At 46.6% G+C, this 56,366-nt stretch overlaps 1 protein-coding gene and 1 long non-coding RNA gene across 2 annotated transcripts; one reads left to right on the forward strand and one right to left on the reverse strand.

Moving 5' to 3' along the window:
* The first annotated feature begins 38 nt into the window (after positions 1-38).
* Positions 39-1,284, forward strand: LOC119454149 (uncharacterized). The gene is made up of 2 exons (XM_037716147.1): positions 39-351; positions 431-1,284. The coding sequence occupies exons 1-2, from the start codon at positions 39-41 to the stop codon at positions 1,282-1,284; spliced, it is 1,167 nt and encodes a 388-aa protein (XP_037572075.1).
* Positions 1,285-8,748: 7,464 nt separating this feature from the next.
* Positions 8,749-54,923, reverse strand: LOC125945839 (uncharacterized). The gene is made up of 5 exons (XR_007467147.1): positions 54,882-54,923; positions 45,897-45,985; positions 40,189-40,371; positions 28,108-28,265; positions 8,749-8,896 (listed from the first exon to the last, which is right to left on the reverse strand). It is a non-coding gene; the product is annotated as an uncharacterized LOC125945839 (long non-coding RNA).
* Positions 54,924-56,366: the final 1,443 nt, after the last annotated feature.

Consider the following 56,366-nt stretch of genomic DNA (forward strand, 5'->3'; position numbering starts at 1 on the left):
TCGCCGTCTGCTTTTCACCAGACGACGGGAAGCGCATCATGACCACCGCTTCCGCTAGTATCCCGCTTCCGAAAGAACCATCTGATGGCCGCCTGCTCCCTTATGCTTGTGCTGCCCCTACATTCCCGAGCATCAGCTCTGGCTGGTCGTCGTCGAAGATCACGACCGAGAACCAAAGGTTCGACAGCAGCGGCGGTGGGTCCAGACCTCAGCCGCCACCGCATCGGTCACAGGCCTCCCGCTCGAACTGCTCCACGTCGGCGTCCTCCGCCATCCATGGTGGGCCCGGGGGCGAGGCCTACAAGACAGCAGATGAAGCTGCATCCGCAGCGGCATCGGAAGTAGAAGCATGTGGGGACAATGCGGGAAATGCGCCGTGCTGCGACTCTTGGGACACGCACCCATTCGCCGTGGATCTGATGCTGCTGAGGGCCCATCGAGCAGCACAACAAAAGCCCCACTCCGGTACACGCCACCACTGCCGCAAAGGGGGCGCTGTCCACCAACGAGATGGCCCGCCAACCCGTCTACGAGACGACGTTAGGCCCACGTGTCAAGCAGCGAGAACCTGACCAGGGCCCGGACCGACCGGCCCAGAGTCCCGCAATCACCCTCCCCGGGCCGCAGCAGCAGCCGCGCGCAGGTCCATTCCACCCGGTGCCGCCATCGCCCTCGCCCCCGGGAGTGTCAGCCACGCCAGGCCACAAGGGAGGCACCACAAGACAGCCCCCACCGCAGGACACCCGCCGCCTGAATCCACCAACGCACCAGGGGAGCAGCCACAGCACCCCGGTATCCTCCAGCACCCGGCAGCTACCAGTCCCAACACCCCATGGCTCCAGCAGCAGTGGCGGTGGCAATCCCTCAACCCCGACTCCCGCCAGCAGAGATCACGATCCGGTGTTCAGGCAAGCGTCAGCGGCCATTGACCAGAGCCGTCCACCACCCACCTCCAGGAACGCCCCCACCGCACCCGCCGGGGCCGTCGCCGTCAAGCGCAGCATCCACGCAGGCGTCAAGGCGCTCTTCCCAGGGTCAGCGCGGCTACCAAGGCACAGCGGCCACCGAAACGGAGCACCCTTCAAGGGAATCTCCCCAACGCCGCCCGAAACCGACAACGCTCAGCGGCAGGACAATCGGCGGCAAGACCCGCGACCAGAGCGCAAGAGTCAATGCCAACCACCCGAGGAACTGGTTGCGCGCTGGATGGTCTTGACGACGACTACTTCCGACGACGACTATACAATGATTTTCGAGCATCAGCGCGCATTCACAACCGCCTGAGCTATCTTCAGTAGCGTGGCCGAGTGTAAAGATGAAGACATGCACTTGGGCTCGGGCGCTCGAACACCGGGCGCTAGGGGGCGAACGAGGAGAGGAGGAGGACGAAGCAGAATATAGAACAGCCGGCCGAAGAACGGGTGCTGTCTCTGTGTTTTTTCTCATTACAACATATATATATATATATATATATATATATATATATATAAGTACTCGCGCGCTCAATGGAGAGCAAGACCGCATTATCTAAAATTTATCGAGCGGGCTGTATCGGAGACGCAGCTGTGGTGCGGTACGTGAAACGATGGTGTGTGCTGTAGATGGTAAATGGGCCCTAAGGTGTTATAAATGACTTAACTAAAACAGCACTTACATTGATTGATGAATTACAAAGCTTTCATATTTTACGGGGCAATTTGGAAATCATGCTCGCTCCCTATTCGTAATGAGCTCGATTGTTTACAGCAGGCGTTTTGGCAAAACGTACTACATCGACTTCACCGCAACCTAATATGATTGGTGGTCCTGCACTTGGCTCAGTCTAATTTGCTAGCTCTTCCTATGGAGAAAGACAGGTCCTGCCGAGGTCAAATGAGTTATATATTACTCTGTGTTGCCGTGCGATCTATTCCCGTCTTTGAAGGGTCCTATGTGTCGAAAAAATAGCCGCACATGTCTGAAGGTCCTGCAACAAATTTGAGATTTGTAGGACTTATGAATACTTATTGCCACCGTATTGAGCTCGATGGACTCGATGCCTACTTCAGCTGAGTCACTTTTCTCAAGCGTAACCAGTGCCGCTGAGATTGAGAAATGTGCTGTCGAGCTGCGGCTCGCTGAGCACCGCGTGCAAGGCTACATTTTGCCCCGATTTCCTTATGCTTGCGTACCAACAGCGTTATGTGTGGAAATTTGCGGCGCGACACACATACACACAACGGCGTTTGTGTCGGTATATGTTCTATATGTGTGTGCCATAGCGTCTTATCAAAAATGTGCCACCGAGCAGTTTTGCATACTGACAATTTCAAAAATGGTATTATTAGGATAGAGAGAAGTTACATTCGTCAGTTTGACTATTGCTCAAAAAATACCCGCCTTAGGTTTTTGGACAATAATTACTAGTCCATTCAACCAAGCCCACTCATTTGGATTCTGTGATATATGATTCCTTCACTGAACTTAGTGAATGATAGTTTTGTGAGCAAACATTTCACTCGTATTTTAGTATAAATCACACATTTTGCTCAAGTATTAACGGTTACAAAATAATTCAAGTCTAATTTGAAAATAAAAGTGCCTGAAATACTGACTTGAGGAACAGCACGAAATTCGGGCTTAAGCAGTCGAAGTAAAGTTGTTTATAGACCCCTTTCGCGGCGCGCCACCGAAAGCGCCATATCGTTCCTTCTAAAGTAAACTGCGAGAAGGGTCTATACATACATATTGGACCAACTATATTGCCGCGGGTATGTGCCAGTGTTGACAAGGTTGAAGTAGTGCGGGTTTTTGGGTTAAGCGTGGAGATGAAGAAGACGTTGTTGGTTTTTCTTGGCGACTGATAAAGTGTCTTTGTTGGTGCTTCTCCGCGTCCTCGTCACCGACGTCTTTACAATATTGTTTCGTTCCACTAAGATCCGAGCGAAAAATCTCTAAGGCCTCACCGCGTATAAGATACCTATCTAACTATTGCAGTTCTAACTCTTGATTTAGAGAATCATGAGCCGTCATGAAATTTACAGACACCAAACACACTTTTTTCAATGCTATTCAGAATATAAACTTCGTGGTCATGTAGTGCAACCTGAGTGAATCAGTTTTTCCGAAAGCCATACTGTGAGTTACATAATAGAACGCGTTTGCTAATAAATTCTGGTAATTTTGATTGAAGTTTTCTCTAACATTTTACAAAATGCAGGCAATATTCATATAGGTCCGTAGTTAGCTGGAATGTTCATATCTCCCTTTTTGTACAGTATGCAAACATCACCTGTTTGTAATATTGAAGGAAAGCTTCTGTTGATATACAGAGGTTAATAAGATCACAAAATAGTTGTTCAATTATTTCGGCAACATATTTTCGTGGTTTATTTAAAAATCAAAAATAATCACTGCAATTGCTATTCTTAATCACATATTCTTCCTTTAAACCCCGTTTATGGAGGTAGGTCTTAAGAATGTAGTGCTTTGGCATGTGTTTTTGACGCATGAGGTAGCGTCATGAGTTCTTACAGCAACAAATAGGTTTAAAAATTAAAAAACCAAAGTTAGGGGTTTTACGTGTCAAAACCGCGATCTCATTATGAGAAACGCCATAGACAGGGAATACGCATTAACTTTGACTACCTGGGGTTCTTGACCTATCCCCCACTTGCACGGTACAAGGGCGTTTTCGCATTTCGCCCCATTGAAATGCGACCGCCGCGACCTGGATTCGATCTCGCGATCTCGTGTTTAGCAGCAAAACGCCAAAACCACTAAGCAACCACGGGGGGCTAAATAGGTTTACAGGTTATCTCTAAACGCATTTTAATAGAAGTCCTTTTATATTAAAATTTTAAGGCCCTAGGACATTTTTTATTATTTTATGAATAGTCTGCTATTGCCCAGATGCCCCGGGTGTCGAAAACGCATTAGGCAGGCCAAGTCCCAATTTGACCTGGCGTAGGGAGCCTACATGCAAGCGCTGTTTTTAAAACAGCGCTTGCATGTAGGCTCCCAACCTGCCGAGGATGCGAGCGTCATTTGGATAAGATTTTCACAAGCAGTATACCCGAGCGCGCCCCTGTTGGAAATGCTGGCAAAAAGGGGGTGTGTTTAGGTTTTCCTGTAACAGAATTATGTTTTCTCGTACATTCAAATAACAGTCCGACGCCACCTTGTCCGTAGGTTGTGTTTAAATCGTACCTTACCATTTTTCTGACGGATTTCACTGTCAGAAATTAAATTTTTGTTCACTAACACCTTGCACCACGCGGAGCGCCTGCGCGGTCGGAGTGGTTCGGGATGATTTTCTCCACCACGGACGCCCACATCGCACGCCGACGCCGGATTTTCTGCGACAAGGGGCCATTCGCGTTAAAATCACTTGCCATGGAGTCTTGGGTGTTCAAAACAACGTGAGACACCAACGATGGCAGAACATTGCGCTGATGCTGGTAATGGCTGCCGCTTGGTCGCTTCGAGCGCGCACTCCGAAGACCCGTGCTCACGTCGTTTCGATGGTTTCGGCTTTGCCGCGGCATTCTCACTAGAGCACTGCACGGGCCGATTTTTGCGGCCCGGGCCCGGCCCGGGCCCGTTTTCACATTGGGCGGCCCGCCCGAGCCCGATCAAAACATTTATGGCGAGACCCGGGCCCGGCCCGGGCCCGGAAATAATCTACGTTACCCGCCAGGCCCGGCCCGCCACCCCTTTACCTTAAGCCCGAGCCCGGCCCGAGCCCGACTCGAAACCGGCCCGAACCCGGCCCGAGACCAAAAAATACATGTTTTTCAGAGTTGAGAAGCCCGAGAATAACTCGCAGAAAGCCCGAGCCCGGCCCGGGCCCGCGTCAAAAAACCGGAGCCCGGCCCGGGCCCGGGTCAAGAAGCACACGCCATGCCCGAGCCCGGCCCGAGCCCGTGAAAAAACTCCTCTACCCGGCCCGGCCCGGCCCACGGGCCGGGCCGGGCCCGGGCTTTCGGGTAAGCCCGAGCCCGTGCAGTGCTCTAATTCTCACTAGCGCCTGTAGCGTTAGCGCGGCTACTCCAAACAAACAAAAACAGCGCGAACGCACATTGCGCGGGATATTTCGATTCTGAGTGCAGAGATAATTTTACTGAAATTGTCGCTCGTTGTTATAGCCATGTTGGTCATGGCAGGCGGCTGAATTGCTTCTTTAGCTGTTTGGCTCGGGTCAGATATGGCCGTATTTCAACACTCCCTATCTACCCGACGCCAGTTACTTTTTGAAACACCCCATTTTACTACCGCAATGTCCCCTTAATGTTCCGCTGAATGAGGTCGGGAATAAAATAATGGTTCTAGCTTATTTTACTCCTTCTCGTGGTAGCACCTATTTTGAGCTTGGGAGGAAAAATGGCATGTAGGTGTTCAACGCCCAATGGGCTAATTTGTGTTTACAGTGTAGGGTGATCAGTGCTTCCACGCTTCCGTTATTACGATCAGCCGGCCGCCGACACATCGGGGCTCAAACGTGGTCTGCCCGCAAGCGACAACACGGTCAACAGTTGATATCATTGGCAAGAAAGAGAATTAAAGTAACCACATGCGAATCTTCATGTTCTGACATGCCTCGACATAACATTTGAAGTGGTAGCCAAGAACGTTGCGCACTTGTGTGATACCTTCTTGTTTGAGCGAAGCGTTCAATTAGTTGTTTATAGACAATACGCTTCATCTTATTTAGGTACACATGCGAAATGTCAAGCGCGAGCAACCACTTCTATTGTGACCCAAGGTGATGCAGTAACTGAGGCCAAACGCTACTACAACCCCTCTTGCCAGTGCCAAAAAGCAACAGGCGAAAAACCGCAATTTTCAACGAGCACTCTTTGTGACATTCACCGGAAACGCAATAAGCGTATCTTCGAGTGTGAGCTCTATGCATCTCATATTTTTTTTTTTTTTGTTCCTGCAATTGTGAAGCCTCAATCGCGCTGACTATATACGTATTTAGCCTGTGTGCTCCTGCTACATCAATGCTTGCGATGTTAAAGGTTCAGGCATCACTTATTTTCCGCTTGTTTAGAACTTTGATAATGAAACCAATCTTTTATATGAGATATCAAAACTCCATCATCCTTTTAAGGATTGTTATCTTGCCTAAAATAAAGTAATTACGTACTTTATTATCATTTTTTCCGTTCCTGACCTGAAATAAAAACAGGTAATTTGTTATTCAATTTATCCGTTTTCTACAAGAAACCCGTATTTCATAAGAAAACCAGAAGCAGACCTTTTATGGGTTGTAACACGCAGAGAACTGCCTTATGAAATGATTGGTGAGAACGATAATTATGATGATGATAGTGGTGGTGATCATGATGACGCTTAATATTTCTATCGGCATTACGTTGAAAACCGGGCGGCGACAAGTAGTTGTGCTTGGCAGGTATATTACACATGCAGAGCACTGTAGCCCTACGTGTCTCTCTCCTTCATGTTTTCTCCCGTTAATAGAACTTCTATGTCTACATCGTGTTGTTACCTATGTCTTTAATGAATCAGGTTATGTCAAAGGTTTTTCCACTATTCTTCCACCAATATTCTAAACATTTCTTGCTTATCTAGAATGTTCACCAGCTGGCGCTGCCATCTGCTTTATCTGAAAATAAAGGGGAAGCGGAATGCAGCAATAATGAAACACAGAGCACTATGGGGCCACAATAAGTATGAGGTGGTGCGTGGAATCTGGAAAGGAGTAATGGTGCGAGCGCTAACATTTGCAAATGCCATTATATGCTTAAAATCGGATATATTGGCGGGTTTGGAAGTTAACCAAAGATCAGTAGGCCGGTTGGCTTTGGGAGCACACGGTAATACGACAAATGAGGCAGTGCAGGGTGACATGGGTTGGGCCTCTTTTGAAGTCAGAGAAGCACAGAGCAAAATTAGTTTTGAAGAAAGGCTCAGGAACATGGATGAAAATAAATGGGCGGCTAAAGTTCCCAAGTATCTCTACATGAAAAGCGCGGACACAGACTGGAGGAAGAGGTCAAGGAAGTTGGCGACCAAGTACAGGATAATCGAAACTGTAAATAGACAACCAGGGGTCATCAGAAAGAAAGTGAGAGAAATAGAGACCGTGAATTGGATGCAAAGAATGGAAACAAAAAGGACAATGGAGATTTACAAGAATGAGAAGAAAGAAACTAGAAGGGAAAATTTGTACGATAACACAAAGGGCAGTGCCTTGCTATTTGATGCTCGAGCCGGTTGCCTAAGGACGAAAACATATCGGAACAAATATTCGGAACTAGATGAGACATGTGTATGCTGCAATAAAGATCCAGAGACCACTCAGCACATCCTAATGAAATGCGACGGGATCCACCCAGCGAGAACCGTAGGTAACGTGCAACTCCCAGAAGCGCTTGGGTTTAAAGTGGAAGGAAAAATAAACAGATCAGCCGTAGAGATCAGCAAGAGACGATTAGAGTACTGGTGGAAAAAAAGCAGGGATAAGATGGATACGACCTGATCTCTTAAAATCATAGGCAGCGGTACAAGGTAAATTTTTGAAAAATAAAAATAATGAGAGGTATACAAAAATGCTAGATAAAGAACATGTGTAATATACCTGAATAAATCAAGCAGGCTAGGTGACTATTTGTCGCCGCCCCGTTTCAAAGGGCATGCCAATAAATCATCATCATCATCATCATGGTTCACTGCTTCTCGAAGGTAACCCTTTCCTACAGGTCCTGCTGTGTGAATATTGTCGCATTCGAATTGCAATGTGCTGAGTCATTTGAGAACATTTGCTGCAGGAGACGCATGCGTCATAATGATGTGAGTATATTGTCACTCATAGTTATTTACCTTTTTTATTGACTGTCTTATCCGGTTAACAAATGATTCAATTATCGCTCAGTACCAGACACGCCTTTTAGTATCGGAAGTTCCTGGAATGTAATTGCGGGTTTTATCGCTTGCCTATGTTTGTCATCGAATCTTGTGTAAACATTGTGTGCGCAACGTGAATAGTAGCGTACATTTTCGAATTTACGTGATCCCGAGTGCTTAAGCTGGAAGCTCCATTCATCATCATCATCAGCAGTAGCCTATACTTATGTCCACTGCAGGACGAAGGCCTCTCCCTGCTATCTCCAATTAGCCCTGTCTTGTGATAGCTGATTCCAACTTGCGCCTGCAAATTTCGTAACTTCATCACCCCACCTAGTTGTCTGCCATCTTCGACTGCGCTTCCCTTCTCTTGTTATCCAATCTGTAAGTCTAATCGGTAACTCGCTCGAGCCGCACGCGGCTCTCGCTCTCGTGTCCGCCCGTTTCATCTTCCTCACGTCACGGCCACACAATCCAACTCATGGCAGGGTTCATGCCCTGTCATATCGATAATCGATCAATAATACCAAAACTCCGGAAAATGTTGTGGATGACTTGGTAGTGCTTAGCCTAGCCCAACACCCAGGACTAGCTAGGTGCCCATCAGCTCTTCTGTGTCTTTAGCATTGCGCCTCCAGTGCAAATTACGCAAATTTTTTAAATCTTTCCCTTATGCGAAACATACCTCGGGAGCATTATTGATGCCCTCATAACGCAAATACCTTTCTCTTGCTTTCGTATTTTGTACAATTTATTAAAATGAAAGCATTAGGACTGCTTCATTTTTCTGTGTAAAAGTTGTGTTACCCATAACTGTTACGTTTTTTGTTGTAACACCCCAGATATTTACACCATCGTTTCCATTAGAAAAAACTGTAGGAAGATATACTCACACTGTCCACACGTACGTGTAGCACTCCAAAGTGCGCTCACATCCGTTATTATGTGCGGCTAGAAATGCAGACTTTACGCATAAGCAGCTATTGTTGTTCCATTCATGCTCACTCATCATTTGAAGGTAAAGGGGATCGTTGTTGTGAAGAAACTGCGTTAAAAGAGCAGCGTGTCACTAAACATAGAAAGTGAACTCAAAAACATTTACTGGCGATTAGGATACTCCGTAATGCAAAATTTGAGCGTAGCTCTATACATGTTTTCATTTCGTGGTATATTGATTGGCGCGGACAATCTGTCTCGTAAGCAGCGCGTTGGTTCAGGAGTGTCGCCACAGACAGACCTTGCAGACGACGCGCGCTACTCTGGCGCCATCTCGTGGCATCGTCGCGTCAATGCCATACCCTCGTCCTCCGCTTTCTTCCTCGTGCGCTCTTCGCTTTCGCCGCTCTTTTTATCCCCTGCAGGACTCCGCGCTCATTTCTTCATCCGCTGCGCTCGTTCGCTCGGTTACGCCCGGAACGCCGACCAGTGTTGCGGAGTTGCCACTCCGGAATTGGAATGACTCCGCAATCATTCCACATTTTCGCGACCCCGGAATGGAATGTGGATTGAATGGCGGCTTGGAGGAATGGAATGGGAATGGAATTAAGCTAATTTTGCCGGGAATGGAATGGGAATGGAATTACCTGTTTTTCCGAAAATAGAGCGCTTTTTGTCTACGCGCTGTTTTTTTTTAATCAAAACATGCCGAAGAGCCAACCAGCGCACGTTCAAACATTCGTAAGTCAGAGCCTCGAATTTAACTATAGAGCACTATTTTTAAAATGGCTTCGCTGATTATAAGTGTGGTACATTTAGAAGCAACGCCCGTACACAATTCCGGCCTTATAGACTGAATTGCCCCGCACCCCGAAGTGTGTCTTGATTCTTCGCGTCCCGGCGACTCTAGTCATTGGTATCCGTTGTGCGGATCGGCGGCGGCGGCATATTCCCCCTCCCCCTTACGTCTTGTGATGTTTTTTACCTCGGCGTCGTCTTCGCCCAGGTCACCTGCTGTCTCCCCCATTCACTCCCCCTCTTCATTTCTTCTTTTTTGCTTTTGTCGCCGTCTGCGACTATTCGATGCATATTCGAAGAAGCGCATCTCCAAGTTGTGATGCGTATGGACGCTGGTACGATGCTTGTATTCACTGCAAGCATTCTCATACCAGCTTGCGCGCCGTCTCACCTCGCACTCCTCCTCTCCCCCTCACCCTTTCGCAATACTGTATCCCCAGTCTAGACAACAGACGCCTTTGCCCAAAACTCTGTCGACGAAGTCTGGAGGTCGGCGCAGCCCACAGTCATACACGATGAACTGTGCGCCCTCTCCCTCCATACAGAGAGAGAGAATAAACTTTTGAAAGCATTGGTTCCTCAAACCAGCCGAAGCAGGAGAGCCCACGAAACTGTGGCCATGGCAGCGCCTCCGCGATCCCCGACGCGACAAGTCGCATCGAACAAAACCCACTTTCGATCTGTTGTAGGGAGCTCTGTTCTAGGGTGGGGGAAGGGTTGGGGCTAGAAGGGAGAGGGATGGTCCGTTGGCGCCGCCGCCGCGCTGGCGCCTGTTGGCGGCTAGAGAAGCCCAATGATACATTTAGTAGTTCGCTCATGCTGTGAATGCTAGACAATGCTTCGAAGCATCCCCTTCGGCTTACTGTGCTACCACCCCCAACCTCCTTTTCAGGCTTCTATTGCAAATAAAAACGCTTCCATAACGCACTGCCGCGCTGGCTCCTGCTCCCAGTGGCTCACGCACGCAGTAAGTCCGCCAACTTGGCACATTGGAAACAATCTTTTGAAAGTACCCGTGAAGAAAACAAACAAGCTACACGCTGCAAGTTTTCTCCGAGACTATACACGCTGCAGTCAGTGTTTCACCTAATTTTATTCGACACCTAAAAAAAAGTCGGCATATTGTGCGGAGAGCCTACAAAGTTAACGAAACGATCATGAGAGCACCAAGACGTAGGCGGCTGTTTCATGACCTACAACACACGCACATCATGACATTCATGTCATGAGTTCTCAGGAGTCCCTTTAGCTATGCCCAAGAAACCTTAAGGCAAAAGCCTTAGTCACGCTCATGACTATGACTACGACCATTAACCTTTAGCCTTTTCCTTCACTTGCTACCACATTCGAACCCATTCCATTGGTTTTTGAGTCATCTTTTTCCGCCGAGTTCTTGTTATTTTGCTGAGTCATGCTCATGACTATGACTTCTACCATCATCCTTTAATGTTTCATTCACTTAGTACCTACATCAGAACACATTTCAGTGGTTTTTGAGTGTTAATCTCTTTTCGCTAAGTCATTGTCATTTCTGATGAATCATGCTCATGACTATGGCTTCCACCACCATCCTTTAGGATTGCTTTCACTTAGTACCCACGTTCGAACCCATTTCAGTGGTTTTTGAGTGTTAATCGTTTTTTTGCTGAGTCATGCTCATGACTATGACTTCTACCATCATCCTTTATTGTTTACTTCACTTAGTATCCACGTCAGAACCCATTTCAGTGGTTTTTGACTGTTAATCTTTTTTTCGCTGAGCCATTGTCATTTTTGCTGAGTCATGCTCATGACTATAGCTTCTACCACCATCCTTTAGTGTTTCCTTCACTTAGTACCCGCGTGCACGTCAGAACCCATTTCAGTAGTTTTAGAGTGTTTATGTTGTCTCGCTGGTTCATTGTGATTTTAGACGGCTGTTTTATGACCTACATGACACGCATGTCATGACACTCATGTCATGACCTATCATATATGTTCGCCACATCCTGTTGTCATACTATGCCAATTTCGGTACCTACCAAGTTAACGGAACGACCATGAGAGCATCAAGACGTGGGGAGGTGTTTCATGACTTACATGATGCACATGTCATGATATTCATGTCATGCCCTATCATTTATGTTCGTGATGCACTGTTACCATATTATGTCAATTTTGGTAAATACCACGTTAACGATGCGACCATGAGAGCACCAAGATGTAGGCGCCTAGATAGATAGATAGATAGATAGATAGATAGATAGATAGATACATACATACATACATACATACATACATACATACATACATACATACATACATACATACATACATACATACATACATACATACATACATACATACATACATACATACATACATACGTAGATACTGTCAAAGTGCCAAATGTTCGCCAAGAAATGCTTTGCATCTAAAAGACAGCACGAACGTGAGTACACACATCAAGAGAAAGGGCTGGCAAGCCAGCCGAAGATAACGTGTGCCTTCATCGCTGGGTGCAGCTCTGTGCCTGTTCATCGAAAGGATGCTTATGGCGACGCCATAATATAAGGTCTTCTTGAACACTACGTTTCTCAGCATAAAAATACGCTATGTTGTCAGTTTAGCATGAATACATTGAAGCTTAAACAATAGAACACATCACAAGCCGTTAAAACATGCTGACCATGCAAATACCATAGGTAGCGGGAGAACTGCCCCCATGGGAATTAGTAGGGTGGTTGTAATGTACCAGGTAATGTCACCAAGCTACTTTCCCTCGACCTTGGTAATGTGTTTTACGTATTCTTGCAGTTCTTAACGCGTCTCATGACATCAGCTTGATGGTGCGTTCATCGGTAACTCGATAAAACTAAGAAAATGTATTTCCTACGTTGAGGATTTACAGGAATGGAATTGAACTGCATGGCCATTCCCGGAGTTGGAATGGGCTAAGTTTTTTCATTCCGAGTAATTGAAAGGAATGGAATTGCGGCACGTTCTAATTCCCCGGAATGGAATTGGAATGGGGCGCCCATTCCGCAACACTGACGCCGACGCGCGACGCATGAACGGGCGCCTAGGACCTGCGCTCCATAAAATGTAGTGTTCACAAACATACCACAACCTGTGTTTGTATTCTGATCATAGCCAAAACAAATATATAAACTTAGAAAGGCCCATTGTTCTGTTTATACTACTTATTGCGTAATGTTTTTTTTTCTTTCAAATAAGGCGGTGGTGGTTTGAATGCATTTAATGAGAGATACTAAGGGACAAAGTGGAGAAAGAACAAACTATGGTGCCACTTGCGGCTGTGTGCTTATCGGCGGTATTCAAGTAGGCGAGACACAAAAGACGCGAAAGTTTCATCGTTAATGCCTTTTAATATCAATCATTGCCTATTTCTCCCCCGTTTGCGGGTGCTGCCTCGTGGCTGCTGCTTTGTGTCACCATTCAAGGGGATCTTGGCAGTCTCGTGAATGTTGTCTTGCCCTATATATCTCACTGGTACATTTCCTGGAGTCGACAGTGGATACACAAACGCAGTTTCAGGCACAAAGAGAAGCTTTATTGGGGCAACACGTTAATAACGATAAATAAAACACATAGGTTCCAACGTAAATACACTTACCATATAAAATATTCGCCGACGGTTACGATATTCCCTAATGCGATATTGGAACCTAGCTCTCTGCGTGTTTTCATTTCCCGGTATAGTGGCTAGCGCGGGCAATCTGTCTCGTGCGGCACGTTGTGAACGGAGCGAAGTGTGGCGCGACTGCCTCCATAATCTGGAGATCACGAGCGGCAGTAGGTGGGTGACGCGTGGGTGACGCATGGGCTGACGCGCGGGTGCGATTCACAACAGCCGCCGCGGACAGACCTCCCATACGACGCGCACTACTCTGCCGCCATCTCGTAGTCATCGTCAACGCACTACGCTTTTCTTCTCACGCTTTCGCCATACCCTCCTCCTCCAATTTCCTCCTCGCGTCTTTCATCCTTCGCTGCGTTACACCGACGCAAACACTCGCCACAGGAACGGGCGGCTAAGAGCTGCGCTCTAAAACCTCCCTTAGTCGCGTTGCCAGTATTGGCTGTTCTGCACTCTCTCTGATTCAACGTCGTGACATGTTGCCCTAACCTTAAAAATTGGTGTGGTTTAGCCTTGGTTAAGCCTGGTTGATAGCGAAAGCTTCACTGTCCTGGCTAGGCCCATTGTCGAGCTGTGGCCGAGGTGTGGTTTCGCAATGATATGCAGACATGTTTGCAATGAAGACAGTGTTTATTCATCATTTTGTTTATGCCGATGAAAACACTGCGGGGATCAGTAAAGTAGTGAGACTTGGTTGCAACTCGCAGCCGGGACCAACTCTACTCGGGCAACGGCGGCAATGCCTCCTTTCAGGGCTCCGTAAAGGCCTAAATATAGTCCGACATAACGTGAACGCGCGCATACGTTATGTTACGTTGGCGAGTACAGCGGCTGTAGTTCGACCGATGGCTTGACGTACTGGCGCCGCCAACGTAACCGGACGCGCGGCCAATGCGCTCCGACGCGTACGGCGTCGGATGACGCTCGGTCATTCCAGCGACGCAGGCGGCGCCACGCGGCTCTCCTCCGAAGCCGTCAGCCGGTGATAGAAATCTGCGACGCAGTTCGGCGGTTCGGTTTCGCGATAGTCATGGACGCGCCGAAGATGATAAAAGCGAATAGTAATCGCATTTGCAGCCAATGATGCAGCGTCTGCTCGAGATGCACACGCTTGCGAGGTCACCTTATCACCGTCTCGGCAGCCATTTTGACCTACCGTTGCGCCGCCTATAGTCGCTGGAATGACCGACTCAGTGCTCTCTTGTGGTTTGACCTCTGGCTCTCAAGGTGGAAACTGTTGAGTCACCGACGGCTGCTCGAGGTAGCGTAATGAACCTTTCGCTTCAAAACTCGCTACTACCCCTGCATTGCGCTTACACATCTGATGCATCGAACAGGATCTTCGTCGATGGTATTGTCTGTTGTCCGGCGTCATTGCTATCAGGGCTTTGCGTAGCAATTGATGACGTACGTGTCGAAGACGACTTCACTAGGAGGCTTTTGCATTACAGCAAATGAGCAATTGTGCCGACTGGTGCTTCTGCCACGCGCTGGAACAGCTCTAGCCTGCCGGACAAGGATGAGATTTGCTAAAGCCAGCATCAGTGCATCCATGGCCAGTGTCGCAAGCGCTGTTCATTCCCAAGCCGAACATCAGCGTCCCGCAGAGCTTGATCCATGGAAGGGGCTTCCATCGCTCACCTAGGTAATGGGACTGCACCCAGACCACCTCGCTTCTCGATGTGCGCGTCGCTAAGTTTCGCTGCAAGGATTGCTTCTGCGCCGCGTTTTTCCTTCTGTGCACCACTTGATTTTTTCTTCCTGTTTCTCGCCTGCTCTGTTTTCTCCATTCGGTCGCTCGTATTCTTCTCAAGCGTCTCTTCAAATACTACCTATCACTCCTGTAAGTGTCCCGCCACTTTTTCTGTTCCTGCTCCGCCAAAATTTCACTTCCTCCCCACATAACTTCACTGCTTCACCATTGACACCACACTAACTCGCACACTGTGTAAGCTCCCGATAAATCCCTGCAACATACCATAGGCGTAAACATTATATAAGCGTTGAGCGCGAGCGCGCCTTCAGCACTTATCTTGGAGGTAGTCTGCGCTGGGTTCGAAGGCTAGCTGGCTCGAGATAGCTGATGGCTTCGTGTTTGCTGTGTTCTAGGGCGCCTAGCTTGCGTTGAAGCCAGAGGCAGTACGAGGGGCAATTCACGCGTCGCGGCTGTCGCTCTTCACCATGCCAGCGTTCTGACAGTGAGTGTCCGCGGTCACCGAGTGAGATGTGCTCATGTTTGCCTATGCGTGCGGGACACCACGCCTGTTAAAATATTTATCAAGCGCATGTTTACAGCGTAATATACAGCTAACAAAACTACTAACATTACTGTATATAGCTGTCTACTAATTTGCTATCGCAATCAGTGCTTCGCCTTTCGGACGAAACAGCACCTTTTTTTAGGTCGGCCACCGTTACAGGCAGGGCTGTGTCTTAGGGGTTACTACCGGAGCAACCCTTTCATCCTAGTGCTTCGTACCTTTCTCTCCCCATAATATTATTGCTTATTTTTCTTTTAAACGTACACGTTTCTTCACAGTCTTCAGTGCTTTCGATGATGTTAGGCTTTCTCCAAGCTTGCTTACTCTGCCATGGGTAATTCGACTCTTCCGACACCTGGCACATTCCGAAAAATCACATCATAAAGTGACTGTTGAAGCACCGCACTTCAATCCCTCCGTAGTATTAAGGAGTCAGTAGGAATACTCGTCCTGTCGGCATTTGTCTCGTGGTACCACCCGTCAATGTAACTGATGCTTCTGGGCCTGTTGGCTATGCTATCGATAACAGAGGTCACCTTATCCACGGCATAGTCGAGCCAGTATCTCAGAGTACCGGCAGCTTCTTGTCGATGCACAATTCCTACTACAACCGGCAGCAATGTTTCCGCGGCTGCCAACTGCAATGCATGCATGTTATGATTGCACCTTCCCAAGACTCAGCCGATTTTTTTTTTGTTTAACATTTTTTTTCACATGGTCAACATCTTGTCATTACGCTATGCTAGCCGTTCTATTTTATGACTTAGCTCTCCAGTCATATATCGTATGGCTGCCTCGTCCGCGCCCACCGCACTTACGCAACGAACAAGTAGCATTAGCTAGGTCATGCTAGAATGGGCCACTTAGCACTGTGACCCATTCTTCCGCGCCGTATACATTTTATAACGCTTTGAGACTCTATCGTGATTTCTCCTGTCTACTCTGGTGTCTTCGTATCTCTCTTAACTTTTCTCAAAAAAATCACCGCCGAAGCACTTTGTACGGATGGTTAACCAGCGAAGCTGAATCGTATGGCCCCAGTGTTGGAGACTGGGTTAATCCCAATGGTTCATTAAAGTATTTCTCAATTATTCTTCACGTCTTTGTGTTTATTAATGCGGTTACACACACGTTCGGCTGCGACGTAGAGAACGACGTCACTGACGGTATGCCCGCGGTCCGCCGTTGTCGCTTGCGTTCGAAGTCTCGAGTTTGCTCGGCGGCGTCGTTAGTGGCATTCGCCCACCATTGCCGCTTGCGATTCTTCGAATATAAATTGCTTCCAAATTAAATCTGTCCGTTACGTAAGACAATGACTGGCTCATACCCCCTTAATAATGGCTCATACGGTCTCTCCATTACGCGGCCTCTCCATTACGACGACAGAAGACAAGCGAAATTCTACGCTGGAATGATGAGCAGCAACGGAACCAGCTGTGGTAGAAGACGACGACGAACTCTGGAGCAGTGACAAGAGCACGTGCCGAGCACGAGTACGAGCGCAACCCCAGGGGGCGCCAATGAGCCAGCTGCGAAAGACGGCGACGACGCTCGAGCCAATGCTGAATATGATAGTTTTCTGTACACAGACGACGGACATACGCTTTTTTTTGTTTCCGCTAGCCATATAAAGCTTAGCTTTAAAAAATTATTTTGTCCTTGAGCTTACTAATACCATAGTCCCTCAATACTTTTCTGGTCAAGAAACTCTGCCGTCACCCTATCAAGCGGCAGCTTGATTTGTCGCATGAAGCCGCTGCGCTGCGGCGCCACAGCAGCTGCGAGGCCACCTTTCTCCGTGTTAAACCCGCAGAGACTGCAGATGCGGCCGGCGTGGACTGAAAGTTTGCACGCATAGTTTGCATTTCTGATTGATTTTTAGGCAAGATCCGAATTTTGGCATTCTACAATTGAAGTGGCACGTTCGCTTGATGATTCCGTTCAGGTGTTGTGTGCCGGAGGGCCGTTCCGGCTACAAAGGCACTGCCAAAAAGGTATAGCTATTTTGCATGCCGAGTGTTGGTGAGCACTTTCGAGAATTGGAAGCGAGCCAAGCTTTACAATATTTGTTTCATTTATATATTGCGCATAAAATCGGTGCCTATTAGTACCTCCATGAGAACATAAGCACATATAAAAAGTTTCTTCTGGTTTAAACAATAAAATATTTATTACCTGCAACCATGATTGCACTGTCTGTGTGTTGATATTTATAGACGGCAAATTATTCGCATAACCACTTAGTTTGAGTTCTTGCCTATGGATTTCGCATGCTGATAGCAAGAGCTATTGACGATTCTAACATTTGCTTAAGGTTGCTACCTCAGCGCTGCGCGGCTTACAAAAGGGCCATTCCACAGAATTAATTTTGTTTCCTGAAACAAAGTAGGCCTCCAGTCGTGATAAATGGGACATTGGGAACTTACTGCAAAAGGAAAAAACAAGATGTCAGTTTTCTGTCTCAATAGAACTTTCAGATCGTTTTTGAGCTCTACACTACAGCAGTGCTGAGTGAAAGCGAAAATTAAATGTCATTTCTCATAAGAATTTTTGCGAGTTAGAACGGCTACATTTGCTTCAAAGAAAGTTCGCGATTCAAATACTATTACGCGTCGCAGTTCACCAAGGAGGTATGGTACTGAGTGCAACGGACCGTCAATACTCGCCACTCTGCTTGTGCGAGCTAGAGATTAATAATCCGTTTGGGTTTTCATAGGGTATATTGACAACGAAAATCGAGTTTGAAAACTTTGCCGCACATTTTGAATAATACGCTCGAAAACTAGCAAAGCTTGTGATACATGAAAATGACAACACTTCCCTTCAAGCAAGCGTTTCATTCACGGCTGCGATCTGCCGATGTCCCTGTTTCAAACTAATTCTGACGTCATAGAACATGTTATGTTACGTGCGATTAGAATCTGTCACCATCGCCTGAACGGCTCGAGTGCAATCGGAATTTGGTAAGAGCACATGACCTTGAGCTCAGGTTGTCGTTTACTGGCAACGCCACGCCGCTAACGTCTTAATCTTTGTACAGTGCATAAAAGTCGCTTAAAAGTTTTTACTCGAAGCCGGTTGGGCTAACTAACGACAGATTTCCCACTAAGAAGAACTCTATGCGCCTCGGCTGCTGACACATGGAGCCGCCAGCTGACTTTGAGATTACTTACTTTTTATACGCGCCTTGAATTCGGTTAGACAACACTCTCAGATGTTCAAGTTTGGATACTGTAACTGCTACGCCAAAATATAATGTAAATAAAATCGAAAAGAAGCTGGGCTTTTGGCTGCGACGCCACCAGAGCAGAAAAAATAACGCCGCCGGCGGCGGCGACCGCTCGATCGGGTAGGTGGCCTTTCTTAGGGTTACTCGATGCGTGCGCCCCCCTTCGCCGCCGTGGAGGGTGGAAACAACCGCGTCGTCTGCTACGGTGTCCGCCATTACGATGCCCTCTCCGCAGGCAGCCTATAGCCAGGATAGGCAGCAAGCGGTACTTAGCGCAGCTGCACGTAGAGTTCGGTATGTAAAACGTGTGGTACTTTAACGATATGACGAGAACACAAAGTTTTCGCATCGGCAGCCTGAAGGTCTCCGATTTACGTTCTGTAATATTTATCTTTAGAGCGGAATTTGCAGCCGGTCTCGCTGGCAGCGGAAGGCTAGCATCCAAGCCAGCTGCGTAAACACCTTAAGATAGCGTCTTGTTGGACTATATATTGGTTAAACGTGCGAAACACATACACACACACACGAGTCCCATCGCATTTCGTTGTGTCTGTGTTCTGTGCCTTCAACAAAATTGTAAAAAACATTCGTGTTTTCGAATCAGTCATCAGCTACCCCATTTACGGACTGCATGCTGCAACGCAGGGTATTCTGCATTTTTTTGTTTCGTTTACCGTCCTGTAAAGGTGCAGATGGGGTAAAAATTGTTGAATACATGTCAGATGACTTGGTGCTCTACATATGGCTTTTGTGGCATTAAATCATGGCTGTCATGCAGACATTGATTATGAAACCTTGTTGAGCATGCTTTCCGCAGCAATATTGCTTAAACCTGTAATTGTTATAAAGCGGCCCGTCATGGATATCTTTAAAATAAAGCGGCCACAGGGCGTCTCAACGTAGAGGAAACAAAATGCATTCCATACATAGCGATTTATCATGTCGTAGATTGTTTATTTCGTTGAGAATTTTTTTCAAGAACAAGCGCTACAACTCTCTGCAAACTAACTGCAACGCATGTCTTGCTTCCACTCCCGCTGATTCTCGCGGCTTCGAGCTGACGCAGGTGAATCCGTAGCCTTACTCGTGAACAACTTGATATCAGCATGTTTTCCAGAGAACCCTTATGTCGCTGGCTCGTCTGTAGACCTCACTTCGCCCTCTTGAATAAATATTCTGTGACATCTTTTAGGGGGGACTTCAGGGTGAACAGGTTTTCTGTCCAGGATGTTATCCCCTTGAAGTGTTCTTCACAGGATATGAGCGAGCTCAGTAACCTCACCTCTTGGGTAACACGAGTTACTACCATCTTCAGCTTACTCTTTTAATGCAGTTAAATATGCATTCTCATGGCTCGCGAAGCCCTGCAATGCAGCCTTGCACTGCTCGCAGTCCGTTATTTTCAAAATTCCTTTCACAACAAATCCACCAATATGGTGCAGAACGCTGCACTCAATTGAAGTCAGCGTTTCAATAAAAAGAATTTCTGAATCATCGATTTCCTCTTCAACACCTCCGCCACACTCTCGTTTTTCTTGTGAAATCATGTCAGTCAGATACTCAGAATCATCTGTCCCATAACTCGAGGTCACTGGCGTGTGCAAAATTGACTGACACACACTAACTGTAAAGCGCATTTCAAGTCGTATGCGTTTGGAACGGGTTTCCTTTGGTGCACAACAGAAAAAAGTTTCTCCAGGCATTCCTGCAGAAGTCTCCCAGCTAGGAAGAACTTGTAATCATCCGTTTTAAGCAAAATAACTTGCAAACGAAGGACCACTGTCATTGCAATCATGAGGCCTGCTTGTGAGGGCTTCCACTGTGACGTGCTGCCCATCTGCATGCTTTGTATTGTTTCCAATGCCAAGCGCAACGTGTGCAGGGCTGCGTGGTACTTTGCCATGTCTCGACAACTAAGTGCGACAGACGGATGTCGTGAGGACATCAGTTTGTACCATTTGGCGATGAGCTCCAGGAACCATGCTGTAGTTTCAGCTTCTGGTTCGAGCACTTTCTCTCTAATCAGGCAACGAATGGCAGCTGGAGATTCTTTGAAAAATTGCACCGCTATGCCGACCTTCATTTTGGTGAAGTGGCCTTTGCTGATGTGAATTTTCAGCTCTTTTTCGTAGTCATGCTCTACGACAGCACGCACGTGCTCCAGTTTCAGTTTGCTTGAGGGTAAACCATGGTGCCAGACAGTTGCATAGGTCAGTGTAAAATCAATAGAGTTCAAAAGCTGACTTTGAATCTTTTTTATCACGTGTGCGGCATCTGAAGTGAAAAAGAGTTCATTTCCCTCAAGTACAGGATGAAGGACTGAGCACACCGTGTTAGAGTTCCTGTGACTAGAAACGCCAAACTCGTGCCACATCGCTTTGTTGGAAGCTCCCTTGTCGGAGGTCACCACAAACACTTTCAGAGAAATATCTGCGCAAATCTTCACGATTTCTAGTACAAAATTCTTCAGCAGACAGCCGTCGACACAGCTCCCAGTGAAATGGTATGCAGTAACCTGTTTCCACCTTGAGTTCAATCCTCCGACCATAAAAACCAAGCAGTGACAGGCAGGTTCATCAGGTTCTGCTGGGAGTGTTTTTCCTCCAAACACGACGTCTTCAGCACGGCCGCATGTATTTACACTACTGCTTGATATTACGAGTTATTCGTGATACATTCTTGGAATACGCAAATGATGTAGTTGGCAGGTGAGCTGTGTAAATGGCAGCCCGTGTTCAGGAGACTGTTGCAAAATAAGAAGCACAAGGCATAATTGGTGTAGTCACATTGTGTAGCGAGGCTGCGTGAGGGCAGATGCATGCTCCCCAGTTTCCATTGCGGCAAAGACGCCGAAAATAAGTAGAAACAATTATAGCATTTCACTTACCGCACTTGAAATCTTCGCTTCACATAGATTCTAAAATTTGCACTTGATCTGCATAATTTATTCTACCCACAATTACGAAGTGCATAAATGTTTGGAGATTCTAGAACTGGCAAGGCAGGTTCCACTCAAAGAACATTTTGCGGTAGTATTGTATACACCATAAGTTAAATAATGATTAAAATATATATCTATTGACTGATTGAATGATTGATAGGAGCTTCATAGGGCTTTGAAGGAATTGCTGCCACTTATTTTTCTGCAATCTCCCCTTACGTGGGTTTCCTTTGCAAGCGTTGAGTTCCCGCATTCACCGACCTCCACACCAGAAGCTCTCATGAAACGTGATAATCTGTGCATAAGGCTTCAGATTCAAACCGAAACTACGCAAGATGACACCAAGTTTGTTTTTATTTCGCGGTCTCCGGTCACAGTTCCTTCTATGTTTTCCCACGGCCGTTGGATAACAAAAAAGGTGCGGCCTGCTGCGTCGCGTTGCCGTCAATAGGCGAGCACGTCTCGGCTAAGTTGACAGTTGCGGCCGCTGTTTTTGGTGAGGGCGCCACTGCTACAGTACGCAAGGCAGACGCCGGTTCGTGCTACAATGCTGTTGCTTCAGGATTTATGCGTGTTGATGTGCTTTTTCGTGCGCATTCTCGGGTGCTTTTTTGTGTGTGTGATCGTGTGTGTGAGCAGCTTGCCTCATGTTTCTTGTGCTTGAGTACGGTTCTCTGGTGTGCGCGTCTGTGGCAGACGGTTTTTTCTAGCGGTGTGATGCCGCGAAGCTGTTGTGTGCCGCTGTGCAACTCGAACGAGAGAAGAGACGCTACTTTGAAGTACCACGAATTCCCCTGCGATCTACAGCGTCGGGAAGTGTGTCTGATGAATAGTTCTCGCCAAGGGCCGTCAGGGAAAGGAAGCAAGTGGCAGCCAAGCGACAGGTCGCTGGTATGTTCATTGCATTTTACTGAGAAGGACTATAAAAAGAACCGGAAGATTACGCTTTTGCTTCCGACTGCGGTCCCGACGGTGTTGCCCGGTTATCCACCGTACATGCAAAAAAGAAAGAGAACGCGCAGCCCAGGAAACTTTTTTTTCGAGCCCAGGAAAAACAGCGGCCGCAACTGTCAACTCAGCCGAGACGCACTCGCCAACTGGCGGCGACGTGGTGCAGCAGGCCGCACCTTCTTTTTATGTAAGAAGAAGCCACGAATGGATTGATGAACTCCGGGCTGTCCAGAAGGCCCACGATGCGGCGGTGAGGCTTGGCCTTCCCGTCCCAACATGGGAGCGGCCCGCAGTCTTGCCTCTATAAATACGGGGGGAAGATTCCATCGACTACCTACCTACCTACCTAGTGGCCGTGCCACTCCCAGCGCAGAGAGAATATTGAAACCTGCGAGCGAAGTTCGGTTGAAGACAAGAACGAAGCTGGGCTGGATGGGGTGCGGCGCCGTGGACTGTTTTTCACTGAGCGATACCTTCGCATTCGTCATCTTGTAAATAAACACGATCCATCGTTTTGAAGTCGTCTTGAAGAAACACGTAAATCCACTCGCGATTATTCGTAATAGATCACTTCTTTTAATTTCATATGAGTCGAGCGGGCAACCTTCATGGAGAGCATTGAGGCTCACTCTACAAAAGATTGACACTCCTAGGGCAGACTTTTCACATGTGTGGTGTAATCGGCACTTCTAATAAGGACTTTAATATTCAACCCGTAATGTGCAACTATAAAAGGCGTTATTTACGGCCTGATTAGAGTCACTGTCGCGCTTACAAACGCGGCTGTGGAAACGCTTCTCCGTGAATGGCTGTACCAGAGCAGTGGTGCCAGAGTGGACGCGAGGAGAACTAGGCCCGAGACGTCGTTTCGGCGCCAAGCAATGAGCCGCACCTTGTTTTTTAAAGACGATAGTCTTTCTAGGGGAACTTAAACGCTGAAAATTTGGTCTGTCTGTCTGTCTGTCTGTCTGTCTGTCTGTCTGTCTGTCTGTCTGTCTGTCTGTCTGTCTGTCTGTCTGTGTGTCTGTGTGTCTGTCACCCGATTCAGCCACCCGGCGAAAGTTGGACCACTTGCTTACCGCCCACACTACTTAAACTGGTACGGCTGTTCATACTTGTGAACGTTATCGATCACAAAGTAAATATTACGCATATCTGAGGCGCAACATCACTAGGTAAGTATTAGGACGTGTGTTCCTTTAATAGAAAATACATAGATACGTAACTCGAAAGACCCTAGTTTCTTAAGCTGCGCTGAAAATGCCATGCTATGCGCGCCGACGAACGACGTTCCCCGACTGCGCGCCGACGAGCGCCCTCTGCCATGGAGGAAGGAAACCCTCTGCACAAGCTCATGTTTCCCGATGTATTGCCAGATGGCGTCCATGTCTCACGCAGCGCCTCCTCAGTTTTATCAATGCCAGCCAGATGCGGCCGATTCAACATAAAGGAAGCGCTGTCTGAGGCAGGGCAAAACATAAATGGCCGCTTGATGAAATAATGCGGTAAAATGAAATCTGTTCAAACAAACCTCCATTGCATTTATCATGCCAGGACGGAAATGGTACGAGAACAGCATCACGGGTGGCCGCGGATCAGACCAGCACTCATGTAGTACGGCCGGCAGAAGACTATCGTCTTTCGACGACATTTGCAGTGAAGCACGCAGATACGCGGCAATTTTCTTTCTTGGTAGTTTCCTGCTACGCACCACAAATAACGGCTGCCTTAAACAGATTCGCCGTTAACAGACACGCCATGCGCAATACAAGCACTCCTAACCAGTCGAATAACATATGGCGCGCCTTACCTTGAGCTGAGGAATGCGAAGCTAGAAAAACTCAACATTCTATACGCAAGGCCATCGAAATTGCCAGGGGCTCGCATCCTCGGCTTCGACCACGAGACTTCTCAGCATGGGCGTACACAACACCTGGTAAGAACTAGCGGAAGCTCACAAAGCCAGTCAATTAGAACGGCTGAAGCTCACGCCCCCCAGAAGATCAGTGCTCCAATGGTTAAGCTACGACGAAGCCTACCTTTGCATAGCACCAATCCCACGCAGCATGCACCCCACGTACCGCAAGGAAAGAAGACAGGCGCGAGATGATACCCTGCGTTGAAGACATAGGCAAGATTCGGACGCCAGATGCACTGACGCAGCCAAATACCCACAAAGAAACGCTTACGCCTTGAGCGTAGTATATTCCCAGGGCGGAGAGCTAGCGTCAGTCACACGCACAAAACCCTGAAGCTGCAGAAGAAGTGGCGATCGCCCTAGCAACTACAACGTGCATGGACGCAGCTGTCGTCTTTTTAATCCAGCGGCCGTGGTTTTTTATCCTTTTTTGTTTTACAGCAGACGGTTTGGTAAACTGCATAAGTTAGTAATTATTTGAGAATCATCATCATATCATCATCATCATCAGGCTACATTTATGTCCACCGCAGGACGAATATTTCTCCCTGCGATCTCCAATTACCTCTGTCTTGTGCTAGCTGATTCCGACATGCACCTGCGAATTTCTTAACTTTATCATCCCGCCTCTTTTACTGCCATCCTCGACTGTGCTTCCCTTCTCTTGATATCCATTCTGTAACTCTAATGGCCCACCGGTTATCCTTCCTACGCATTACATGGACTGCCCAGCTCCATTTTTTTTCTCTTAATGTCAGCTACATTATTGGCTCCGTTTGCTCTCTGATCCACAATGCTCAAGGATAAAAGTAATCGCAGGTGAGCGTTAACTTGTTTGCGTGTTTGATGTCAGTGATTTCCTGCTCTACGACATCATGCCCGGCCATCGCGGTTCTTCTTAGCTACTCAAACACCTTGGCTGCTGTATTCTGTGGTCATGTGCGACTGATCGAACAATTACTACTTCCTATCATCGCCATACTAACCGCCTAACGGGACCGACATGCAATCCGTGTACGTTTCCGACAATCACAGCGATTGCGCCACTGCTCTTCAATTCTTCATTATTGCCCAATATTTATCACGTCATAAAACTGCCAGCTACTACCCCTTTAATTTTTGGAGCGCCGGAACCCCTTTCGTCGTTTCACACCCTGCCTTCTTCTGATCCAGCGTCAAGCAAGTGTTACGAGTTAGGTGCAATCACGTATGTGGCATCGCAGGCATGGTAGACCGCGACTAGCCCTCTTGATCGCAGGGTCGCAAAAAAGTATCTCGGCAGAGGAATACCTATATTACTCTAGGCTCTATTACCCTGCCCCGCATCCCAACTCGTCGTGTCGGTGTTGGCGAGGAGCTTCTGTAACTTTATGCAGCCGCTTCTTTCGTCTTGCCCCAGCAACTTCGATTACCTAGAAAAGATCTTACCTGACACCCAATTCACTGACTACCACATCACGAAGTGAAAGGTTACCCGTTACCTGTTTCCCGCTTAACACTTTACAGCTGTGATGCGCCACCTCTACCACAGCAACAATCAAGGCGGGGGCAAGGATGTCGATGTGACTGAGTGTGTGAGCCATTCTGAACCCTGGGTCCAAACCAGCTATCGCTCTTAAAGGCTCTACTATGAAAATAGTTAGGGCGATCATTTATTCGCATATCTTCAGAAAAATTTCGCTCCCTTCTATAGACTCAAAACTGCAGTTGTGATAAGCTTTGTTAAGGACTAAATCGCCTAAATATAAAATCCCATAAGCAGAATACGTTTTTTTTTATTTTTTTTTTGCGGTAGACTCCCCAATAATTGTTAAAGGGTCACTGAAACGGCTTGGACAAATTTTGTACACGCGTAGGGTACAGCTACAGTAAAACATTCGCGTCACAATTTAAGTGAAGCGTCTCATATTAAGAGAGCTACGGACGATTACAAGTTACCCTCTTCTATAGCCATGCATTTCCTCCTCAACTTGTTCACCCAGTCATCGGGGCTAAGCTCCGCCTTCGCTGGCTCTACGTCATGTTGTGACGCGTTGTCTTCTATTTCCAGTTGTCTTGGAGCCAGCGCACGAAGGCTCTCCCACCTCTCCACTAATCTCCCGGCCGTCGATCCCCAGCGAGAGCGATCAAGCAGCGTGCGTTGCGAGCGTTCTGTCGCATCGCCGAGCGTGTCCAGTATTCCAGTAACCACAGGCGAGCTGGGTGTTTTGGCGGATAGCCCGAGGCGTAAACTAAAGCCCCTCCATACCACTGTGGAGGTTGATAAAGGAGCTTCGTAGACGTGCGTGAGTGGCCTGATCGGCATGCACGGTCCAGCCATCTGGTGGCGCAGAGCTTAACCAGCCAAATACATAGCTAGTATTCCTGTAACCAAGTGTAAACATTTTAAACATATGAAAAGGCAACGTGTTCAAGATTACACTCCTGCCAAAAACTTGAGTCAGCAGCAAAGTAGAAAAAACTTGGTTACTTCTACATTAGCTGTGTGTTTGGTTGAGCTTTGTGCCGCCAGGTGGCTACACTGTGCAAGAATTTCACGTTTTCGCCTCCATTCATCCCGTAAAACATGGTAAAACGGCCAGTACACTGGCGCTTGCGTTTACCTGAATACCGGACAAGCTAAACTCTACTGTGGCAATTCTTCGATGTGAAGTGGTGGCTGCAAACGCGTAGATGCTGGCGCCGTTTGAAAACCGACAATCCGATACGCTGCAGCCACATCGCTCGTCTGCTGCCTTGCAGCGGGGGCAAGATGTCGCAGCTTGACATGTCACCGATCGCTACGTTTGCAGCCCACAAAGAAACAAGGGCGAACCATGGTGCTCGCGGAAAGAAAGAGCAAGACCAACACTGACCGCGCAGCTCTCGTCAACACGGAGTGCGTTTTAACACAAGCAGACAACATTTGCTGTGGGCCGGAAGTGCGTTTAGTGTAGTGATACATGTCCTTGTGTACTCTCTTTCTGTTACTTTCTGTTTATAGCAACAATTAAATTAACTAACATCTAAACTATTACGAACAACATTTGTTCACCATAATGTTAAACAATTATCGATGACGCGCCCAGGGCAGCCAATCAGATAGCTGGCCCAGTGACGTGTTATCATCAAATCGCGTCACTTGGACACAAAGCTCAGCCAATTGGCGTGCTGCGATCGGTAGCGATATACCTTTTTAAAACCATATAATAAATTACACGCTTTGCGTGGAGCGCTTAGATGCGTCAATTAATGATCAGAAGGACCTACTTTAACGAATCAGTACATTTGTACAAAATGGTCAAAATCGATTCGCGGTCCCTTTAAACACAAGAAATCAACAGAAAAATTAAAATTATTTATAGCTATTCTATTGTCACGGTAAAGACTGTTCAAATGAAGTTTAAACGTAAGACCACCATCTACAAAGCAGTACTTGTGAAATGCCCATGTCAATGTAGAGGTTCTGGCTTCGAGTACCACTGGTTAAAAAATTTCGTCTCCATCCTATATTAGTACCCCATAACATAGATAAATCTACAATGGGAGGAGATGACATTTCCGAACCAACATAAGTGGTAGCTATATGAAGACATTGCTCACCTCCAAAGCTTTCTGACCAAGATCTGTAAGGTTCCTGTCTGTTGTTGTTGTTGTTGTTGTTGTTGCCTCTGTTCCTCGGCCAGCCGAGCCTTTTTGTTCACTTTCTGTAACTCCTTCTTTGAAATAAAATGGGAGTGAATGCTGGTTCGGTCCATATTCTGCAGTAAAATACAATGTTGGCATTTGATGGACGAGCTTTGTGCACGGGCAAAACGCGAACAATAAAACGTTTTTGTTGGTGCGTTTCGCTTCTGAGTACGCAGTTTGTAACCTAATGCCTTCAACCAGCACTGAATAATAGACACCAAGCGTCATTTCTTCTTACAGAGAAGAAACATAGTATTACGAAGTTGTTTCGACAATTTATCATTATCTTGATTGCGATGACAATTATATGAACACTCCAGCCGCATTTCTGCCATCGCCGTCGCGGTGAGTTTCCGTATAAAGTCAAATGGCGGTAAAATCATTGCCGCGCGCCGTATGCTTTATGTGCGAGAGAAAGCGTGCCATAGTAAGCCGGCGATCGCGGCTTAATCTCGCGCAGGTACGGAAAGGAAGCGGAAAGGAAGCGCGGAGTGAGGGGGGCGGACGCGCTCTCTCGCCCGGGCTGCTGTACCTTGAAAGCCATCTGTGCCGGGTCACAGTCCGCCGCGCGCTATGTGTTGGCGGCTTAGTTCGCGTAGATGCCACCGCCAGAACGAAGGTTCATTCGCTCGCTGCTAGTGCCGAGCTTCTCACTCCAGCGTTTTTACGGCTCATGACAGTTCATGTTTGTTTGTGCATGCGTGACGCCATGCTTTTTATTTACTTAGTATGCCTATGTTTACAAGTTTCAGAGCACCATGCAGAGCACCGCAGCCGGATCGCCAGCGCTACGCAAGTGGTGCTCGGGCTAGACATTGTTCCTGCTGGGACTGGCTAAGCCTACGCTATTGCGTCTTCCAGTTGGCGCCAGTCGTGTCGTCCACAGCCGTGTCGCACTTCTTTGCCATAGGCCGATAAAACTACTATGCTTACTTCCTATAGCTGTCTACTCATTCGCTATCGCAATCGATGCTTCGCCACTTCGCCTCTTCACCACTTTTTTAAGCGAAGCTTGTTATAAGGTGCAGATTTCGGTAGCGCGCGTGTACGCAGAAAATATCACAGCATATCCCCGGGGTGAATGATGATGAGTGGGCGAAGCTCCGGAGGGAATCATCGGATCTCCCGCTTAAGGGGACGCTAGCACAAACGCGTTAGAAACGTGCAGTACTCTCTAGTAAGGGGGAGCGGCCACAGCGTCTTACGCAGCCATTTACACATGCCGGAACGTGCACCGCGTTTGCCGACGCCATCACATGACTGCTGAGAGAGTATAACTCCCGTATTCATAAACGCTCCTCGACTTGAACTTGACTTGCCACCGCTTTGGGCAGCGCGTTCGAAACGCGTTGAAGGTAAGGCGGAGAGGCCACAGCGTCTTACACCAGCTTCTTACACGGGCCGTAACGCGCTAGCACAAACGCGTTAGAAACGCGCTAGAAACGCGGCCTTTCGTTAATGTTGGGTATTTATTGCCATCGTGGTGCGTGTGTCCATGTCCGCTTCGTGACGTAGAGGGCTAACGCCGCGCGCTCGGAAGCGAGGGTCCCCAACTTCGGAATTTTTTTTTCTCATTTTTCTCAGACTGGTTACACACTACTACTACTACGACGACGACGGGGACGAACGGGTGCCGCTATAAGGAGCTTCGCCCCTAAAACTGTGGCTCCAATCCACGCTGTGAAGGTGGTTGGAAAGCTGTAAACGACACTCACAACGATTACCCATTGTGACGTCACTTGAATTCACACACATGGCTCGGCAAACTTGGAGATTTACTAAGAATCCCAAGAAGAATTAAGGGCCTCACAAAGAACGATGGAACAAAAAATATTCGGCCTAACGTTAAGAGACAGCAAGTGAACAGTGTCGATCACAGAGCAAGCGGGGATAGCCGATATTCAAATTGAATTGTCTGGGCAGGCCATGTAATGCGCAGTAGGGATAACCGGTGGACCATTAGAGTTACAGAATGCGTGCCAAAAGAAGAGAAGTGCAGTAGAGTACGGCAGAAAACTAGGTGGGGTGATGAGGTTAGGAAATTTGCAGGAGCTTGAATTCACACACGTGGCTCTACAAAGAGTGAAACCAGAGACAAGTGAAATGTACTTAACCACACCCTTATTACTTCACAACAAGATTATATTCACGCTGTCCTTCTGGCGTCTTTACTTTCCGTGGTGTACCCATGGTAGCCTGGAATGAACTACAGGAGATCCTAGACCGCGGGGACGTGATTTCTATGCTGCTGGGTAGTTTTCCACTCAGAGTAGCTTACGCAACCGTATTCTTTACCGGGAAACACACGCGGGAGAAGGAACGCTGTAAACGACACCCACAACGATTACCCATTCTGACGTCACTAGAATTTACACACGTGGCTCTTCAAAGAGTGAAACCTGAGACACACTGGTTTCACGTGGGTTTTGAATGACGTCAAAACCCTCGTTTGGACTAGGGTTTTGAAGTCAGGAGCTGCAAACCTAATCTTTACCGGAACGCGCCGGAGGGTGTTCCCGTTGTTCACACGCGCCTTATCATCCATTTGATGCTTGTTTTGTGGTTTTTCTTTTGAAAATGAGTGCTGAGCTGTATGCTGTATGCCTGATTTCAAAGGTGATAGGCTGTTTGCATTCAATTTTTAGCCTGGCGTTCTTTGTTTGCTACTACACGAAAATTTCCTTGGCTGGTCAGGTATACGTGCGTGGTATACCATCATCGGTATTGGCTCGAGCGTCGTCGTCTTCTTCCGCAGCTGGCTCGTTGGCGCCCCTCGGGTTGCGCTCGTGCTCGTGCTCGGCACGCGCACGTTCCACTGCTCCTGCGTTCATCGTCGTCGTCTGCTTCCTCAGCTGGCTGCGTGCCTTGCCGATATCATGGTTGTGTAGAGGACATTGTGCGCGTACTTGCACGAAGGAGACCCCTGGAGAGAGCCGGAGGCCGGGGACGGGGCGGTAGCGCATCGGATGGTCCGTCAGTCTGATGGTAGCTCGATGCGGGTCGCTTCGGCGCACCCGGTCAGTACAACGGCTGTTGCCGCTCGTGCTCGTGCTCGCGTGCCGAGCGCGCACGCTTTTCGCAGCGTTGCGGCGTCGGTGGGCGCTACACCGTGTATACTGACAGCTCTTGCGTTCTAGGTATCTGGAAGAATGCACGTGCAATTTTTCGTGAACTTGATAATGGAAACTTGCCATCGACGGATCTTCAGACAGCGGTGATGAGCTTGAGCAGCCTGAGCCAGATTCACGTTATCAATGCCTCAGTTGTGAACACATGGCTGGAGTACGATCGTGCACGAGGACGTCTGCTTCCACAGCTGGCTGCTGGTTGCTATATGTCAGGTTTGATCAGGTGGGACGCGGGCCTCTTCGTCCAGCGAATTTCACTTCTCTTCTGTCGTTGTAATGGAGATGCGACGTTTACGGGGGTATGAGCGATTGCCTAAGGGGGTATGAGCCAATCATTGTCTTACGTACCGGACGGATTTAATTTTGAAGCAATTTAATTTCGAAGAATCGCAAGCGGCAATGGCAGGTGAATACTGTTAACCCCGCCACCGAGGAAACCCGAGATATCGAACGCAAGCGACAACGGTGGACTGCGGGCATACCGTCAGTGACGTCGTTCTCTCCGTCGCAACCGTCCCATCATGGTTAGTTTAAGTGCACCCAGGGAAAGCTTCGCTTACTCCCATTTCCCGGTAGGGGAAGGGTTGGTTAGTTTTTAAAAATAATTTCTTGGCGAACATTTGCCACTTTGACAATATCTATCTATCTATCTATCTATCTAGCCGTCTACGTCTTGGTGCTCTCATGGTCGTTTGGTTAACTTGCCAAACTGGCATAGTATGACATGTGTGTATGAAGAACATAAATCATAGGTCATGGCATGATATTGTGTCATGTAGGTCATGAAACAGCTGCCTACGTCTTGGTGCTCTCATGGCCATTTCGTTAAATTGGTAGGTACCAAAATTGGCATAGTATGACAACAGTGTATGACGAACATAAATGATAGGTCATGACATGAGTGTCATGATCAGTGTGTAATGTAGGTCATGAAACAGCCGCCTAAAATGACAATGACCCAGCGAAAATACATTAACACTCAAAAACCACTGCAATGTGTTCGGACGTGGGTACTATGTGAAGGAAACTAGTAAAGGGTGGGGGTAGAAACCATACTCTCAGCATGACTCAGAAAAAAATCACAATGACTCAGCAAGAAAAGATTAAAACTCAAAAACCGCTCAAATGGGTTCGGCGACAGAACATATACGTATGTTTATAACGCGTCACGTCGGCGCTCATCGCTTGTTGTGCTGCCACTGTAGACAAGAAAAAATCGTCTGTTTAAAAACAGCCATGGCAAAGCTGAAACATCGAGGGATTTGTCCTTGTTAGACTTTTTGATTTCTCAGCCCAGACGGGCCGATGAAGTGTAGACTGACCAGCGGGTACGGTAGGCTTAATTTTCGGTGGAAGTTAACGATCTCGGTGCGGGTACCTGGTGAATGTTAAAATGTTTGTATTTTAGCCTCATAACATTTTAAATATTATTGTTTAGTACATTAGCGTAGGTGGAAGCGCACGAATTGCCTCAGCTTTGTTAACGGTGCGATAATATCAATCAGCGCCAGGCATCCTGGTTTCCGTTCGAACGCGTCTGAACGATTGCTTGGTTTCGTGTCGACTGCACAATACTGCGACAACTCGCAGTCATCGGTTGTGTACAAACTACTAGAAAACGAGACTTTATTTACGTTTGCGTATTTTCGTTCAAGGAGATAGCTATCCTCACCAGTCAAAAGAGAAACGCACAAAACGGAAGTGATCTTCAGTTTCGCATGTGCATGGGCAGCTCACGCACCTTTATTCCAAGCTGCGACATGAAATACACATTTGTGACCCCAAAATATAGCGTTATTTAGGACAGGAGACAAGTACCTGCCCATAAAATTGTATCATGCATTTAACATTCAACAGCGCCTATACTGCTTGCGTACTGGAAGCACTGCGGCACAAACGCAACCTGTGCAGTTTCCAGTACGAGCCAGTGGACTCCAGCAACAACCAGCGCGTGTACAGCGCACACCAGTGCGCCGCAGCGTCATAGCAGTGAAAACAGCGTCTCGTACTGCGTGACCCAGTGCTTATCCAGCGATCGCACCGGTGTCCAGTGACTCCCAGCGAGCGCCAGCGAGAGCCAGCGTCCCCACTGCGATCCAGTGTCAAAAAACGCGCTGGTTTGACACTGGAAGGCACTGGAAGACGCTTGTTTTTGCAATATGGAAGTGTCCCGCCAAACTGCTTCTGATAGCGACGCCGCGCACGAAACTGTCATTTCTAAGGCCATTGTTTCGGGATGACATGCAGAGCAAGCAAGAAGCGGTAAAACGGTAGCATGGCCAAAGAAGATCGACTTTCAGTTCATTCGGAGAAGGAGACTAGGTATAAGTGAAGACTGTCAGGCAACATAAGGTGTAATTCACGGAAGGGCATGTAGTGTGGCTAGTTAACCCTGTGACCTATCTGGTAGAGACGCAGAACACAGTCCGGCACGTTCATGTTGACCATTTGCGCTTACACAGTTCTTTCCATCATGCAGTATCAGACGCCTGGGCGGAGGCCCCGGTACGACCCGGGACCGAGTACATTGTACGTCATCCGGCGGCCCTCATCGCACCTCAGAAGGCGCATCATGAGGAGGACCCGGCAGTACATCCTCTTTCCGATGATGCAACAACCCTGGACCCGCCACCACTATAAGGGCAGGAATTGCAACTGCCAGCTGTCCATGGTGCACATCCTCAGACGCATGCCGAAGTGCCTTCCGACTCTCCAACAACCTTTCGCATAAGCCAGCCTGCCCAGAAACCGCCAGACCGATATGCCTTCCACGTTTTTCGTCACTGAAGCCATTAAATGAAGACGATGATCTTGGTGGAAGTAATGTGGTAACGTCAAGTGCATGATGCACCACTTCGGCAACACGTGCACTGAGATCAGCAGCGGATAAGCAACCGCTGCACATAAAAGCGCGTCAAACAAATAAACGCTGATTCCTTGTCCTTGTCCTACACCGTCCACTGCTGTTTCTTTGAGTACGGTTGCTCGGCTGCCACGCGCTTCAAAAGGAAGCATGTTTCCATTATAGGGTGTATAAAAGCACAGCTGCTGCGGCAATCGCATTTTCGGTGCGATGTTCTCGCTCTGCGCTTTCACGAAGACGAAGTCCTAGCGCACTGCTGTCAACTCACTGCGTCGTTCGTATCCGCAGCTTTGTCGGCCTAATGTGATAGAATGCCTCTCAACGACAGAATCTGCCAACTAGTCGGGCGATCATCAGCGTCTTTGTATTGTAGTTTCCTTGTCGGTGTCTGTGCCGGTTCAGCTTAATGTGGACGGGCCTTTCTCGTCCAGCGGTAGTTAATTGTAGGTGTTCCTTATATCCAGCGTCCCGGAAAGCTATCTATTTAGATTAGCAGAAATGTCCTCAACATGAAAAAGTAGGTACTATAACATTTTTTAGCTGCGTTGATGGTTAGTCAGAAGTCATCACACAAAATTGCCCATTCTTCTTTACTGCAATAACCATTGGATCTGCTGATTCCGACTTCACTATCGGAGATAATATGTCGGCACTTACTGGAGGATCAAACTCGGCAGCTACGAATTCTGTGAGGGCCACTGTTCTTGCTTTACACAATTTCGTTGTGACTCCCACTTTCCAATGGAGCTGCCCTAGTGGTTCCGAGCAATGGCGGAGCCTGGGACAGTGAAGACCTCGTGAAGTTCAGATAGTACCGACTACAATTATTGGCTTGCATGACGAGATGCTGCTTGTAAGTGTGCGAAAACGTTCAGTGTAATTACGGGTGTGACGGCTGCTTTGAAACATTTTCACCGCGCTTACTTTTTTCATTGCAGGTGAATCCGAGCTTTGCTTCTAGCTCTCAAACGCCGCAGTAAGCTAAGTGCGCTTGTCACTTCAGTTGCACCTTTCTCTGAGCGTAAGAACGTTTTGGCCAATAAATTGCGTAAGAACGGTGGAGCATAGTGAATTGCGCCCCTGATTCCTCGAACTTCCCTTTTCCTCCCCACTTCCCTTCATCGCAACTTAGACAGACAGCCAGCGGTCAGAAGTAGAGTCATAGCTGTTGCTTGCGTCCAAAGATCAATACTTATGCCAGAACCTTTCGAAATGCTTTCGTAGCCTCACAGTGCTTGACTGCAATTTTGGTGTCTGGTGGCTTTCATACTGCAGTCTATTTTTAGCGAATGGCTTTGGCGTTCTTGCTTATCCAAGCTGCCATAGACGGTGGTAGTTCAACGTTATTTCATCACTGACATGTCGCGCTAGAAGAAGACGACAACGAAGTGCGCGCGCGAATGCACGGGACGTGTTGGCACGAGCGCGAGCTTGTCATCGAACGCTAGCTAATTGTTCACTCCAACGCCTAAGCTATGCCGCTTAAAGTGTTCATGCTCCCTTGTTTGTAATAAATCATCGGCAGCCACAACTTGCTGCACCGACGTGATAATCACATTATTTCAAATCCGCGCATGCTACACAAAGCCTTCTTTCTTCAGACGTTTTTCAACATTCCCGTGTGGAGGCTTTCATGAGCTTACCCTAGTACATGGGTATGTCTGATCACTGCTTCCACCTAAAATCCTATTCCTTGCACGAAAAATAACAGCTGCGTACATTTGTTTGACCTCAGAATCATTAGCTGTTGCGCAGTGCTCAGAGCTAGCAGATCTCACATGACCTTATGTAAAGCTTGCTAGAGCTACACGGACCATTTTCTTCAACGATATTAGGAAAGAACATGCGTAAGAGTACGCTTACTATTTCATTCACTCCAGTGTTATCTTCATCACCCGTGCTATTTGCATTGCGTAGCTAGAGGTTCGATGCAAGCACAACACTGATCTTTACCACACTATAGGCGCGAACGTTGCAGCTGTCAGCATGACGTTTCGAAATCGAAAAAGAGTGAGTGATTCCGGCAGTTGTTACGTTGTCCGATAATCTGTAAACGGCAACCGCGCGTATTCCGGAGTATATAAATATCCTGAAGAGGATGGAACGAGACCTAGCAAACCTGTTCTTGGGTTGTCGAATAATATTCGTAGCAATAACCGTAGCAGAAACAAGGCGGAGGTTACACGGAGTCGTATTCTTCTCGTGGCCTTTCTTGCGTCCACCTGGTTTACGCTACATTCATTGGTTCAAAGTAAACGTAAAGCTGAACTCTCCAGTATGAAGTCGAATCAAAGTACAGACAACGAGCGGAGTAATATGGAATTTGCCAGGTAAGATACGTAGGACGAATAAGGACATTGCAAACGAAAGCCTGGCTTTGCGTACAACATAAAATGGCATATAGAATGATTTGTCGGATATCGAGAATGTAATGATTGTGATTGGTGGTCAGTTAAGCCGCAGTTTGTTTAACCTGAGGGCAAAGGAGTAAGATCACTCCTCCACGCAATGGCCCTGAAACAAGAGTGCAGTTACTTCGGCTATTGAACATCTTTCGCAGATGGATGCCAATACGAACAACTGATGCATCAAAGGCAGCGGAGCAGTATTGGAGTCGAGGGCCGCCACTAGAGAGGCCGGCGCTGCTATTGTTATGACTTAGGAAGTGGCATCACGTGACTCGTCTTCACGCCTTTGCTGCAGCCAATGCAGCTCGCTGGCTGGGTGATTGAAGCCTTGATTGTAGGATTGCAGATAACGTGTTTCGTTCCCAAGGCAGCAATTTAGTTGCCCACTCTGACAGCATGGCTTACTGCTCAGTGTTGCAGTACCGGACGTACTAGACCGAGCCCGGTGTGAGTGAGTGAATAAATAAACTTTTATTAGGTCCAGCAAAACGCGATAAAACACGCACCCGGCTAATCCCAGACGGGACCCAAAGGCCTAGCCTGCCGGCTCAATCATGGGCGCGCAGCACGGTCAGGATTTGGTCTTCGAAGACGGGACTTCGCAGGAGCGCGTCCCACTCTTCCCTGGTGAACTTCGGGTCCAACGACACGCACTCCCAGAGCATGTGAGACAACGTAGCAGCCTCACCACAGGACGCGCAAGAAAAATTCGGGGAAATGTCAGGATATATGCGGTTAAGGGACGCCGGATTTTAGTAGGAGTAAGCTTTGCAGGAGTCTGAGTATGACCGCCTGCGGCCTGCTTAGCTTGGAATGAGGCGGCGGGAAGACGCTTCTCGCTGAGTAAACGAATTTAGTAATTTCATCGTGCGTGATAGGAGCGTCCCTGTGTCCGGGGGGAGAGTATGAAAGGTCGGGAAAGCCACGTGCAGCCTCGTCGGCAGCCTCTTTGAGTTTCAGAGGAACTCCCTCGGTCTCCCCGACGTGAGCAGGGAACCAAAGGATGCAGTTTGTGAAGCTGTCGCCATGTTTGGCGGCCTTTCAGAATTTGAACAAGCGGCCGAGCTACCCGGCCTTTCTGGAATGCCCTCACGGCTGCTTTCGAATCGCTATGCACCTTGTTAGAGCACTGCACGGGCCGAGTTTTTCAGCCCGGGCCCGGCCCGGGCCCACTGTTACGTTGGGCTGCCCGCCCGAGCCCGACCAATAGCTTTATGGCGAGATCCGAGCGCGGGCTGGGCAAGGAAGTAATCTACGTTACCCTCCCAACCCGGCCCGCTGTGCACCCCTTTTCCTTAGGCCCGAGCCCGGCCCGAGACAGAAAAAGATCACCGAGCGGCAGTAAAAAAATAAAATAAAGAAGAGTATGAAAGGAATTTATTCTTAAGGCATAAATACATCTCATATGCAATTATGAACACCATTTGAGAGGTATGAACGCAAATACCAGCGCACAAAGTGGTACGCATGACCCCGCCGAGCAGTATCGCCAGCAGTTTCCAACGGCGCGACCTTGATGCGGCCCAATCCACTTCTATCGCAGCGCCGCCACAGTATTCTTCCACATCGGGCGCCTCACTGCAAAGCATGCGCCGCCCCAGCCACTCGTCCCACTCAACCGTATTTTAGTGCACTATAGCCGAAGCGCAGCCACGACCGGTCGTGAGCGCAGCGCATGGATGGAGTAAATGGAGAAAGAAAGCTTCTCGTTCGTCCATGGTGCAGCTTAATACGCTGCTGCTAGGCGGCCGGTTGAGAACATGCGTGCAATCATGGATGGACGCAGTACCATATTTCAGCCGCGTGGCGAATTATCTTACCTGTCATCGTTTTACCAATTTGCCTTTGAAGAATCAGCAAGTCGCGAAAGCGCTTGCACCGCGCTGAAAGCATTAATACATTGATTTAGGTAAGGAATACAATGGCATCCATTGGTTTGAGGCGACTTCGGTCTTTCGGTACTTTTATACTCTGTTCAAAGAGCGCAAAATACGACGGAAGAAGAAAAGGGAAGTACACCGGAGTAGCACTGCTAGCTTCCAGCTGCGCCGGGGCAACAGGTTTTTGAGAGTCGAGACGCGCTAGGATAACTCGCTGCACGTTACATGCACACCACCAGAAATTCCGAGCCCAGCCCAGGCCACGCGGGCATGGGCCGGGCTGGCCCGGGCCCATGTCATAAAGCACATGCCATGCCCAATCCCGGCCCGAGCCCGTGAAAAAAACTGCCTTACCGGCCCGGCCCGGTCCCACGACCCGGACCAGGCCCAGGCTTTCGGGTAAGGCCGAGCCCGTGCATTGGTGTACACCCTGTCTCTCCAACCGTCTTGCATGGCGAGTGCCATGGCCACTTGCTCGGCCACCTCGGGATCCGTCGTCCGAACCGAGGCACAGTTAATGACTGCCCAGCGTGTCCATGACGGAAACCGCAAAAACCTTACCGTCTAGGTACGCGGCGGCATCCACAAAGCTTGCTTCGATCTTGTCCTTGTAGATTTGATTTAGTATCGTTGATTCTCTTGCCTTGGCACGACCTGCGTTGTGCACGGGATGAACATTGCGGGGCAAAGGAGCGACGACGACCTTCTCCCCTATTTCTCTGGGGATGTGGGTGTTGCTAGCCAAGTTCTTGGTCGAAGCCAGTCCAATCTCTTCAAGGATCCACCTGCCGGCCGGCGCTGTAGATAGCCGAGTTAGCTGGGCCCGTTCCTGGGCCTCGGCTATCTCCTCCATGGTGTTGTGTATGCCGAGCCGGAGGAAGTACTCGGTGTGAGTTTTCCCGCGTATCCAGAAACCAAGTGTCGGCGAGATGCTTGACTGATAGAGTGACTTATGACTAAACAATATGGTGATCGAGTCGAGCAAGCGATACGCACATAGCTTGTAGCGTGCCGACCTGATATGACATCAGTCAAAATACCCTGTGCGGGGATACATGCGACTTGCATGCGCGCACACGTTGGCAGCGCGGATAGAGGAGACAAAAATAAAATCAATTGAAGTTCCACATATATGATAATTGACTGGTGATAAATCATCGTCCCGCGATAATTCTGGGGAAAGTGGCAATCCGCACTCCCCGCGAAGAATGCGGTGAACAGTACTGTTATTGCCGCAAGAGTGCGTATAGCTTTGTAAAAGATAATGCGTAGCTAGGGAGAATTCCAATAGAAATCTCTGTTAGTCTTATACGAAATATATAGGTCCAATAGGAAAGCCTACATGCCACAGGCAATGTTTAAATTTTACATTTCTTACCGTTAAAACAAAGCAGCCAGTATATTTGGGTTTACACGCAAAAGAAAATCGCAGTTTCGTCCGAATGGCGAAGCATGAATTATATGGAGCGTCCATATAATTGCTATCGCAATAAAGACCAAAAATTTATAGTAAGGCAGGATTGTTTTCTGTTTTGACGGGATGTAACAATCGTTTTAAACAGCCTGCATTTGTGGATAAGCATCGAAGCGCAAAACCATATTAAACCTGAATTTGCATAGTGCTTGTAAGTGAAACGCTCGGAGATATACTGAATTTTCGTTGGCCTCATGGCCTAGTTAACAGAATTTCCAATGCAGGCATAAGAGTGACTTACTGCATTTCTCTACAAGCACGCATTCGTTGTTCGTTTCACGTGCGTAAGGAGCTTGACACGCACACATCGCATCGTCGCTATATTCGCAGCGCCATGTGTCGTCAAGACCTGCACCACCACAGTATACTTGCGGGACCAGGCCATTTCCATCGCAGAGCACCGCCTCTTCATTTTCTGGGCATGCTGAAACGTAAGAAAATGCACCAACCACAAAATGAAGCTCAGATAATCGCGGTGTCATGCGAGGTTGTAAAAGACAGACGCTGACCATGCACAGTAGCAGAACTGAGATTGTTGCTTTGCTGTGAGAGCCTTCTATACCGGATTTCTAAACACAACTAGACACAACTATCCACTATAGGACAACTTCTATAGCAGTTGTTTTACAGCGACAGGATGCGGCTAGCTGTCTATGGCTGGGATCCGGGAAAATATGGCGCCCGCGTGGAAAAATTATCATCTGCAATGGGTTGAGCGTCGTCGTCTTCTTCCCCAGCTGGCTCGTTGGCGCCCATAATTCCAGCGTGGAATTTCACTTCTCTTCTGTCCTCGTAATGGCGAGGCCGCATTTACGGGGGTATGAGCCATTCATTGTCTTACGTTACGGACAGATTTAATAACAGCTGATGCGCGAATGTGTGTGCGTAGCTATCGTCACGACGACGACCGATCAGGACAACAAATATGTTCGTACCTTTGTTCAAAATTCTGTGTTACCTCTGTGTCCTGCGCTAAACCGCTTCGCTGGTCATCCACCTTCACATAGTGGAATGGCTCATGCATTTTTTGATAAGCGCACCAATTTTAGAGCGAGATCTCTACTACACCATATCTCGCATGGTCATTCATCGTCTCGCAATGACTTTGAGCCACCGCAGCGCAAATGTGTGGCCGGTGTGGCGTCACGCCACCTGATCCGCCGCAGAGAGGCCTCGCCGCGGCGCTCACTCGGAGCCTCGCCATTACGGAACTACGTGACTAGAAGACGGCTGCTTCACCGGCGCTTGGTTGCTCAGTTTCGCCACGGATGGCGCGCCGGCTGTGCCGTCGGTGCGTGCGCAGCAAGGTTGAATCCAATCATCCAGTAGGTATAGCTAGACGGCAGGCTGCAAAATCTTAAGCAAAGACCGCCTTCGTCACCATTCAAGAAACACAGAGGCGCATCATCAGATTTGCACTAAAGCCTAACTTTAATGAAACACTGTGTGCATAGTCTTTGCAAAAGCAAGCTAAACAGACCTTTTGGTTGTGCTGACTAGGTTTATAAAAGTTAAACCACAGCCAATTTTTTTTCAAAGTAGAATAAAAGAAATTATGGTAACGTTATTAATACAAATTGACCGTCCGCTATCTAGATACAAAATTACTTGTACAGTTAGAATTTTCTTACTTCCAAAGTTCTACCAGGACTATTTCCTCACACTGACTCAAGTCTAGCAAGGATATATCGCAGCCAACGAACAATAGTCTGGATCGCAAGATTTCTTGAAGCCACACCCATTCGACTTCGCAGCAACAGCAATGCCGTTCCAGCCACTTACTCGATCGAGGAGTCAACCACAGTTTGATTTTGGGACCACTGCATTTTCATGTGGCATGCTCACTGTTCCCCCACGAACTCGAGACAAGCACTAGCGCCCGCTATACCATATATGCGGATGACATAACCATTCTGACAGAAGCACAAGACTATGGAGCGAACATTGAGCGCATGGCCACCGAACTTCAAGCTGCCCTTAATGCACTCTAAGACATCCTTCCTAAACTAGGACTCGCCTTAGCACCTCAGAAAAGGCAACTTCTATGTGTCAATGGCAGACGAAGCGTCCTCCTGCCACAGCAGGCAATAATGTTGACATTCGGTCAGCATGAACTCAGGGCCACCCACGGTCACGCTAAAATTCTTGGGATTCCCATCCGCAATTGCAATATGGGACGATTTTGGACTACTGAGCTCAAAAAGCAATGGCCCAGGATCTTGCACACTAGTAATGCGCGTCTCCAACAAGTTCGATGGGGCACGGCAGGCAGCCTGCACCACCCTCATCCGATCAATCGCAATTGGTAAAATTACCTATGGAGGTACAGTCGTAACACCTTCAAAAAAAAACATCCGAAAAAAAAACATTCAAGTACTCTACCGACAAATCCTTCGGACTATTACAGGTCTCCCGACGTTCATAAATATACGCAAACTACAAGATTTACCGCCCGTGCCACCCACCGACTACATCATCAAACATGCTCAGACACCAATGAATAATGGACTCCATCTCACGACACAGGGCCAGCACACACTACTGTGGGACACCCGACGCGTCTGAATAGAATGGTAATATTTGCGAAACTTTTTCGATAAAAACATTGGTGGTGCAGTTAGTTTCGCACTTGCATGCATAAAACGGTGTTCTGTTAAAAAAGTCAGTGGAATAATAGTCCATTTTTACAGCAGTTCGATCGCCCATATCTAGAAAATAGTGTCATCCACAGAATTTTTGTCAAGCGGAAATATCTTGGAGTACCAGCGGCTACAATTTGTAATTTGCAATATGTGGCCAAAGGTAATGATTTAAAAACCTAATTAGATCTATTTTGTTAAAGTCTATTGTGCATTTTGATTTATCCTGTGTTACGTTTTGCGCCAGACGTGCCGAAAAGGATCAGACAAGTTCCCGGTGAACGACGTTTATTAACCCATGCTTGTGGGTTCGTGGCTCGGGCAAGAAGGAGACCGCTAGCGAGCGCGACTCTGCTTTTAACACTTAGTGGCGCATGCGCACTTCGCAGAGTCCTCTTATCAATTGAGCGCCAGCCGACACAACTCTCTAAGTAATTTCCACCTGTTCGAGTTGACGAGCTCAAGCATTAGAATTTTGCGATCTACACATTCGATTTTTAGAAATTCCGCAGAGTGTTTTTTTTTTTATTTATTTAGTACAATATTACACTTTGTCATATAGGACATGGCTAGAGGCACACACTTGCTTTACTAGACCGTGTCACCCAGAAAGCAGTTGTGTTTCAAAACGGCAAAAAGACACCTAACAGACAACACATACAACTATGAACCACATGAAACACCTGAAAGCCTTGGCAGAAACACCTGGTTTAACCATAGCAATGTAAATATTAGAATAGGTTCCTGCCGATTCTGCATAAAAGTGTCTACAGCAAAACCGTGTGTCGTTACATTGCGCGAATGCTCACCGCGTTAACGTCGACCGTGATCGTGAAGATGGTTCCCGCCGTAAATTTTTATATTCCGCATTTGTTTTTACGACTTTTATTTATAACCTTTTCCCCCTTTTTTGACTTCAATATTTTTATGGAAATATATAATACACTTTATAATTTTCAGTACATAAGCTCCTAATATTTGCTCTTTTTCTCGCATTGGCGCTCGCAACTTTCAGATCTCCTTTAGCGAAAAGGATAAGCCATTATACTTTTTATGTATTTCAGGCCTAATTTTTGACCTTTTTCTTAGTAACCATTGAGTCTTATGCATTTGTAATTTTGCAGTTGTGGCCAGAATTCTTTCTTCTGTTTACAGTCGCAGATTATTACCGTAATACCATCATGCTTTAGTGCATTTGTTACTGGTTGCAGAACTTTAGTGGTTGTTAGGCTGTAAATGTTGTATTAAACAAGAACGCTTCACTGTGGGGCAATACTGCCCCAGTCTGCGCAATATTGTTTTGAAGAAACAAAAGAAATGTCTAATGTGCATTTCAAGTTGCATTGACTAAGTACAAATGTAGAAAAAAAATTTTGTTCAGGAATCATTTGATGCGGAAATGAATGAATGAATAAACTTTCAATTCCCTTTTTAAGAAAGGGAAGGGGCCCGAGGCAGAGAGGGGAAATTTTCATAACAGGCACGAAATACAGGAAGAGCAATTGCCGGATTCATTCAATAAGCACGAGCCAAGCTCTCTTCTCTTCTATTGGCTCTTATCCTTCTCTTGTTTGGATGTGCTACCATTGGGGACCCTTTTGTGTCGTTTTGTGTAATTTGAAATTTTGTCAGCACGCTAGTAGTTGCACAACTGCATCTGACTGGCTAACACCGACTTTATATATTGCGGCGTTTTGTGTAGCTCTACACAAAACGCCGCAAAATATAATGTCGATTCTTGTCACTCATATGCAGTTGGCTGCATCTGAGTGGCTGCAATTATTAGCGGGCTGACAAAATTTCTAATCGCTTTAGTGCTTTAGTTTTGGCAATGCCGTTATTAGTAAATGTCAAAGAAGCATCCAGCGTGGCTTTCTTATATGTTTCAAGTGCACAGGACACCAAAACGAATTGTATTATTTTTTACAGCGGAATGTTCCCGCCCAAAATTTCACACCCACTTTAACCTGACAACACCACATAAAAGCTAAATGCTACGCAACGCGTCGCCATTGTCAGTAAAGGTATTTATTTAGCCGCCCATGAACGCTGCTGGATACTAGTGCTCTGAAAGTCCGCTTGTTGTCTACGCTGCACCTCATATTATGCCACACTGCCAGTACTCGCAACCATGACGAGTCAGCGCATACCGATTGCCACGGAAACTACGCTTCTTGAAAACCTTTTTTCATTTGATCCTCTCATCTGGTTTTAAATTGTAGGTTCCGAACCAGAATAGACCTTAATATGGTAGAACTTTGGCGCTTATTGATGGGTAATTTTCGTGTAGAGTAGCGTACGTTGAGCAACTACATAAGAAAGACAAACGATCCAGCGCCTTGTGTTCTCGCCTAACCTCCTCGTTTGTTTCCTTATACATCCTTTGCTACTAAATAGGAAGGCAAACCCTCGAACGAAATGACGCCAAACAATGTCATCTGCAGAGAAAGTGCTTCAGTAACGTAAGGCAGGGTTGGAAGTTTTATTTAGCCTTAAAATTGACATGACGATGCTAATCTCGCAATACTTCTAAAAATTCGGTTCGGCATTGTGGAAGGATAAATGCTGCCGAAAGCGAAAAAAATGGGGTGTTGCAGGTTATCTCATCGCAATCAGAAATTATGATTTTCTAACACAAAACCATGTCGGGCTTACGCAAATAATTGACTGATTCTTGTTCAGAAAGGCCAGGCGTTTCATACAAGAAATACAAGATTTATTCCGGTTCCGAATGTGGCTCACCATGATGTATACCCTTGAAGTTCTTATTACTTTTAGAATGAATAACGAGTAAAACAGCCTTAGGATACGTTACAAGGCCACAGGTAATGTCCTTACACCATATGACGGTATATCGGTAGTTATTCGTTATGCCTCTCTGTAGCTTGTTTGCCTTCATGTTTTATAAAAATAATATTTGAAGTGTTCCATATGCAACTAATGCTTTGTTCTGAGCAACTATAATTGCTTTAACCAAGCTTTCACCTTACTACTCGATAGCTGCGCTGTGTTCTCAGCTTTCAAGCAGCGACGCATTTACTGACTGTACCAACGAAAACAGATGTTGCCCTGACAAATAAAAGTTGCACGGTCAGATTGCCACTTTGATTTGAAGTTTATTTTTTCGCAAGCTATTGCTGTATTGAACTCTGTCTCTTGCTCTGGTCGTTTTCCTTGTTTCTATTCGGTTATAGAAATTTGTACTTCACTTCGGTTCACTTTGATTATCTATCGCCAACATTACTACACATCATAATTACCACACTCTTAACAATGTTACCACAGCTACTCCGCAAAAAAAATCACTTACACGCAGCGACAAATGAAAAACTGCAAGTAAAAACAGCGACCGGTAGGACCAGTTTCATGGTAAATGTCCCCTTGGCTCACCACTGTTGTCTGAAATGAAAGGATAGAAGCATTGAAGGTGTGAGCACGTGTGCTTGACGAAGAATGACTACAAAACTTTATTCCCTCTACTTTCCGTTTTAGTGACAATCTGATAATCTACACATAAAAGTCGCAACAATGAAATAAAGTGACCATACTTATTGTCACCTAATCCGCAGTTGAGGTGCCTTACTACTAAGCGCACTTTGCTCAGTCCGCTCCTCACCACCTCGCCAGACTCACTGTGTTGAAGTACGTATATTTCAACAGTAATTATTGCAGTGAAGATTTAAGCACTGCTTTCAGCCGCGATCATTGACCTTGTTTTGTTTTCAAGTTTATTCTGTCATGATAGTTGCTGTCTTATTACTTGCGGACATCATCGTGAAAGCGTGTCTCTTCAAATTTCTTATTTATTCCCTGTCTCAGTGTACAAGCATTTGCTCTTATAACACATATCTCCAATGTGGAGGTAATCTTCCCTCGAAAGCAGAGATATTCAATAATTTGCATTTCTTGCCTATGCTTTCTATAGTCTATATCTAGAAATATATCAAGCGTGGTAGCGATGACGCACGCTCGCTGAACCGCAATGAACACTAAGGAAAGTTTCACTTTAAATAACTAGTGATATACGTCATGTTCTTTATCAGCCACAATCCAACGTATGTGGACGACTTAAGTGCCAGCCTGCATACAGATAGGCCACATATAGTTGGACATTTTTTTATTTGCACCACGTATACCTCTTAGGAGGAAGCTTTAGCTCGGGTCCAACTTCGATGTCGTCTATTGAAATATATGTAAAACAAACAAATTATTTCACGAAAAAAGTAGGTGGGCACTTTGAATTCAATTCCTGGCATTCTAGAAGCCAATGTTAACTTTTAGTGCCAGGGGCAAGAAGAATTTTTATTTAGGGTTGAAGGTATAAACATGGTAAGCCGAACATGATAGGCGAAACAAAATAGAAACATGATGTTCACAAATTCATATTCTTGCGTCATGAAATATCTAGAAGCACACGAGAAAAACAAACGTGGTGTTCGCCATGCGGAAGCGACGACAAATTGTGCAATGCATTCTTAGCGAATAGTTCGTGCTGCGTGGCGGTGTCCAGCGCTGCTCGGTGTTCAAAGCGAACTAGTTCTCGCAGGACGCCCGGTCATGAGAACTACGTAGACGTTAACACGTCGTTCTTCTGCTGTGAGGGTCCTGCTGTAAAACCGCTCCAGGCAACAAAGCGAGGTAGTCACGAGCTCAGGGAGCCAAGACGATTTTGGCCACGCCCACCTTGTGGAGAGTGTCAAGCCTAAAATAATTGTGCTCCTGTTGAGGAATTGGTCAAGGCAACCTGGTGAGGCCTCCGCCGTCCTGGGTGACTTCGACAACCAGGCTTGGTGGTGGTGAGAGCGGTACCCAGAGCTACTGCAAGACTGCCGCGGCTACTGTGGCTGTCCAACAGCCACTTCTGCAGCTGTAAGTTATGCCATTTCATGGGCAGCCCCATGGTGGCGTCGTTCGGGATCAGCTACACAGCCTCAACGTGCCAGCGGCCTCAACGACAGCGAAATGCATGACGAGAAACATTGTTTTATATTTAGTAGGCACATTGAAGTAGAGATGGGTCGCTCAGGAGCGAGCCGGATCTTTTGAGCCGCTCTTTTTATAGAGCGAGCAAGCCGTGGTTCAGTAAAAGTGAGCGGCGGTTCTTTGGGAGAAAGGGAGCCGGTTCTCTCTCCGATAGAACCGCCGGTCACTTGAACCACGACTCACTCGTACTTCAAGAGAATGAGATTATATTGGGAAAGGGTGAAAGTTTGAGTTAAGAGCAGCGCGATAACTGTCTCTCAATAGAGGACATCTCAACCGCGCTGCACAGGGCGGTGGGGACTGAAAGATACGAGAAGAGAAACAGGTCGCAGGCGCGGCAGCGGAAAGAGAAGCAGCATCATCTAAGGCGCCCGTGAAGAGAAAAAAAAACGTAAAGGAACGCGCAGCCCGGCAGCGCATGCCACATGAAATCCTTTTTTTAAGACACACAAACAAAACAAACAAAGCAGAGGATGAGTGGCTCAAAAGGCAGTCGAAGGCGACGGGGTAGAGGCGACTCTTGCGAGGATGGGCTGGAGGGCAGTTGCTTTCTCGCACTGCTAATAGATGGCGCGGAAGTAGCACCCAGCAGAAGAGACGGAACTAGAGATGGGTCGCTCAGGAGCGAGACGGATCTTTTGAGCCGCTCTTTTATAGAGCGAGCAAGCCGTGGTTCAGTAAAAGTGAGCGGCGGTTCTTTCGGAGAGAGGAAGCCGGCTCTCTCTCGTTCTATCAACCGTGCCGGACCGTGCCGTCGGCCCGTCAGAGCCTTGTCTTCTGCTGGGTTTCGAGATTTCGTTTTCTGACCGACAAATGGTGGCCGGCGTGGGCAGACTCGCGCTTCTCGTACTCGCTCGCAGTTTGGTGTGCGCAGCAGTCCCTTTGGTTTTTTGTACGTCCCGGTGCCACCGAAGGGAGAAGTAAAGAAGCCTTAATTGACAAAGTATGGTACCGTTCGTTGCCTGCTGCTGTTCGAACGATGTCTCACGACTCTCACCGATCGCACATCGTGCGCTGGTGCAACAACACTTCGAAGATGGTCTTCCGTGTCTTTAAAGACAACAGCTGAACGTACAGTTTACGTCCTGGTCTTCATTTGTGCTAACTAGCGTAGTCATGAAAATGTCGCCCATGGCATCCACTGCATTTTCTGAGCGTGTATCATTAGCACGTCAATAAAACGAGGCGAGTGATCTGTTTTGTTGTATTAGAACTTCATTTCTTTTTTTCTTTTGTCCTGGCGCATGATGGCATGATCGCCAGTATCGCGCGTGCTCTCAAGAGAGCAAAAACAAAACAAACAAAAAAAAACGAAAGATACGTGTGGTACTTTTGTGGATCTTTAGTATGATTTTTGTATTGTACTTCAAGAAATGATTTCGACATTCATTTTGCATGGCGTTACAGCTCACTCATATTATAGTGAGCGTGAGAATAAATTAATAAAGAATAAATGAATAAAGAATGAATGAATAAGAATGAATATAAATAATTTTGTGTTCTTATTTCGACCAAAGTTCATTTTAATGTACCACAAAAACAGAAAGCTCCTGTAATGACGATGAAGTTGCATTTTTTTCTGAGAAAAGTACGTCGCATTCTGCCTGTTACAGTATTATAAGCATTTTAACCTCGATTTGAGAAAAGAACGTGTCATTACAACTAAAAATTCATGCTTTTAATCTATGTAAAAATAATCCCTAACATAACGAAAATACCAATAACACGGTTATTCAATTATGCATATATCGTTTTTTTTTCAAAGCCAAATAACTATAGAATATGCATAACACAGGTGACACATTTAAGTGAACCGGTGAGCCATTCAAGTGAACCGGTTCATTTCAGTGAGCTGAGCCGTTCCGAGCCGCTCACTGAAGTGAGCCGTTTTGCCCATCCCTACATTGAAGGTAAAATATATGAGACCGCAAATGCTTAGCATTAGCTTATTTCAATATGTCTCGCCTCTACTGTTCGTAAATTGTGCTGTGTATTTTTACAATATTGCGTGTGCACTGGTGCGTCTATTTCGTTCTTTGGTGAGTGTTCATGGGCATAATAATGTTTATTCTGGCACATTTCTGGAAGCCTGCCATGATATATCTCATAAAATTATTAAATGACGTAATCCCACGAATGCAAGTTCACTGAATAAACTGCATCAAAGATACAGCTATATTAGCTTCTTTTGGCTCACAGCTAGGCATGTAATGGCATGTAATGGCGTACGTGGATTGAGAATCAACAGACACACCAAAGATAATAACGCGCTTCTGAGAGAAAGGCGAGCAAGACACAATACACAATATTTTGACAAACTCTTGTGCTGCAAGATGAAGCTCAGAATAAATCCGCAACAACTATCTTTGATCCGATGCCTGTGCCAAGCGGCGCCTTTCGGTTTTCAAGCCACGTAAGTTCACTCCGTTGTTTAATTAGCGCATGTTCTAGCACTTGAGATGAAGGCAAGATTACCAGCAAGAAAAGTGGACCCTAGCTGCGGGCGTCAGTTTAAGCGGTGAAGTCATTGGCCGAATAAGTACCCCCTATTCATTGAACTATCAGATTGTGAAGAAAGCTGTGTCGCAATAGCAACGATTGACTGTGCAAGGAAGGCTATCTGCAGAAATTTCACAAGACCCGGGTGGAGAATGAAGATACTTGGACAAAGACGAGATACTTTCACTGTATTTTGAGCACTGACTTGACATAACTAACGTGTCCAGCGTTTGAAAACATTCAAGACCATATGATTACAGCACCGATTGTCCGATGATGTCATATGAAGCTTCCTTTATTCCTGGAAGCTGTAGAATGCAAGTCACTCCGATCGCTAGCAGACGCTACTGACTTACGAATCAATGGAAGGTTTCAAATGATTTAAAAGAGTTCAAAAGAAACTCCATTGGCACTCCAAGGAAATAACCAATGTTTAGTTTATGCCATGGTCTATAGCATCAAGCTAATGTATGGAACAGCTTAGCGAAAGCTAGGAATTCGAAGTTCTGTGCGAAGAGCCATCCCAACAGCGACAACTGCTAGAGTTAGAAGGCGCAGAAAGAGCAGATGTCTGCCCTGTGGTCACCGAGAACCGTCATGGTGTTCCTTTGTTTGTCAACGTTGTAAAGCAAAAAAAAAAAAAGTCGTGACACAGCTAATGAAACAGGTGATGAAATACATATGTGTTCCTTGGTGGCAGGAATGGCAGTTGTCGAAATGTAAGGTATAGATGAAAAAATTCAGTTCTTCGGCATATGGGCAGTAATACTGTGATTAACCGACCAGACCCAGTTCCGAAGCAATGGGTTACCAGAAAGAGAAATCGTGGTTTGCTATTTCTTGGTTCTGAGAATGATTTCCACGAAGCCCGACATTAGGTACATTCACCATTAACCGCTATATGCATAGCCAACCACATCACGGTCTCGCGCTATGAAACGTACCGGGTGTAAGATGACCGCACGATCCAGATACTCACTATAATTACGTTTCAGACAACTTTATTAAAGCTACGTCCTTAAACTTCATTGTATAAACAATACCTATGAAGCAACATTGCTGTGTCTCAGCATGGTCCAGCCAAAAGAGGACAGACCTCGTGTGTGCTTGTGATATATTGTGCGATGGATGAAAATACAAATCTCCGGAACGCCACAACGAGCGCACGTTAAAATTCCTCTTCACTAGAGTCGACAGAAGCTTCAAGTCACAATAAGGCAACTGCTACTCGTTCTTTAAAAAAGCTAGACTTCTCTGCCACCAGTTTTCCCAATTCATGCGTTAGCAGCCAGTGAGCAACACTGTAATGCTAAGTTGGTGTTGTGCCACTGAGCCGCAGGCCTGGCGTACGCATTGCTTTTAGCGTGTTGCGGTCGACGTAATATGTTCTCTTTGTTGAAATCAGACATTGGCAACTGTTTAGACCTGACCGTAGAATTAGAGTGTACTAGATTGGGGGAGTGGGTCCAACAAGGGCTCTGCGCTGAGGCATTTTTTATTGAAAATCCAGGTGGCGCCACCGTCACTTTCTTCCGAATGAGCGGCCCCGCTCGCCGGTCGGACGCTTGTCGCGTCGGAGACCCTACCGCAGCTGCATGGAGCTTTGACAGGCGAATACTAGGTGGCGGTAACACTGAGATTATTCCCCACCGATCTATTGTAAATAAAATGGAAAAAGAGCAGCGGAAAGAACGCAAACGACGCAACAACGACGGTGCGTCGAGCAGACGACAGCTATATACTCAGCCCGCAAGCTCGCCTCAGCCAATGAGCGCTACCGAAACAGCCGGAGCCAACGTTTATTGGCCGGAGCTTCAGAATAAGGCGACGGCAGCGCCGCCACATTTTCCGCGTTTTTTGCTTCACCCTCGGCGCTTGCTAAGGCGTGCGCTGGACCCCCTCCCCCATTCGAGTACACTCTAGTAAAATACTGTTCAGATGCCATTGTACTCCCTACGATGGATGCTGATCATATGGCCGAAGGACTGACTTAGTTTTTTTCCCGCATTGGTCTGCAAAAAGAGCGTAAGTTAGCAAGAAGCATGCTTGACATGAACACTCATTTCAGGCACCGGCGGTCTGCATGCTGCCAGGCATTTTTGATCCACCTCTCGCCATGCCATGGCTAATAGGCTCATCGAGAAGTTTAACCCGACCCTGATCACCATGCTAAAAAGGATGTGTCAGTAAAAGCCTCGTTACTTTACACGTACATCGCTCTTACACCTCGCATGCACAGGTACCTCGCTCAAACCACGCTTTTTCACCTGTACAGATACCACTGCTCTATAACTACAGAGAACTGCTCGAAGCACGGTTGGGCTCCTCGCTTTTGCAGGTGATTTATGGTCGACGCGTAGCAAGGCCACTGGCAGTAGTCAATGGGTTGTGGACCTTCGAAGGCATTGACAGTGCAGCTCTCACAGCGTATACATATGTTGTCGGTCTTTGGAATTGCAACCTATGAAGACCTCGACAGCGCAACTTTAACAGCATATACATATCTTGTCGTTCTTTGGAATCGCCTTGAAGACACACGTAATCTCTCTAATGATGAGCTGCAAAAGTCACATGCAAAACTAAAAACCTAGTACGGTTAGAATAGTCATCCTCGAATGGTAAATATCGGTGGCAGAGCACATATTTTACGGTCCGCTGATTCGAACAAACTGCTGATGTAATTTAAGCGTCCACTTGAAGTCATCAAAATAACGTCGACTGTGTTTTGTACCTAAGTAGAATAAAACGTATTTCCACCTGAATATGCTAAAGTATTAAGAATTCGAATTTGATTTCAGTTGAGTTTGCAAGATGTATCCTCTTGAAATGAATCTACAGGATGACACCAGTTTCAATATATACAGGGTGTTTCAGCGAACACTTTCAAAATTTATTTAGGGTTACCTGTGGCAGATATCCCAATTCTAGTTAATGAGCCGGTCTACTCGAAGCGGCGGACATTATTTGCGCAAAAAATTGAGATGCATAATCAACTAATTAATAAAAATTCACTAATTAAGTTTTTAACTAATTACCTGATGGCCCATAATGTAATCTACAAATTGTAGCCGTGGAGTTCGCAAGGCGGATCCACTTGGAACGAATTCCCGGGATGACACCGCTTTCGAGATATTAATTCCCGAACTTTGCGAAGAAATGCATTGGCGTTCCAGTTAGTTTCTTAACAAAACGTCGCTTTATGCATTGAAGCACAAAATTAACTGGAACGCCAATGCATTTCTCCGCAAAGTTCGGGAATTAATATCCGGAAACTGGTGTCATCCCGAGAATTCGTTCCAAGTGGATCCGCCTTGCGAACTCCACGGCTACAATTTGTAGATTACATTATGGGCCATCAGGTAATTAGTTAAAAACTTAATTAGTGAATTTTTATTAATTATTCGATTATGCATTTAGTTTTTTTGCGCAAGTAATGTCCGCCGCTTCGAGTAGACCGGCTCATTAACTAGAATTGGGCTATCTGCCACAGGTAAACTTTAAGAATTTTTGAAAGTGTTCGCTGAAACACCCTGTATATTTCTCTGAATGTTGGACGAAATGCGTCGGCGTTCCAGTTACATTTGTGCTTCAATGCATGAAAGAGCATTTTGTCATAAATTAGGTGGAACAACAGTGCATTTCAACGGCGTTTGATGGCGCATATCTCTAAACGGATGTTATTCTGGAAATTTATTCCAAGTGAATGTGTCTTCCAAACACATTTGTCTCAATTCGTAAATTGGAATATACGCCGTAAACTAAACAATTGGAAAGTGGAATTGTTATTTTTTTATTTTAAAGTGTGTTTCAATTCATCGTGCAAGTAATCTCCATGTTTATGAATAATCCATCCCAAGGACTACAATTATGTTATCGGCAACAGGTAATTTTTAAAAGTTCTGGAAAACTTAAGAATGGTCAGTACGTATATTTATCATGCCATGAACACGGTAAAATTGATTGTCAGCTGCACTAAAATATTGTAGCCTTCCTAGCTAAAAGGACAAAATTCCAAGCGTTACAGTGAACCTTACGCTCGTCTTGTTTTTTTTTTTTTCTTTTTCAAATATTTCTACTTCCTCTTTCTTTCTCCCGTTCCCAAGCTCTTTCACTTCTACGTGTCTATAAAACAGCTCATACCGCGTCATTCTGTACTAAGCGTAGTTTTTACGTGTAAAATTTACCTAATGCGCTTATATTTATAGTTGAGAGATCTCTTATATCTGCTAGGACACTACAATTCTCTCGAGCAGAGACGGTCTCATAAGAATTGTTTGCCGTCGCTAAGTTAGACGTTATAAATATATTTAGAACCTGAACATTTTTCTTTCTTTAATGGCGTGGGCCCGATCACTTCAGCAAACTGTACTACCCGTATTGCAATTTCTGTAGTATTAAATCTAGAGCGAAATGAGAAGCAGTATACCTAAGGTAGGTGGGCTTTATTGGGAGTACACGCTTGATACCTAGTAGAACATGGGGGGTTTAGTAAGTAAAAAAAAGCTCATTTGCTGCACATTGTTAGTTTGCTTCGATCACCGGGGATCATTGCTACGTGGTGGCATGTGTAACTGGCGGACGGCAAAGTAGGGTCTACGCTCAGCACACCACTGCTAGCTGAAATAGTCTTTAGCACAGAAAGAAATGTTCACAACAAATATTCATCATATCTATATAATACAGTGTGCCTAATGACTGCGGCTAATTTAGTATACTGTATAGCGCATAACCTGCTTAGTTTGTTTCTGCGACATTAACGGGCCATGACACCTACTGGACTTGCTAAAATATAAAATAGGCGACTGGCACTTACCAACAACTTTCTTACTTGCAGCCGAGCGTACATGTAAAAAAAGAACGTATGATACGAGAATAGTGGCCAGACGTTAAAAAAATGTCCTCGTATCTGTTCGTGTAGTACTCTTAGTGAATGAATACAGTTTGTTTGAAGCTTGGTATGCGAATTTATATAGAATGTCACACAACTAGAAATTAATTTGGTGCGAGTCTAATTCCTCTCCACGCACATCATGCAGATGTCACCTGCAACATAAATTATTCAAACAGCTGGCAATTATTCGTCTGTCACAACGTCTCTACGAATACAGTTAATTTGTTGTTGCAAAACGAAATATTTAGTGCATTGTAGCGGCGTAGCGGCAACATCCATGCCAAGGCAGTGCAAGAAAGCTGCTGACGGGCAACAGCCACATGAGTGCTACTATCGACCACCGCCACCGTTTAGCGTCGCAGTACGCCAGAATGGAGACGAGGCCTGGGGGCAGCGAGAAACATAGTGTTGGTCAAAGAAGCACCTGGGAAAGAACACCTGCCGTGTATGCTGCTCGGCTACCGGAGCTCACACAAACAAGCTCAAAGAATTAATTCTGTACACCAGAATGGAGACGTGGACTAGGTGCCGCGAGCGATTCGTGCAATAGTGCACTACTTGAAGTGCAGCCGGTTATAAAGACCGCGTATAGTGCCCCTGTGCTCTCAGTGCTCACTCGCTTCCTGTTTCCTCTTTCTATTCCCCTTTCCCTTACTCCCAGTGTAGGGTAGCAAACCGGACAATCGTCTGGTTGACCTCCCTGTCTTCCCTCTCCTTGCTTTCTCTCTCTGGCGGCGACTTTCATCCCAAAGTATTGAAACTAGGGAATGCGACATAAAATCTATATATTTGCTAACAGTATCAATGAAACTGCGTACGTCGGAATCTGCGTCATAATCTCTTCTACAATTCTTGATTAACATTGCACTAACCTTTTTTTATTGAATGAGGAGCGCATGTTTTACTTACAATTTAGAAGTCGATTCTTAATGTTACCAAATTATGTTAAAGGAAACTCTTTCCTGACCTAAAATCTATGCCAAAGCGCACCGCTTCAGCGCATTGTGTTTTTCCCCACTGTGGAAGAATACCGTAAAAAATATCATGAGCAAACTAGTAAATTTCATTACGCATTATCGAGTACATGCTTGGAGAACCTTTGAGTATAGGCATAAAATTAAAAAAAATGGTATGATTTTGGTTAAGACTGAGTTCAATTCAATTGTATAATGCCCCTTATGGCCAATAAGAAATATGGTAATTGTAGTAGAATTGTTGGTTTATATTTGTGCTGCTGATAATTGGTCTTGTTAAATTTACGCTACGCTTATGATTCTTCATCAATCAAAGGTTATTTTGTTTCGAACAGCATATTTTAGTTATTTCAGACAGTCGCAGCAGAAACGCGCAGTACATATGTATATCGTAACATGATGTTGTGGCTGGTATTATAAATACCGACAAGCG

This window comes from Dermacentor silvarum, chromosome 5 (genome assembly GCF_013339745.2).
Source record: "Dermacentor silvarum isolate Dsil-2018 chromosome 5, BIME_Dsil_1.4, whole genome shotgun sequence".
NCBI classification, from domain to species: domain Eukaryota; kingdom Metazoa; phylum Arthropoda; class Arachnida; order Ixodida; family Ixodidae; genus Dermacentor; species Dermacentor silvarum.

Coding starts and splice junctions, on each gene's coding strand:
- LOC119454149 (XM_037716147.1), top strand. CDS start 39: ATGACCACCGCTTCCGCTAGTATCCCGCTTCCGAAAGAACCATCTGAT. Junction 352..430: donor GGCATCGGAAGTAGAAGCAT/GTGGGGACAATG, acceptor GATGCTGCTGAG/GGCCCATCGAGCAGCACAAC.